Source organism: Rhodamnia argentea, chromosome 10 (assembly GCF_020921035.1).
Source record: "Rhodamnia argentea isolate NSW1041297 chromosome 10, ASM2092103v1, whole genome shotgun sequence".
Lineage (NCBI taxonomy): Eukaryota > Viridiplantae > Streptophyta > Magnoliopsida > Myrtales > Myrtaceae > Rhodamnia > Rhodamnia argentea.
This window is the reverse complement of record NC_063159.1, coordinates 6,303,479-6,375,567: the sequence shown is the minus strand read 5'-3', so window position 1 is coordinate 6,375,567 and position 72,089 is coordinate 6,303,479. Positions and strand designations below refer to the sequence as shown.

At 39.7% G+C, this 72,089-nt stretch overlaps 4 protein-coding genes across 4 annotated transcripts; 2 read left to right on the top strand and 2 right to left on the bottom strand.

The window, feature by feature from the left end:
- Positions 1-18,581: 18,581 nt before the first annotated feature.
- On the top strand, positions 18,582-21,376 carry LOC115749238 (pentatricopeptide repeat-containing protein At5g66520-like). Its single transcript, XM_030685973.2, has one exon. The coding sequence runs from the start codon at positions 18,966-18,968 to the stop codon at positions 20,280-20,282; it is 1,317 nt and encodes a 438-aa protein (XP_030541833.1). The 5' UTR covers positions 18,582-18,965; the 3' UTR covers positions 20,283-21,376.
- A 4,143-nt stretch (positions 21,377-25,519) lies between these two features.
- On the top strand, positions 25,520-26,968 carry LOC115749239 (expansin-A4-like). The gene is made up of 3 exons (XM_030685974.2): positions 25,520-25,722; positions 25,888-26,200; positions 26,301-26,968. The coding sequence occupies exons 1-3, from the start codon at positions 25,569-25,571 to the stop codon at positions 26,602-26,604; spliced, it is 771 nt and encodes a 256-aa protein (XP_030541834.1). The 5' UTR covers positions 25,520-25,568; the 3' UTR covers positions 26,605-26,968.
- A 776-nt stretch (positions 26,969-27,744) lies between these two features.
- On the bottom strand, positions 27,745-34,553 carry LOC115749237 (MACPF domain-containing protein CAD1-like). The gene is made up of 7 exons (XM_030685972.2): positions 33,745-34,553; positions 32,340-32,578; positions 32,076-32,271; positions 31,900-31,977; positions 29,642-29,825; positions 29,379-29,542; positions 27,745-28,612 (listed from the first exon to the last, which is right to left on the bottom strand). The coding sequence occupies exons 1-7, from the start codon at positions 34,000-34,002 to the stop codon at positions 27,974-27,976; spliced, it is 1,758 nt and encodes a 585-aa protein (XP_030541832.1). The 5' UTR covers positions 34,003-34,553; the 3' UTR covers positions 27,745-27,973.
- Positions 34,554-44,639: 10,086 nt separating this feature from the next.
- LOC115749267 (protein DETOXIFICATION 53-like) lies at positions 44,640-49,964 on the bottom strand. The gene is made up of 2 exons (XM_030686003.2): positions 49,618-49,964; positions 44,640-46,293 (listed from the first exon to the last, which is right to left on the bottom strand). The coding sequence occupies exons 1-2, from the start codon at positions 49,834-49,836 to the stop codon at positions 44,896-44,898; spliced, it is 1,617 nt and encodes a 538-aa protein (XP_030541863.1). The 5' UTR covers positions 49,837-49,964; the 3' UTR covers positions 44,640-44,895.
- Positions 49,965-72,089: the final 22,125 nt, after the last annotated feature.

The window sequence follows — 72,089 nt, the reverse complement described above, 5'->3', positions numbered from 1 at the left end:
CATAATCATTGCTACTCAATGATACTGCATATTCTTATATCATCAACAACAATAATAGCCAACCAAATTCAATTACATAATGTTACTACTAAACACACCAGCAAAACATGCAACAGATTGCTGCTGAACACATGTTGCAAACCAAAATGCAGCATATTGCTGCCCAGCCAAAATGCAACAATATCACACCTTAACCACATTACTGCAGAACATACATCAAATCAAATTACAGCATCAAACACAATTCTAGCAACTTCAAATTTCTAAAAGAAACATCAACAACAGATATCATCTCAAATCCTCCCATCGATCAAGCCGAACAACCTCATCACTTCCTTTTTTTCTCTTCAAAGGCTTTACTTAATGCATGATCCTAGCACTCTTCCGAATTGGAATTATATTCATACGCTACATTGCTCTCCTTTTACATTGTCTTATCTTTTGGAGGAGCCACTTCGCATAGATGTTCGGGTACATTTGTATTGTCTCCCGTTGAACTCACTGTCTGTGTTGGCATTGTAGCAGCATGATGTGCATTGACATTTGCGGGATCATTTGACCGACATGGAACTAAGCTTGGGGTGGGAGCTTCTTTTGCAACCGGCCTTTTTACCCTTTGTTTTGGAGGTGGTATTGATTTTTTTTTTCGCTTGTGCCTCTTGGCTTCTTTGTATCGGTGTAGTTGATTCTTGAGTTGGTTCTTCTTCAAATATCAAGACCTCTGAATTTCTTGAGGTGGTCATACCGAGGTTTATGTCTGTCAACCCACGCCTTGTCCTTTTTTCAATTGCACCATCGTTACGTTGTGATGCACAAGTTTGAGGAACATTTTCAGTGTTGGAGTTGACGAATACTTCGGGGACCCTTATTTCTCACACCGAGCACGCCCACGTGAGTTTAGGAAAACTGAAGTATAATCCGACGACATGTCCCCGCTCACGGAATGCGGGGGTTCGGGGGCAGCACCCTCGACACGGGTGTCCCGCTGCCCCGTCAACGGGCGGGGGTTCCGCTTAGGGCATATATAGGTTTAGGTTTTGGACTTTTGTTTAAGTTTGCCTATTTGTTGAGGGATTAAAGGGGTTTCAGATAGATTTAGATTTTGGGCCCATTTAGGGTATATATATTTGCTCGTTTTTAGCTGATCATGGTAACGAGTTATACGGTTGTAAATCAAAATCATAGTGAAATATCTTTGCAGGACGTAGCCTTATTCTGGGGTGAACCTAGGTAAATCATGCGTTATCTATTTTTCTTCTATTATCTATGTGATCGTTACGAATCGGTTTGCGATACAACCCTTCATTCAACTGGTCTCCTTTTAACCTACAAAAAGGCAGAAAGTAATGAAGTTAATGCCCCAAGGATTTATTGTAAAAAGCAAAAATAATAACAAACAGCTTACCGGATATTTCCTCCTATGTTGTACACTATTGGACCGAGTTTGGTCTAGAGTTGGAACCGCATGGCTGCTTGTGTTGCCTTGTGGTGCCCCCGCAATAGTTTCACGAATATCTTCAGCTAGTCTCCTTCTAATCTACAAAAAGAGAGAAAGCAATGAAGTCATTGCTCTAAAGATTTACAGTAAAAATAAAGGACAATAACAAATAGCTTACCGGATATTTCTTCCTCTATTGTACACTTGTTGACTAAGTTGGAACCGCATGGCTGCTTATGTTGCCCCGCGATGCCCCCGCATAATTGGCTTGTGTTGTTTTCGATTGTTGTTGTTGTTGGAGCTGTTTCTTAGCTCGACAACCATCCTTATTGTGCCCTTCTCCATGGTAAAATGAGCATCGAATTATTCCACTAGCCCTACTTATTTTGTTACCACTGCTCTCAATTTCCTCAAATCTCCTTTTCTTTTTAGGCCTACCAATTTACTTCTTCAATGGTAAAGGCTTTGGGGGTCGATGGTTTGTTTTCTCTTAGAATTTGCTACTCCTCGGTGGCTGCATCATGAACTAATGTGCAGATAGATACTAATTTTTCTTATAATAGTTATCAACATAATCCTCCGCATTGAGGTTCTTCACTTGAATGGCACATATAGCATGTGAACATAGTATTCCAGTCAATTGCCATGCTCGGCAAGAACATTTTTTCCTCTTCAAGTAGACAATATAGTTGTTATCTTTATTCTTAATCTCGAAGCCATCGTCCCCATTCCAAATCGACTCGCAAAAACTACTACCCCGTACACTCTCCTCCAATTTCTTTACAATCCTAGGCCCACATTGTCTAGGCCACTTTGCACATTCATCTCTCTGCCTGTGTACCCTAGTCATGACCATCACTCTAATGTCTTCAAGCATACTAATTATTGATTTGCACCTGGCTTCTATAATCATGCCGTTGAATGCCTCACAAAGATTGTTATCAAAGTGTCGCACTTGAATTCTTCGCTAAAAAAGGCCTTACACCAATGTTTTGCTTCAGTGCAGAACAAGTCTTCAAAGGCTTCGGTAGAAAACTTATATAGGGCTTGCTTGTGAACTCTAAAGTCTGTTATGTTGGTGCTCTTTGCAATCAACCAAAATTGCTTCTGTAGCTCATCGCCTCCGTACTTCTTCGCCCAATTTGCGTATATGTGCCGAGCACACATTCTATGCTTAGCATATTTCATCAATTTAGCTATAGCTGGAACAAGTCCCTAGAAAACTAGCAAACATTAGTAATACACACAAAATTAATATAATTAGAAAGACAACGGTTCAATCACATTGTCTCACCTTTTGTTGATCACTCATAAATGCCCAACCACTTCTGTTGGTTATGTCAAGATCATCCATTAGATTTTTCAAAAACCAGGACCAAGTGTCCTTCTCCAACTTCACAATAGCCCAAGCTATTGGAAAAATTTGGTTGTTTCCATCTCTTCTAATTGTTGCCAATATCTCTCCTTTGCATAAACCCTTCAAGAAATAACCATCTAACCCTATCACTCTTCCGTAGCCAGCTAAAAATCCTATTCTGCATGCCTCAAAACATATGCACATCCTGTGGAACCGTTTCTCATGTTCATCCAATGATCGCTCCTCAACCTCGACATGAATTCTACTATGTAGATTTTGAAACCTACACTCCCCGGCATAGTCCCAAATCTATCCATACTCTTGCTTGTACATGTCCATCAATTTACTCATCACCTTGTGCTTAGCTCTTTTGCATTGATTTCTAGACACGTTCACGCCTACTTCCTCTCTGACTAGTTGCTTCAATCGAGTCTTGGTTAGCTCTGACATGGCCTTAATGGTGTTTTAAAAGTGTTTGGCCAACCATACACTTGTCACTCTATTATTACGAAAATCGATACCACGCTTATGCTCTTCCCGGAGTAACCGAATTTGAAATGAGCCAATTATTCTATCCAATGCAGCATATATCATCCATGGACAATTATCTTGTACACACTTCATCCTAACATAATTCTTCGTATTTCTAGTGAACTTCAGATTCGTGCGTTGAGTGATTAAATACTTTATGATAACCTCTCTCAATTGTTTTGCATTATCAAATCTCATTGATAAGCAAAACAAAGGGCTTGCCAAATTTGAATCGTAAGAAGGGTACTTACTTGATCATTTCCCACTTTGAAGCGCACCATCTTTATTGTCGTCTAAGTTGCTGTGATCATCCTCACTGCTTTCCTCATTTTCTGTATCATCAGCATCATTGACAACAGCTTCATCTTCCCCGCCTACGAAAGTACCCTCATTAACTACCCTAATCTGTCCTTCTTTCCTTTACCGAAATGCTCTTACTTCTTCTCTTGCTTGTGCAATGTCTACATTATTAGCATCACTTGGGCATTGTGTATGCAGCAGTATTTCCTCATCTTCATCACTTGATAATGCAACTTCCCAAGAGCTCACATTTATTCAAGTCGATTCTTCAGCTAGTATGTCTTCACCATTAGATATGCCACCAATTCTTTCAAGTTACTCACACAGCTCTAACACACAAGCTGTATGGGAAGCCTAATTGTCCTATGTTGTATGGGAAGCCTGATTGTTCTCTGCTTGCACATTTTCTTCTAAAATAGATGCATCACCACCCCGGGTTTCCACACGAGCTTCCAAAATTGCTTCCTCCCACACATTGCTATGAACATACACAGACACCTCTTGACCATGAAGAAAATAGTAAACAACATCCATAACACCACTATCATCATGCATGTATCTCATTCAATCCTTCAGACTCTGACCGGGTATTACATAATATAGCTCAGCAATTTTGCATCGCAACCGTTGCACTATATCATTCTTAAACTCTTTATAAGACAGTCTACTCACACCGATGAGGACCAAAGCCACATCTCCACCAATATATTTAGTCTCGTTATCTCCAATTACAAATTCGTACCATAGAAAACTTTGACCGGCGCAATCGTATCACCCATAGTAACACTATTGATTCAGAAAATAATTATTTCTATAACAGGGACCACAATGCAAGCTATGTTAACATTGCATGAAAGATAAAATAAATTTTTTATATAACAAGGATCACAACACAAACCATGTTAATAGTGCAATGTAAAAGAAATAATTTTTCAAGCATTCTCTATCATTTGCTAACAATTTTGCTAGCCTTTGCAACCAATTACAATCAATTTTTCCCTATCACAAGGACCACAACAACATAAATCTTTAATAATGCAGTTATAGAAAAAAAAATAATCCTTTTTTATAATGGGGACTACAACTCTCGACATTGCACCAAAGAAATAATAATTTTTTTCCATGACAGACAAGGACCACAATAAAGCAAAGACACGACAACTTTAGCATTCAGTCCCCACTACCCCATCACATTCGGTAAACAACAATCTCGTTGTTGGCCGGTGGACACAAAACGACATAAGGTACAACTCGGAAAATGAAGCTCACCTTTATACTATGCTTGTGAGACCCTAATTTTTCCCTCCAATGGATCACCTTTCTCACCCTTTTCTTTCGCTTTCACTCGCTGTCAATAACGTCAAAATAAACATGCATGTCGTTTATTGATCACTTCACACAAACAACAAAACACGTACCTTTGCTTGTTTTGACCCCGGTTCATCACGCGACAAACATTTTCTCCGCCTTCGGAGACTTCAACATTAATCACAAGAATAGAGTAGGGCATTCGATTGATTCGCTTGAGACACTAAAGATTGATGAAGATCGGAGCCCTAATTTGATTTGGCGAGCATCGAATCTATCAGACGGAAATCGATTTGTGAAAGGGAAGGTTTGGAGCCCTAATTTTGCTCGAGCCAATTTTGATCGCTCTCTCTCTCTCCCTCTCTCTCTCTCTCTCTCTCTCTCTCTCTCTCTCGATCTCTCGATCTTGAAGGCGGGTTTAAGACACAACGGTGCGGCGTCGTTTTCTCTTTAAGAAGGACACGTTGGAGAAGAATTTCCACGATGGACTTGTAATTCTTTTTTTAATTTCCACGTCACAATAAAACATTAAGTAAAAATTCCACGTATGATGTTTTGCCGGAGATGGCACTCAAGTGATCCCTTTTCCTCCGATTTGTTACTCGGGTAATAAAAAAAAAAAAAGTTGTGGCACTCAAGTGATCACCATACAAAAGTTATGGCACTTGTACTGTACTTACCCCAATGGAAAAGTTAATGTCCATTATGAAGCAAGATGATTATGCTCACCTGAAGGCACCAAAGACCGAAAACAATTCTAGTGGCATTTTGCAGCTTGCAAAGCATTTCCTTCAGCTAGCGGAAATCTAAATTGGGTGGACCTTCGAAATCTAACACGGCTTCAAGCAAGGGTGGTGCATCAACAAGTCTTATGACATTATAAAGAGAAGAACGTCTCACAACCACAACCAATAACAATAATCGAGGAGTCGAATTGTGCAAACGCAATACCCCATGAGTATCTTCAATCACCAACTCTTTCAAACTTGTCGAATGAATTCCGTTCACACCCCAGTAGTTTTTCATATTCAAGTATTCAAGAACGGGGCTGCCCATCAAAATCTTCCGAAGCACATCATCATCCATTTTCAAGTTTTGAATGGACAAGGACTTAAGCGAACTCCAACCGATACTTTCGCCGGATGAGAAAGAGCAACCACTCAAACATATCTTAGTCAACGAAGAGCAATTATAAAGCAATGGAGGTAACATGTAATAAAACCACCAATTCAAGTTGAGGAGGAGTTCTTCCATTTGATGATCAATTGCAAATTGAACCCATGAATCAATCTTAGAAGGGTAGAAGTGCCATGATGTGATGTCAAGTTGGAACTTTTCCACCTTACCCCACCGATACAATGTCAAAACCTTGCCCACAATCGGATCATCAAAAGAAGAGATGGAGAACTTGAGATCCGAGACGGCCGTCCAAACCGACCACGACCTTTTAACAAAACACAAGTTTTGACCATGTGCCTTATGGGCAAAAAGGAGTAGATGTGGTGGATTAGGCAATCGGGCAATATACTAATGTAATCCTTGTCATCTTTCCGGCCTATGGTTTGCTTCGAAGTACCCGCCATGGCTTCTAGGGTTTCTTTTCTTTTTTTGATAAGTGAAGCGTGGACTTGTGGTGAGATTGCTTCCTTAAGTGATGGGTTAGGCTCGCGGTAGGACTTCGAGTTATTTCAATTTAGTTCGGTTAATCGAACCGCGAACCGAAATGCCTTCTTTCTTCTTAACAATTAACACTAGCCATTTGGAAGAAATAATCATTGTTTTATTTTTCCCTTTTTCCCCTCTTTTGGTGCAAAGGGTTAGGGTTTGCTGGCCATACTAGCCGAGAGCCGGTGGTTGTTGGCCGGTGCTAGCCGTAGGCGAGATGTCGTGGCCCCTCACCGAAGTTGATGAGGCTGTTAAGAGCCCTCGCAGGCCACAACGAAGCAAGGGCGTTGAGGCCCTTGTCTCTCCAGATCTAGCGTCGAAGACGACGTAGATGAAGCAGCTTCGGAGGGAGTCGACGAGGAAGTGTTGGGCAAACGGATCTCAGACCATGGCTTCCGAGTAGAGGCCTAGAGATCGGAAGGCAATGGTGTAGAGCTTCTCGACATGTGTGAACTAATGAAGACGAGGATGAAGCAAAAACAACAACAAGAAGGAGAGACTGGGGATTAGGGTTCGATTGGGATTGGCAACAAACATGGTGGCTAATGTGATTCGGTTGAAGCGGGGATGGCTCTGGTTCGTGGACAAGATCAATCGGTGGGAGATTGAAGATATCAGGAGCATGCTTTAGGACGTGAAGATGAATTGGACTTGCGGGTGACGAAGTGCAAATTTCAAAGAATTTAGCTAATGCAACTTGGTCCACGCACCACGTACACTAGATCTGAAACAAAAAATGAAAAAAAATTAGAAAGAAAAATCGAAAAATCGAACCGAACGAAACCAAACCAAACTGAATTTTTGGTTCGGTTCGGTTCGGTTCGGTTCGTATTTAGTTTGGCCTGCAATTCGGTTCCATTTAGTTGCTCATCCTAATGGTTCGGATCGATTTGGTTTTGAAAAACCAAATTGAACCGAACCATTAAAACCCCTACTGTATTTTCACTATGTACACTCTTAACCGATCGATTCTCATGGGTGAATCATCACTCGGGCTCTTTCTCTGTATCCTCGGCGTGGGAGGCCATCAGACACAAAGGAAATGTTGCCCCATGGTATTCGTTCATATGGGATAGATGCATTACTCCGAGGCATGGTTTCCTCCTTTGGCTAGCCACCCTTAATCAACTACCGACCCAGGTATTTTTGTTAAATTACCGTAGAATTGCGGAAGGTGTTTGCGGCTTTTGTCGATCTAGACCAGACTCGATCGATCATTTATTTTTCGCATGTAAAGCTACGGCCACCCTTGTCTTGGCCTGGGCTGAGAGATGCAATCCGATATGGCGTAACCCGAATGGCGAGGCCAATCTTGAATGGGTCATTCACAATACTAGGGGACAGCTTTTTCATCAACGGGTCGCTCGGTTATCCTTTGCGGCTACATGTTATATTATCCGGACAGAACGCAACCATATTCTATTCAGAGATCGCGCTTTCTATGGGCCCGCACTTTTGAAACATCTTGAGAGGGTCGTCTGGGACAAAGCCCTCACTTTTGATCATGTTGAGGATACCCCTCGTAATAGGCGGATGCAAATTAGTTGGGGGATCTCGCCGTCTATCTTTGACTAGGGAGTTCTTGCCCTTATTTGTGGCGTTTCTTCCCTACGGGGTTGTATTTTAGCCGTTTATTACTATAGGCCGTGTATATGTGCTTCGGCCTTTCGCTTTGCTTTTGTTTAGCAGTAACACCTTTGCACCCACTATGACACTTCCAAGTGTTGTAACGGGTACGAGGTTTTTGTGTTCGGCTACCCCTTTGTATGTAGTGTTGTGAAAAGTTAATATATTTCTTACCTTACCAAAAAAAAAAACATATTGTCATTTACAACATAGAATTTATTCTCGTTTTTGTCAATACTCTTATTGCAACTCATTCATCATTCGGCACTCCTACCTTGAAGGCTCATTCTTTTTTCATGAATTTGTTATTTGATTAGTCTCAAACAAAATATTGAGTCTCTTTATTTTTTACATCGAAGAACTAGTGATTTGCTTACAACATTACTGAGACACTTCACACATTGCATCAAAATATATAGCTATAGGAGTATCTAAAATACTCTAAGGCACCTTAGTTTTTATATATATATTAGTATGCCATGAATCACATTATTTTTTGCTCAATCCAAAATGAATGAAATTCATTTATCATTTCAATTTTTATATAAATTTTTGTTAAATCAAAATTTCATGTTTTAGAAATTTTTCTTAGATATGTAATTGTGATTTTATTTTGAAAATCTTGGAAGTGTGTTATTTTTTCAATCCAAGCATCTGTTATATTTGCACGAAAGACATTTGATGGGATAAGTTTTGTTAAAAGAACATCAGAAGTGTCAAAATTTATGTACAATATTTATTTTATTACCATAGTTTTTCATGGGCTCACTTTAAGTACCCAGTTGAAGAAAAAACGATCACTTTAGTGCTAACCCAGGAGAAATTTTAGCCAAACTAATTTTGTGGCATTTACTACTAAACTTTTAATATTACATGGAAGTTTTTTAAAAAAAATCAGTCCACGTTTAGAAGTCCATTTGGACTCCACGTGGAAAATTTTTAAAAAATTCAAGCGCATTGTGCACTTGCAGCTTCGTCTCTATAGCTACCTCCCACCTGTAGCCGCATTATGCACTACCGCCAGTCAATCACCAAACCCGACCACCGGATACAAGCATCGCCAAACAAACCTCCGCCTCCTCCAGCGAGGCCCCTTATAGCGTCACCCGAAGCCGGGTCATGACATTGGGTCCTTCTCTTTCTTGCCCTCTCTACTCAGCCTTCGATTTGCTTGCCGCCATCATCAAGTCTTGAAAATTTGCACAAGCCTCGAGTCTCACTTTTTGCTGCGCTTGACCAAATCCCTCATCTCGAATCTTGGGCTCACTCAATGCCGGATCGAGGTCGATTGGATCGGCGACGGCCTAAGAGCGGATGCCGGTTCGTAGACCCAAGCCTTGGACAATGGGGGAGGTGGGAGTTCATTGTCATAGAGCCCGAGATTAGAGGTTAAATCTCCTCGCCGTTCACGGAGGCTTGGTCTTGTTTGCTCGAATTTATGGTAATTGGACTACCGAGTTTTGTGGGGTTAATTAGACTACGAAGTGGAAGACCCGGTGACGGTCGCTTGTGGAGTCCGGCATTGGACTCATTGGAGATGGCATCATATAAAAGAAGGGGGCCCACCTTTCATATAATATAGGAAAATTTTCAAATAAAGCCCGTAATGTCTTCATTTTCTCAAGTAAAAGCCCGAAGTTGAACTTATTTTAAATAAGGGCTTGAAGTGACCTCATTGTCTCAAATAAGGGTTTGAATAAGGGCATAAGTGTCTCTATTAATCTCAAGAAAGGGCCCGACTCACCGATTGGTTAGGGCATTTTCGTCATTTTTTATTTTTAAATTTTTTGTTTTCAAAAATTCAGAAAAAACCAAAAATATATAAAAAAAAGAAAAAACATAAGCGAGAGGGTCACTGGCCCTCGCCAAAGTCCAGGGGATGGACGCAGCCCTCGCCCGAACAGGGGTGAGGGTCGCAACCCTCCGGCCCAAGGGCGGCGAGGCGCTAGCGACCCTAACGGCCTTCGTCGCAGCACCATCAATGTTGGGGTAGCGACCACAAGCCCTCCCGCATGTCTTTCCCTTTTTTAACTTTTTAATTTAATTTAATTAAAAATTAAGTTAAAATTATATTTTGACGAAAATGCCCTTGACTCGGCGACAAGGTTAAGCCCTTATTTGATATAGTCAAGACAAATTCCAACCCTTATTTGAGATAAAGAGGGCACTCCATGCCCTTATTTAAAACAATGACCATGCATTTTGGGCTCTTATTTGTAATTTTTACTAATATATAGTTACGTGTGTGGTCAAGTTGTCAAAGAAAAAGGAAAGTAAAAGAAGGCAGGGGTTTTTGCCTTTATACCTCTACCTCTACAGTAGCCTTTCAAGCCAAGAAACACACAGAGAAGTCTTCTAGCTACACAGTGAAGGAGAAGTCGTACGAAGGAAAAAGAAAAGTTCTTGGTTTTTCCATAAATTGCTCTTGCTTGGGTCTTGAAGACTTGGTGATTTTGTGCTATGAGTTTATATATAATTGACTTATTTTATTTGTAAAAACTTTTGGCTTAGGTATAATCTAGGTATGGAAAACACTCGAGCATATAAGCGATTGCAACTCTGTTTATCGGTTATATTATATTGTTTGGTAATGACTCTCCCGTGGATGTAAGTATAGATACTCAAACTGAACCATGTAAATCTTTGGGGTTCTTTATCATTTCTTGTTTATTTCTCTAGTGCTTTTCATATTGGCTTATCCGCAAGATTCGATATTTTGCGCGTTAATATTAAAATAGTTTGGTATCCGAGCTTGGAATAAGATATTCTGAATTTTTTATTTGAGGCTTTTGCTTGTATGATTATTATCTGGATATTCTGTTGTTGAACTTATGTCTAGAGCAAAAATAGAAATTGAGAGGTTTAAAGGGAGGAATAACTTTGGGTTATGGAGCCTTAAGATAGATGCGTTATTAACAACCTAAGATTAGGCCGAAGATTGGAAAGCAAGGATAAGTTGCTCGAAACAATGAGAGATATCGAGAAGGACGTGTTAATGAGGAAACCAAAGGTGTATAATCCTGTTGAACTTATCAGATGAGGAGTTAATAGAGGTAGCCAAGGAAAAGGATGCCGCAACGTTGTAGGTAAAACGTCAAGCACTCTATATAACGAAGGGTTTTAACAATCGTTTATACATGTCGAAGATAATATTTCAGTTCAGATATACTAAAGTTACGACTATTATAACCCACCTAGATGAGTTTAATAAACTCATGATGGATTTAAAAAATGTCAATAAGACACCCGACAATGAAGAACATGGCATAATGTTGTCAACTTCTTTACGAGAATTATAGAAGAACTTTATTGTATCATTGACACAAGGGAGTGCTACGATTACTTCGAAAGAGGTAAAGTCCGTATTATTCTTTAAGGAGTGCAGAGGAAGTTATGAGATGATAGTCTAGCACGGGATGTAGCGCGGTGACTGGTGATTCAAGGTTGAGATCAACATTGGGGGATCCAGTAGCATAGATGTAAAAGCAGGTCGAAGTCATGCAATGAAAAGTCCAAGGGACATGTGAAGTGCTTTGAGTTTCACAAGGAGGGACACATCGGGAGAGATTGTCTCAAGCTGAGAAATAAAGATGACGGACAAAATGCCATAAGAAGTATGGGGAACATTGTCGGGGATAACATTAGTGATGCATAGGCTATTTTGTGCATGACTACTGGTTTATCAAGAGATGAATAAGTGTTAGGTTCGGGATGTTCTTATTGTATAACGCCTCATATGAACCGATTTATTACTTACCGGACTGCATATGGTGGTAGAGTTCTAATGGGGAATAATGCGGCCCGTAAGGTTATAGGGATAAAGATAGTTTAAATTCGGATGCACGATTGGGTGGTGTGCACATTGACAAACATAAGGCGTGTACCGGAGCTCAAGAAGAACTTTATTTCTCTAGGAATACTTGTTGACATCAGATGTAAGTACACTGTTGAAGATGGAATGCTAAAGATCTCTCAAGGTGCCATGATAGTGATGAAATCGAAGAAAGTTAATAATCTCTATCATCTACTAGGAGAGACTTTTACAAGAGCTGTTGCGGTTTCATCAAGTGAGTCAAACCTTGACTAGACTCGGTTATAGCATTTGCGGTTGACGCACATGAGTGAGGTATGTATGGCGATGCTGAATGAGAGAGAATTGAAAATAGAAAAGTTGGACTTGTGTGAGCATTGTATCGTTGGAAAGCATCATCTATTAAGTTTACTATAGGTATTCATTCAATCAATCGGTTAAATATAGTCATTCGGACGTCCAGGGGGGCCCTTTTCCGATTCCTTCCAAAGGAGGTGGCCGTTATATGCTGACATTTATTTAAAACTATTCAAAGAAGGCATGAGTATATTTTTTGAAGTACAAATCTGATGTGTTTGATCGGTTCAAGAAGTTTAAGACATTGATTAAAAAGCAGTTAGATAAAAAGAACAAGTGCCTCAAGACCGATAACAACATTGAGTTTTGTGGTAAAGATTTTACCGAGCTCTGTGGGAGAGAAGGGATTACGAGACATCACACAGTACTTGGGACACCAAAGCGGAATGGCGTTGCAGAATAGAAGAACAAAACTTTATTTGTGTGAGCTTGGAGTATGCTTTCGCATGTAGGAATAGACAAGGAATTTTGTGGCAAAGCAGTGAATATGGCATGTTATCCGGTTAATTGATCTTCATCATTTGCTATTGAGATAAAGATTCCGGAGGAAATATGGTCGGGGAAAACTATAGATTACTCTGGATTATGAGTATTCGGATGCCCCGCGAATGCTCATGCTAGGGATGGTAAGCTTGAGCCGAGAGCAAAGACATGCATAGTTCAAGGTTATGCACATGGGTGAAAGGCATCAATCGTGGTGCGCCGATCCTAGATCACTCGATTTTCTAATCAGTAAACACGTGATCTTTGACAAGATTGTAATTCAATGGAAGAGTCTTGAGACACAACTAGCAAAGCAAACAGATCATTGTGTTAATGTGAGGTGGAGCTTTGGGTGGAGATTTCAGATACCTTGAAGGTAATAGAGGTAGAGACCGTATATGATGGTATAGTTCTTGAAGTCGGTATTCTCTACAACCGGTAGGGTTGTAGCACACTACAACCGCAGGCAGATAGATAAGGCAAATTAAACCTTCGGTACATTATGGTTATATAAATATTGCTTATATTTTGACAGTAGGTGACGAGTTAGAGACATATGAGCATTTGTCTTACTTTGAGGCGATGACTAGTAGTGAGTCATGACAGTGGCTAGGAGCTTTGAGCGAAAACATGGAATTAGTCCATCAAAATTAGACATGGGAGCTAGTTAAAATACCCAAGAGCCAAAAGATTGTTGGAAGCAATTGGGTATATAATGAAAAAAATGACATTCCCGGTGTCGAGGTAACGAGGTATAAAACGAGACTTGTTACGAAGAGTATACACAACGGGAGGGCATTGATTACAATGAGGTATTCTCTCCTGTGGTACGACATACATCTATTTATGTACTATTTGCTTTAATTGTTGCATAGCAGATATGAGCTCAAACAGTGTCGCGACCTAAAAATTCAAGAAAATTTCCAGGCTAATGGATTATCGGGTTAATTATTTAACTAACCTAACTTGGACTCTCCCAAATCCATACCAAATCTCAACTTGAGGTTCAATTGATTAACATGCAATGTATTTTAATTTTGGAGCCGCAACTAATCATTTATGGTAGGTCGATTAGAAACCTAAATAACATAGCGGGAGAACTATTTATTCCTACGAACCGGAGATTAAGAGTTCGGGGACTTGATTACGCCAGATTACTCTAACGCCCTTTCGGTACCATTTTATTTCATGAAAAATCATTTGAGAAGGCAATATTAATTGATTTTAACCTAACTCACTAACAAAGGTTATCATGCGGGTGCACAATCAATTAATGAACATCCAGAAGTCAATATAATTAAGAGAGCATGCGCCACACAAAATTATTATTTTTTCACTTTTTGAATTTTTTTTATATGGATGCATGAAAAACTATACTACATGCAATGCGTGAAATTATTCTAGGATGCTATGACATGGTTTAAATGCAAATCTAGGCTAGATGACGTGCAAGAGATGACATGCACATGAAAATTAATTTCGTGATGTATGAATTAATTACAATTCTATACATGCAATTTTAAACTAATACATAGATAAATGCTTATAGTTTAATTAAATTAATTACGTGATGTTGGCATCAATTAAATTAACCTAAGCATACAACTCTACATGCAATGCAAACTAACATGGTATGAGATGAATGACGTGGCATGGATGACGTGACAAAGATAACGTGGCAAAGATGAATTTTTTATTTTCGGATGAATTTGTTTCCTAAAATAGAACTATGCCAAAACAATATTTATCTTGCATATTCTAGAGTTTAAATTGACCTAAGCCCTAATATATTAAGATAGATTATTTTAGGCATAAAATTCTATTTAAACATGCAATTTCTATCCTAAAATGCAATCTAATCTGATTATTTACAAAAAGGATTAGATATGCAACGATCTACATGATGCTATTTTTGAAAAGATATGCGATTTTCAAATATGGAAAGTGAATGAATGCAAATCTTTTAGAATTTTCAAGAATTAGATCACTCGACGGATATATTCTAAAAAATATAAGAATCAAACAATTCAAATCAAATCAGGAAAGTGAATATGTCAATCAATGTCAATCAAGAAAGTAGATATATCAAGCAAGTTTTGAAATATTTCGCTAATATTTGAGTCAATCTTTAATTCGTAATCATACAATTAACGATTGAACTCAAATCCTTGCCTAATCGAGTATTCCATCAATAATCCTAAAGATGGACGTTCTCGATTGTATGGCAAATTGCGGATTAGGAAAGATTTCCTAATCAAACTGTATTTTGAAAAGATATCCACTTTATGCAATGCAAGATATGTAAATATATGGCATGTTATGCTAAATCATCCAAATTAGGGAAATGAATATCCAAATCGAATTCAGATCAAAATTTTACGTTACTTTGGAAATCGACTTTCCAAATTTGAATCTTGATGGATCGATTCGGAGGGGACTTGCGGATTGCGAGAACTTCACTATCTCCTTGTATGCAGAATTTCCTTTCCAAGTTTGAATTGGCGGATCGGTTCGATTGATGGCTCGATGCTCGACGGAGGGATTCGCGTATGGCTTCTATGAGGCTCGCGGGTCAGTTGCTTCATGACTTGACCTCAAACTCGGTGATGATCGGTAGCGCATGACCAGCAGGCTCATGGAGAGAACACGATGAACAATGATGGCGTTGTTGGCCTTGGAAGCTTATATCCCTTTTGCTTGTGAAAAATCCAACGTGCACCACCTCATCCACATATTATACCTGATCCAAGCTTGAACCAAATACTCTCACACCAAACTTGGGATGATTGAACCGAACGGCTATGGGATGTTGCACGCCTAGGAAGGTTCGGCCAAGAGGGATTTCCATCGAGCAATTTGGACTTTAATCAGCATGAAACAACAAGTATTTTGTGCTAAGAAAATGTAGTAATCGTTCCCGAACCACAAAAGCAAAACCTGCGCTTGATAATTAGTGAAAATCATTTGAAAAGATGCAGTTTTTTGACCTCGAACAGCCCCGAACAGCAGCTAGACACCACCGGACAGCAGCTAATTCACCTCTGGACAGTAGCTAAACTCGCACCAAGCAGTAGCAGTTTGTGAAGTCAGCGACGGTTCTTGGGAGGGTGGCGTCGGCTCACGGGATTTGGTGCTCGCGGTGACACCAACGACAAACCTCAGTCAACACAACTACAAGCTAGGAATTTGTTAACACAAGCAGTAGTCTTCTCGTGGATACTTAGGCCAGAACTTCCACCTTGTCACGTTTCTTTTGTCTTTTTTGCCCTTTTGGAGTCTTCTCCTGAGACCACGACTTCAAATCTTCAACTCGAGAGGCACTGGTTCCTCAGTAGAGCTAATCAACTGGAACAATTTACGTCACGGCACAAGGGCAGGCGTGAAGGAACTGGGGTCGACAAGGACTTTCTTCCTCGCTTGGCTTTCTCAGGTGAAACCTATGGCTTTGTGTACAGAAAAATTTTGCCGACCTCCCCTCGAATGTGAACCCTACGTGTGTATTTATAATGGTGAGCTAGGGTTTACGTTTTATTCTCATTATTTGCAAAATTATCCCCTCAACTTGTGATAATCGCAATTTGATCCGGAGACAAAATATCCATCCAAGAAGCCTTTTGTTTTAATTAATGGACATTTTTAATTAAAAGGATTTTCCCAAATTAAATAGTAAATGGGCTGATTTAAGCTCAAAATTATTCTAATAGCCTTGTTAATTTTTGGCACACACTCCTTCTTGAGTGCCGAAAAATCCAAACTAAGCCTAGTCCAAACCTCTGTCAAATTGAGCTCAATTGCTTTGCCTCGGCTCCGAATGCAATGATATGCATGATTGACAAAAAATAAATATGCAGTGCATGAGAAATTAATTTTTGTGAGAACTATGATAATTCTCATTTTATACTTAAATGAATGATTTACTAAAAATCAAAATTTAGGTGTCAACAAACAGTCTCATAGAGAGTGGTATAAGCGTTTTGATGATGTCATGGCTAGTCGGGACTATTTGAAAAGTCATATGGATAGTTGTGTTTACTTTAGGAGATAGAAGGATGAGTCTTTGATATATTTATTGTTATATGTTGATGATATGGTGATAACAATTGAGAATGTATCTAATATTGATGTATTGAAAAGACAGGTGAGTGCTGAGTTTGAGATGAAAGATTTAGTTGTTGCAAAGAAGATGTTGGCTATGGAGATTTTGCATGATAAGACTGTAGGAGTATTACATCTATCTCAACAGAAATATATTTAGAAGATCGTGACATGTTTCAATATGCAATTAGCAATATATGTGAGTGCACTAGCAAAGCATTTTAAACTTTCAGATAAATTATCACCGTAGACCGAGGAGGAGGAGGAGGAGGAGGAGGAGGAGGAGGAGGAGCATATGTTCCGTGTTCATTATGTATGCTATGGTATGCACTAGGTCCGATATTTCATAAGTCGTACGCATTGTTAGCCGTTATATGAAACATCCCGATAAAACATATTGGGAAGCAGTGAAATAGATCTTCAGATATTTGAAAGGAGCAACAGACGTTGGTATAGTGTACTGAATGGACAGTAATAGAAATAAGGACACTGGTGATGTGGATTATGATCTTGCCGGTGACTTGGATGAGCGCAGGTCTTTAGCATAGTACTTCTTGACGATAGCAAGTGATGAAATTAGTTCGAAGGCATCCTTGCAGGATTGCATTGCCTTATTTTCACCTAAGGCAAAGTACATGGCACATACATTTGTAGCGAAGTTCAAGCATATTGATATCGGGTACCATTTCATTCAAGATGTCTTAGTAAATGATAATGTTGTTGTAAAAAAGATTTCTACAATGGAGAATCTTGCAGACATGATGACTAAACCAGATCTTTTGACAAAGTTCAAGCTTTGCTTGTGCATAATTAGCATCGGTAGAAAGTGAACTTCCGTCGGGGCGTTGGGAGAGCAGCATCGACTATGGATAATGGGAGGGTGAGCTCTCTTTGGAAATACCCAAAAAGACCAAGCAAAGAACTCCAGGGACGATGGACTCCTTTCATCGTACAGAAGAAGGGGGCCCCAGTTTCCTATAATATATAATTACGTGTGGGGTCAAGTGGTAAAAGAAAAAGGAAAGTAGAAAAGGCAAAGGTTTTTGCTTTTATTCCTCGACCTCTGTAGTGGCAGTATTAGCCGAGAAACACACAGAGAAGTCTTTCAGCTGCACAATGAAGGAGCAGCCGTACGAAGGGAAAAGAGACGATCTTGGTTTTCTCGTACTTTGCTCTTGCCTGGGTCTTGAAGACTTTGTGATTTTGTGCTTTGAGTTTATATCTAGTTTAGTTATTTTATATATAAATACTTTGGACATGTGTATAATTCAAGTGCGTAATACACTCAAGCATATTGGCGATTGTAGGTACGTACACTCGGATCGAACCACGTAAATCTTTATTGTCCTTTATCATTTCTCGTTAATTTCTCTAGTACTTTTCGTATTGACTTACTTGCGATAAATTAGGTCACCATTTCAGCTGACATACGGCTCATTCCCCTCGACCTTTCAATTATTTGCTTCTTTTCCAAATGTGTGGTAAGGATGGACCAAATTTACTCGACGTACATCTCCACCTGTGAACGGCTGCTTTCAGATAGATTGTTTCAATCCAACGTGTGTTCTCTTGCCATTGCAAGCTTTAGTCTTCATAATAGTTATTGCAGCTTGGCAATCACGATACCATACGATGCGATGTCGGTTTCATACCGGCCGGAACATCTAGGACGAAATCTCTCGACCATAGTCTCACTACTACAAAACTCGTGAGTTACGAAATCCGAGTCAAATGTAAGATCTTTGTAGCTATGGTCAGCACACGGCACTACGTTCTCACCCGACAGTGCTCTGTTTCTCATTTCTCAATGTCCACTCTGTCGTCTCACTTGACCCCATTTCGCTTACCACCCTAAACCTACCGAAGTCGTTCTTCCTCCTCGGATGAAGTTGTAGTGTTGTTGGACATTGACTATGACGACATCGGGCCAGATGTAACTCAAGCAAGCCGGCGACCAAATCCAAATCAAATTCACTCGAGAGTAAGCCAAGCCAATGCCATTTAGCATCCTCGTCGTCCCCGGAAAACACCCTCTTCGCCGGTTCATCAGAAGCTTCAACGCATGGGCTCGGTCCATAAGGAAAGCCGCCGTCTCTCACCCACATAAACCCCACAAAGCATTTGATCTCTACTCTCGGATGCACCGCTGCAACATCCCTTTTGATAGCTTCTCGATTCTTTATACGGTGAGGTCTTGCACTAACTTGCGCGACCCAACAGTCATTCGTCACCTCCATTGCCATGCCGTTAAGCTCGGCTTTGGTTCCCACGTTTACGTCGCCTCGTCTCTGGTGTATGCCTATGTCGTCGTGTCTTTTCGGGATGCTTGCGTGCTGTTCGACGAAATGCCTCAGAGAACCACGGTGAGTTGGAATACTATGATTACCGGGTTTGCAAAGGCGGGTGACGTGGAGAAGGCGCGTTCGGTTTTCACCGAAATGCCTAGGAGGGATGTCTCTTCGTGGTCTGGCATGATTGCGGCGTATGTGAATTACGGGAGTGTAGTTTGTGGATTAGTGCTGTTTCACGAAATGATGGTAAAGGAGAGACTGTTTCCCGACCAAGTGACGGTCTGTTCTGCTTTGACTGGGTGTGCTCGGATTGGTTCCTGTGCATTGTTGGCGGGGAAATCAATTCATGGTTTTGTGGTGAAGAATTCGTGGGAGATGAATGTTTCAATCGGGACTGTTTTGGTCGATATGTATGCCAAGTGTGGATTCTTCAAGCAGGCTGTCCGCATATTTGACATGATGAAGGAAAAGAATGTCATGACTTGGACGGTTTTGATTTGTGGGTCGGCGCAACATGGTTTCAGCGAGGAAGCACTTTCTTTGTTCGATATAATGCAAAAGAGGGGTGTGAAGCCAAACGAATTGACTTTCACTGGGGTTTTGAGCGCTTGTACCAATACAGGCTTAGTAGAGGAGGGACGCAGATACTTCAATTTGATTGAGGAATATGGCTTGGAGTTGAGAATACAACATTATGGATGCATGGTTGATTTACTCGGTAAGGCAGGCTTGCTAGAAGAGGCTTACGAGACAATTCGGACCATGAAATATGAACCCAATGTAATTGTTTGGACTGCCTACTTGTCAGCTTGCAAGACACATAATCAATTTGGGATGGCCGAACGAGTAATTGACCGGGTGTTGAGGATGGTGAAGCCAGAGAATGATGGAGGCATTTACACACTCATATGTGATGTCTATGTCTTGAGCGGGAAGTGGGATGAGGCACAAAGTATAAGAGAATTAATGACCAAAGAAAGTGTGAGAAAGGTCACTGGATCTAGTTCTGTCAAACGCTAAAAATTATAGCCAGTTGTTCCATGGCTTGTATCTCCCATGACTGAACGATGCACAATGAAACCCCAGGATTTGTAGAATGGGTTGCATTTTCTGCTAACACATCGTGGAGGTGGTTCTCAGGTAACAACCTTGGATCTAATTCATTTCATTCTTTGTGTAAGCGTGGTCTTCTCCTAGACATACAAGATTTTAGAAGACATTGTCATATTGTGTACAATGAAACCGCAGGACCAAGAGTCGAAGAGCAGCTGACAATGTACCGATCCCTGAATAGAGTGCATTATTGTCGCCTTTTGGATAAATTAAAGAGATTTACAGTCTAACTCTCACCATTGGTATTCAAGAATCAACATTGAAATCTACATGAGGGCTGAGAAGTTGATTGCTGGATCCAGGTGCCCCTATTTTCATAGTTGAATCTTAAGTTTTGCTGGCCACTAGTGCGATTGTGCTATCGAATGAATATAGCATGATTTGCTTGTCTTTTGTACTTTCTTCTTCTTTTTCTCATGGGCTGAGAATTCACTGACATGTTCAAATTGTACTTTGTATTGGGATAGTCAGAGGTCACCTTAATTCTTTGAATGAGGAAAAGGATATAGTTTTACTCTTGCCTGACGAGTAACGCCCAGATGCTTCTTTATCATAAAGCCAACTCATTTCTGTAGTGCACCGTACATTTGCAACATTGTTTTTTAAAAATTTTCCAGGAGTCGATTGCAAGTTGAACTATGCTTCCACTTTTCCTCCATTTTTCTGTGGTTAGAAATTTGTTTCTTCTTATGACATTTTCTTCAATTTTACTGCTTCCTCTGCACGTCTTATTAGTCAAGGTGGGAAGGATTATGGAATTTCCATTAGGAAGAGCAGTTCCGTTTCCTTGGACAGACCTTTGCTCAAGGAATGACTGCAAGACAGCTTCCTTCTCCTCTGGAAGAGTAAGCTTGATCGATTTTTTCACTACAGCTCTTCTGATCACGTAACATTACGATTACTACGCATAAAGTAAACAGTACAGAAACACAAGATCGAATAATAGTCGAATCAGGTTCAATAACGACCCAAGATAACTTAAAGTCATGGTTGGCATGCTTCCGAGAGGACGAGTCAGAGAGTTGCTGCACCAAATTGTTTCTGTGAGCGTGAAGTCTTGATGTATTACGATCCATCGTCTTCTGCAGAATCGTGGTGTGGATGAAGAGTAGGATCATATTGGACTAACAATATAAAGTAATATAGAGATTAGCCGGTATGAGCAGTTATGCCGGATTGATGTTTGAGCTACCGGTTGCTGCAGAGTTCACATTGATAGCGCATGAATTCTTACCGCTAATATCTACTGCAAGTCAAGAATTGGGCTATGAAGCTCTCCTTCCATGAAAGGCAACAGCGAAGAAAGCTCCTGTGCACCATCTCCCGGCATCCGAAGCATCGACTACGCAGATAGCATTCAACTTGACAAGGAGGTGAAGAATGATTCTGATCCATGTGAACTGGCTTCGGTGTAAACTCCTCTGTGAGTGGCAAACCTGAGAATATACAACGCAGATTCATTGATTCGTCAAAGACTCTGGTTTTCTGCTTAACTAGCGCTACAAAATGCTATGCGGATTGAGAATTAGAGCAGCTGATGTGCATAAAGGGTTGTCTCAACAGGAAGATTGATCCGCTGAACAATCAAAGTAATTTGGCCGAACAAGGGCCGCAAGGGTGCTGACCGAGTTCAAGTTCCATGAGGAAATTAGATGAAGGAACGGATTTAAGCATCATTTTGGGGATCAATCTACTCAGAGACCAACTCTCACGAAAGCTTGCCATTTTATGAAGTACATAGTATGAAAATCACTGGTTCCAATTTTATGGAATCGGAAACTGAACCGGTTCGGACCAGTTCGGGCGGTTCTTAATTCGGTCAATCCATCTTGCTTAGCCTTGACTGACGCCATGTCAAGTAACTACCGCCCATCATGGTTCTGTCATTGATCAACAATTTATATTATCAACAAGGAGCCCCTGACGAACATTAGACTAGTAATGTAGGGAAAAGTATCCAATTAATCTTAAATCTATTGTACCGATGCCAATTTCATTCTAAACTTTTCAATTTTGTCAATTTAGTCTTAAACCTTTGCGTGGAATGTCAATGTAGTCATTTCGATCAATTTCAGCCTGAAATTAATGATGTGATGGTCCAATCATCGTCAATCGTTCCACATGGCGTAGTGCCACGTCGCCGATACCTGGCTATGATAGGAAAGATTACATTGGAATTTCGCTAAAAATTTTATGATTTAACCGACAAAATTAGAAAATTTATGGATGAATTGACATTCATACAAATGGCTTAGGACTAATTAAACAATATTTTCACTAATCAAGCACATTAGGATGGTTTATAGTAGATATGTCAAAATGGGTCATAGACTCTTTTCTTGACCCATATTTGATGGGCTTGGTTCTTATATGAGTTAGTTAATTCAAGAAATGAGTCATAGATAGATTTAAGATGGTAAAACCTAAAATAATATGGGTGTTAAATGGGCTCACAACTTACTTAGATCTAATTTACCTTTATGACTTTTGAGCCCGAGTTTTCCTATTTTTAGTTAAATATGTAGTATTTTAGCAATATAAGCTAATTCGGGTATGTGTTGGCACAGGTATGAGTCACTAGATTTGTATTCTATTGAAATAGGTCAAAACGAGTTAAATATGTCAACTTGGGTCGGACCATTGACCGATCTAGTGCTTAAGCACATTTTTTTTTAAGGACATTGAGTTGGTGCTCCCGCTTACTGAACATATGTTCTAGTCTAAAGATTGAAGTGTTAATTTGTGTGATATTCCATTCATAGTAGGTACCGCTTAAATTCACATTTAAAAGGTGAAAAAAGAAATGAAAAAAGGGAAAAAAAAAAAGCCACGTGGAACCCCAAATGGGCCCCCATTGGGTAGATCTTGGCCTCATGGGGGTGGGTGCACTTTTTGGGGGATAACGTGTTGAGCCGTTCAACCAGAAAAGAGGCGCTGACGTGTCCATGGCCACCCAATAAATTGCCACCAACAAAGCTGGTCAACGGCACGTCAGCATTCAAACCTTTTCTATGCTGTGCTGGTCATGTGAATGTTCTAATTCCTCCAGCGTAAAAGAGTCAACGACCCAATCTCACCGCTTCAGCTACTTGATAGGACCTCGCATGTGAAATCTCCAAATGTTGCTGCCCCCCTCCAACTAAATCCAGATATTCTATAGATTTCCTATGTCGAAACACCGGTGAAAAATCGACAATTTCTGACACGATAATAAAGCGGCGAGTGAAACAAAAAGGGAAAGAAGAAGAAAAAGAAGGTACTTTGTAACTGATACCGCTCGATGTTTCTCGATATATATTGTTTTTCTTTTTTCTGGATGATAACTGAATGATGGTTATGGTGATCGAAATCCGGTCTCATTTACCAATGAAATCACACAGTAAAGAACCACCCGCATGACCACAACGATAAAGCGTGATTCCTAGCTAGTGCCTTAGAAATTTATGCTATCAAGATTACTATAATTAGATCGACCCAAAGTAATCAACAAAATGTGCATAGTATAGAAGCCTAAGCCTTACTCCACAAAATGCAATCATTAACTAATAGATTTTCTAATTGAGTTTTGTCTTTTCTTAAGCTACAACTTGTTGTGATGTGTTTCACATTCCCCATCAACAGAAAAGCACATGAGTCCCGTCTCCTAAGCGGGCGGGGATCTAGGAGAGCCGCCCTGAGGGGGTTGTAGGACGTTGTGCCTCTATGGATGCCAGATGGTTTTTGTAAATTAGGCCCGTGTTTTAAGGATAAACCACGATAAATTGATTTTTGGCTAGCCTAGCACCAACTCTTCGATATATTTCTTGCCGAAAGTATCCTAATCCCATTGATAACGAACTCATGTCTTAATTTCTATTTCTCATTTTTACGCTTTATTTCGTTGGAGTTGTACATCGAATTTTACCGCAACTAAGATTGTCTTAAATGTCTTTTATGTACAATTATTTTTCTGGGAGCTAACCATAACCAATCAGGACTGAGACCAATCAAGCTGCTCTCTCACTCCCAACTTTTTTTTTTCCGAAGTTAATTCCGCATTCGATACATTTAATTGCGGCTGGTGAAGGTTGCTGAGCATCATCATCGTCCATCCATAACGTGCGTGCATAAACAGGCAACCACAACAAGTTGTTAAGGATTAATGAGACATAAATAGTCGCAGGTTTTAGCTTTGTGAAAGACCAGGAGAGATTGCAATGCTTAGCCACTTAGCCAGTATTGTTCACAATTGTGCTTAGCAGTATCTACTACATTGCTTGTGGTCTGCGAAAAAAAGATAATTTTTCTTAGATTTGGACATCGATTTGTCACTACAGATCAGGTGAAAGCTTAGCAGTTTCGAGTTGTGGCTTGATCTGTTAGGGCGTGCATGGTAACACTTCTCTCCGAGAAATCAACTTCTGATCAGAAGTTGATTTCTCTACTTCTCCTCAAAAGTAGATTTTGATTTTTCTACTTATGCTCCAAATTAACTTCTGATTAGAAAAATTCGTTTGGTAACGATTGAAAAATTCTACTTTTGAAACATTATTAACAAAATCTTCGGCGGCGATGGTTGGCGGCGGTAGTGGTCACGGCGGCGGTAGTGGTCACAGCGGCTATGGTCGATAGCAGCCGGCGGTGGTCGGCGGCCACAGTGGCTATGTTCGGCGGCCGGCGGTTTTGAGTTGTGGTTTGATCTCTTAGACTCCGCTTAAAATGAATGATTTAAAAAGTATCTTCCTAAAAGTAATCGTGTGAAATAATTAGCTAATAAAAAAAATATTTCCATCATCAATAACAGTTTATGTCTGCATACTTTCATGGGGCAGCGAAATTCTTTTTATACATTCAGTTTTGTAAACGGAATAAACGGTCATTTTTTTTGCGAAACAAACAGAACTCTAATAGAAAATTAAGTTGATTTCTCAGCTTCATGTCTATAACTCAGGAGACAGCCAAAATCCAAGCACTCAGATAGATGCAAAAAAAAAAAAAAAGGAAAAGGAAAAATGATGGGCCCATCTCTCCAACCATACCATAACGACCAGCCTTTTAGCTTTTACATTTGTACATTTTTACCTATTTGTTGGTCATTAAAACTATCTTTAAGTGACTTCTACCTCCGTGTTGTATAAATAGCCCCTCCTTCCACGGCAATTTCTCAAACTCTTAATCCTCCTCCTCCTGTCTTTCTTTTGTGTATAGTAGAAAATGAGAACTAATGGTACTATTCGAAGCTTGCCATTGTTCTCTCTCTTGTTCATTATGCATAGTGTATTCTTTCGGAGCGCAACCGGCGAATACGGCGACTGGGAAAGCGCCCACGCGACGTTCTACGGCGGCAGCGATGCAGCGGGCACAATGGGTAAGTCGAAATGCAGAGAAAACTTTCATAGACAGTCGAACTGGCTAGACATGCCCTTCCATTCTGGCTTACCACCATTCTCGCTTATATAGGGAAGTATTTGTCCGTGGCATCACTTATGGCATAAGAAAATCCATAGAAGACGTGTGGTTTTGTGTTTTGCAGGAGGAGCATGTGGGTACGGCAACTTGTACAGCGAGGGCTACGGGACCGAGACGGCCGCTCTGAGCACCGCACTGTTCAACAGTGGCCTGAGCTGCGGGTCGTGCTACGAGCTCCGATGCAGCGACGACCCACAATGGTGCATTCCCCGCACGATTACGGTGACCGCCACCAACTTCTGCCCCCCTAACTACGCACAGGCTAGTGACAACGGAGGGTGGTGCAACCCTCCTCGCATGCACTTCGACTTGGCTGAGCCCGCGTTCCTGCAGATTGCCCAGTACCGAGCCGGGATTGTCCCCGTGAGCTTCAGAAGGTAAAAAATTAAACAAATTCAAACTAACGACTGGGCTTGAGCCGCACTTTCCAATGCGATAACCGTCGTTCGGTTGCATTGTGCCGTGCCATCATGACAGGGTCCCATGTGTGAAGAAGGGAGGCATAAGGTTCACGATCAATGGCCATTCATACTTCAACTTGGTGCTGGTCACAAATGTGGCTGGTGCAGGGGATGTCCAAGCAGTGTCCATCAAGGGTTCAAGGACTGGGTGGATGCCAATGTCAAGGAACTGGGGCCAGAATTGGCAGAGCAATTCACACCTTGACGGACAGAGCCTCTCCTTCAGGATCACTGCGAGTGATGGTCAGACACTCACAACCAATAACGTCGTCCCGGAAGGTTGGCAGTTTGGACAGACTTTCGAAGGCGACCAATTTTAGGTGAATGAAAATGATCTATCCGAGAAGGCGGGGAAAATCGAAAATCAAAGGAAAAAAGAGAACGCCTATAACATATTAACATGTATACCGGGTTAATATATGATAAGAGGCTGATAAATTTGCACTCCTAGAACCTACCTCAAAAGGAAAAGGAAAGAAGATGTAGTCATTGAAAGTATGATCGCTTGTGTGTTCCTATTCTATGGACTTCAAAAACTGAAGTGCTTAGAATAAGCGCAACTTGGTTAAGTTGCCTTGATTAGGTATATGCAGAAATACGAAATATGTAATTTGGGTCGGTGTTTGTTTCACTGAAGACGGACTTTCACAAAAAAGATACAGAACAGGGAACGAAATTCTCTCCCAGAGTGCAGATGTTTGATTTGGTTTCATGTGTCAATACATGTTTTGCCATTCTCAGAATTGAACATGGGATGTGAACCTGTTCCACACTAATAATCTCTACCGTCTACAAGAAAGCAACTCAAAATGAGGATCATATTTTTGCTGTCGTGAACGGAAACACAATAGGCACTGAAATCTGAACATTAACAGTTCTCTGCGACATCTACAGCCTTCGGTTAGGAGTAAGAAATTCACTAACCGAGTAACGTGGATACCAACTTGATGCCCCATCAGTCGACCAAAAATTTCGGTGTCACATAATGTCTGGTTGAACTTGCTAAACGAGTTACAGGTCACCTCTCTCTCTAACCCTGCAAAGCAAACAAGACACCATGGTCGGGAAGACTTTGAGGAATCCCACCATTAGCTAGTTGAGAGGGTGAATCAGAGAGGTCCAAGATAAGCTCTTTGGGTAGCGTGATCTGTGTAATATCTAACCTCGTGAATCAGCTGGTACCACCTTCCAAGTTTGCTTCCTTACTTCAAGCATCTTTTCAAAACCATTCCAGACTTGTTTCTTTTGCCTTTTCCCCTTCCATGATACTTCTCATGACCAGTTAACTTGGCCATCCCCGAAAGCTCATAGCACCAAGCAAAACTGATCATCTAAGAGGGTACACAACAAAAGAAGAGTCTTTAGGCGGAATAGGATGGATGGACGACATAGCACGGGCGGTTGAAGTGGTGAAAAAACTGTGGTGACACTAAATGAGAGTCACTTCAGATACATGTATCTACAACTCGGGAATCTCCACTTGTCAAGGGTATATCAGCCCCGTTCCAGAATAGGAAAACACAATTCCCCATCAAAATTGGAAGAACAATACAATGCTCAAGACCACCCATTGAACTTTGAACTGCAATGTTTCCCCACACGTGAACGCTACAGCATTTCTACTACAATTGCCGATCCCACCTAACTAAAGTCAGCACTGGAAACGATACAGAGGCACATTCACAAGTTTCAATAATTTAATAACGAGTACTTCATCCTCAAAACAATCTTTCCCTTCTCCACACCCAGCTTTCCACCAGTAACTATCCAATGACCCGGGGGGTCTTGTGGTCCCTTGCTCATTTCTGACACATCGACAAACTTTGCCAACTTGTTGCCACCAGAAGGGTTTTCACTTGAACCTGAATTGGAGTCACCAGAGCTGGCGCTGCTGCCATTGTTACAAGCTTTCCTCGACATGTCATGCGGTGAATGGTCCCATAGTGATCTTCGAATTGTGCAACCAGGTAGCCGAGAATACAAGAGCTTCATGTATAGAACATTTCTTGCCCCAAAATCCCACACTCCAAGTTGAGCTCCGGTGACAATGTAGATACCAGAAAGATCACCTATGAAGCTCTCTGGATTTTCAATTGGTGCTGTACTAACATGTGAAAAGTTCTTCCATTTGACTGGCTCAAACCATCGACTATCTTGTTCCTCTGGCCCCTGCCACTTGGGAGCACCAATTGCGACATGAGCATCCCAGTATGGCTGAAGGATCTTTGGAAGAGATGCAAAGTGTTGAAGCTGTATACATAGCCTATTCTGCTTGCTTCCTTCCAGACGTAACCGCAGGCCTGTGACAGGCTTCCTTCCGACTGATACCTGCATGTTTGTTGAGTGAATCTCAGCAGAACTTCATTTCCAAGCTTACTGTTAGTCCAAAAAATGAGAGCGCCACTCAACATTAGTCTAATTACTCACCATAAAAAATATCCTAAATTTCATCATCACATCAAGATCAAGCTTGATTGGCCCACCAAAACATGACAATACATTATTTAAAGCAAGCAAGGCAAGTGATGCACTGCATTGCTTCATTCAATATATATTAGGGGACAACTGACGATTTCACCATGATGCCATTTCATTACTTTTTCGAATTAATTATCGCTCTCCATATCATACAATAAAATTCCACAGCAACTTTTCTATCATGAAAAGGAGACTATATTCTGAGCACAGAGAGAGTTGTTCATACACTTGCTTGATATCATGAGACAATATTAGTCATCATCATGAATCATGCCGTGCCTAGAACCAATGTAATTGCATGAGTATTGACCGTTTAGAAACCCATGAGGGTTTACTGATTGATAGTTACACAATTTACTAGTAGTCGTTGACTCAATCAGCCCTTAGATGGTACAGTCTGTCAAAGATTTATCAAATACGGACAAGAGAGAAGGTTCAACAGCTTGATCATTTTGTTCGTGACTACCAAGTGCAAAATACTGCAATCAAGAGTATCATGACTCAAGTGCATGCATCCATGCATGACTCTGTCTGAATGGTGATTTATTGCTCCATATGGGCGCTATGGATTTTTGATTGTATGCAGATATAGGAAAAATTGCATCGCTGCCGATACCTGCTCTTGGCTGATGAAAAGTTTCTGCCCCATTATACTAAATTGCAGAGATGGACAAACAGGTTCTTTTCTTTGTGGGCCCAGAATCTTGTCCTGGACAGGAGCCCATATCCGTGGAATCTGGAATTCTAGAAAGTACCTCAGCTCTTCAATCTGTGGCTTGTCTGCAGAAGTGAAAAGAGAGTTCATGTGTGCTCAAAGAAGAAACTAGTGAACAAGAAAGAAGAATTTTGAGTCATCTCCAAAGCAATCAATCTCCTCACATTCAAGATAGAGATTAATAGCTTGAGTCAAATGCTCCTTTCCAGTTATGCCATCAACGAGAGCTGTAATTGGAGAAAAGGTCATCTCAATGATATCAGGAGAAGACTGCACCGTATTTGCCCACCGAACATGATTTTGTTCTAAATCATCTCCACCCCTCCTCCGGAATATTACTGTAACATCCTTCAATAGTAATACAAGAAAAAACTCTCAGTCCAGGGCATGGCAAATAACAAAATAGTATCCGTGCAGTCACCCATATGGACTTGATATCATAATCTAAAACAATTATGACCAAAAAAAGGTCACCTCCTGCTCCAAGCGGTTGTCACACGTATAAACAAAGCCTCTGTAACTTTAATTTGCAGTTACTTGTTACTCATATACAAATTGGAGGGTTTAACATCAGTACAAGTTGGATGGCACACATCGGAGGATTTAACATAAGTACGAGTTGGATGGTTCAACATTGAGTGGCCCATAGATATTGCCTAATTCAACTGAAAAAAGGGAGGGCTAAGAGCTCTAATTTTCAAACATGCTAAAAGCCTTTTCTTCCTGGAATGCCAACTTCTGTAACCAAGAACCGTTAGTTGGTTGTCTAATATTATGACATTGGTAACACAGTATGTGAATCAATCACAAATTGTCGAAAGTATATATTAATTATTTTTCATGATAAAAAAGATTTCATTAAGAAGGTACCAACGGGGTACCGTCCCTGTACAAAACAGCTTCAGATAGAAGCCACCCATAGACAAGGTTATGCACAAAAGACTGTTTCTAACATTTCCAAATAACTAGAGGTATGAAGTTGAACTTTCCTGCTATACTGAAATTGAAGAGTGCACAACCAATTGTCCCCAAAAATTCTCTTGTGTCCTATGTAGAAAGTTAAACTTCAACACCGTTTCTCTGCTGTTTTTCTTCCACAATCAGCACCCCCAGCTCTCATTTCTTGCTAGTGCATACACACCGTAACTATGATTTGTATATTTACTTCTCAAGAGGTAACTATCACCCACATTACTTTCAGTCTATCACTCCAAAAAAAAAAAAAAAAAGGCATCTATCATCGAATTGACAAAAACTTTACATTCAGATTTTAAGACACAAATGCAAATTTCTTCATTTGATTAACAGGACAGAAAGTAAAACTAATCTAGGTTGTGCCCCAGTGCAACAAGGATGCTGGCTCAGGTCATCATGTAATAAGAGTAAAGCTTGATAAATCAGTAATCTGACATATAATGTCACACAGTTAGCGGCTCATGTATTACAACTCAGGCACCAACAAGAAAGGACTTCTCCTCACCGCAACATATCTCAAGTATTCACATCTCAAGTCCTCTTATGTAGATATAACAGATTCATTCTTCGTTTTATCGAATTCTTTGTAGTAGCACAAAGAATTGTAATCTAGATTCCACATACTATGCAGAAGTGATATGAAGTTTTGGCATGCTTAAATTCTGTTCCACCTGCAAGCTTATAGACTGCCTAACAAGAATCCAACTTGATACAGGTTTATTGGGATTATCTGCACTACTGCTGAATACAATAGGATCCTTGTTTTCTGGAATTACTGAGACCTTTAGTGGAAAACCTTCAAAAAGAAGGTTAATTAAATAAGAATGTCTGTCATAAAGCTCTAGCCTTGTTGGGATCCAGTGAAAGCTTAGGTGTATGGACTGCTTCCAGTCCTTCCTGGTTTATGGAAAATGCCAAACATAAGTCAATATCTCGCAGAGTTTAGATTATTTCCTATGCAAATATATGATATTGCAACAAAAATCTCCAAAGAGTCCTCCAAGAAGATCAATTTCAAAAGTCAAGCAAACTGGCACTCTGAATCCAAGAAAGAGCATAATTATGGGAGGCAGAAATTGGCTGCAAGCAAATTAGATTTAAACCTAGTCATCATGTCAACAGGAACTACAAATACTTGAGGTAACTTTCCTGCATGATCCTAGAGGTGACCCCTCATTTCATAATAGGCATTATTGATCTAGAAGCTAGAAACCGAAGAACAGAGAAAACATATCAATTTCTTCCACAACTGTTTTAATTCAAACTCTTATCTACCGTCCTTCTTAGGAAGGCATCATAGAAAATTTCTGCCGAATGGACAAAAATAGAGGGACTTTGTTTCAACAAATAAATCTCAGTACAAACTAAGCAGAATAAGACAAAAAGGAGGCAATTAGGTTCTGTGTCACATAAGCATTGCATCGGAAAGAATACAAAGGTCACTTACTTCTTTACCAGATAGAAATGCTGCTCCTGTAGGCTGAGGGTATACTCCCTGGCTATAGAATAAGTGAGGATCAGCACCCTGCTGAGTTTAAGATAAGTCAACAAAAAACAGTACTGTGAATGATCAAAATACACAGAACTACGATATAAGAAAATAAAGAAATAGTTGGCACTAGCCTTGTCCTTAATTTTCTTTTGACCTGAACTTGCATGACTCTCTGTGTCAGAGAATCGCTGGTTTCCAATTTCCTGGACATAATTTTTTATTTCCGTAGTTGTCAGAGGTGATGACTGATGTTGTTTCACATAAATCACATCTTTCCCACCAATTGTCACAGAAGTAATCACATGTGTCCCAAAGTTCTCAATGAAGCTGCCAAAATATTAAAAATGATCAACACTAATGACATCATAATAACAGTTAGAAAATGCAAATGTTACCTTGCTAAGGAGGGTGGATCCCATGAAGAGGGAACTGCGTGCTTCACATTTTCTTGCAACACTAAAGGAGATTTGCTAATTTCCACCTTAGCAAGTGGTATATAGAACCCATCTGTGGAGAGGGTCTTTGTAGCCGCTGCATCAATATGCTTTGAGCCAGTAAAGCTAAATGCAGCATTGAAGCTTCCTAAAGGAAGGCTTCCAGATAGATTTACCTTTCTATTGAAGTGTTCCACCATCTGCATCCACTCATCCAAACACATGATACAACAATTGAATGAGCACAAATTGGAAGAATATATCACAATGTATCTTAACATATAATTTGAACAAATTCCTATCATATAGTTCACACCTTGCAAGCAAACTAAATTTGAAGATTCTCTCTCTCGCTGTTCTTTCATTAAGATTTTTGGCAATCCATTAATATAATAAAAAATCCAATTTGTCTATGATTGGATGGGGCTCTAGCTACAGATGATGTGCTTCTCCAAAGTATTCCTCTATCAAATATATATATATATATATATATATATATATATATATATATATATTTTTAACTTTTTTATGTTCTCCCATGTGAAATAATCATTTCTATCTTTCTAAAGGTTCGAGTTTCATTGACTCATTGTTTGATCTTATCAGTTTCAGACCAATCTAAAGAGATTTTAAGCACCTCATACTGCCAGCTCAACACATGGACACCAACATATCACAAAAGCTGCCAGATTGCCAAAACTGAAAGAAGCAAACAAAAATAGTAACATAAAAGCAGATTTAGATTCGGCAAATGGATTTTAGCATATCCAACACTCTATTTCAAGAGATACTGTAGCCTGAGGAATACCAAGGCAGTCTTCCTTATTTTCAAATATTTCTCAATCATATGCCTAACAAGGTGGCTGTTAAATATGTGCTGAAGCCACTCTAATCAATTAATAAAAATGGGCCAGCATTGTTTAATGGTAGCTCATTATCTAGCAAAGTACACCCCTGTACGAAAAATATAAGATGGAAATTAAATTGCACGAATGTCAGTAGAGGCACTGAATACTGAGTAAAGGTTCAATTCAAATTGATTTTCTTGCAAATTAGAAGAACTTAGAAGTATCAATTAACACAGTAATACTAGTGGCAGATACATCTCTCGCTCCACCATCACAAGCACATTGCTGTAACAGTTTCTTTCCTTAAACTTTCTAGTTCTCAATTCACAATCCCCAAGTGGACACACCCTACGAAAACTACTCCACCATGACAAGCATTAAAAGGTCCCCCAAGATTTGATAGCTGGAGAAGAAAATTAATCACTAACGTGAAGACAAGCCCTTTACTAACGAAAGAAAACGCTAAAAAATCTAACCACGCACAAGCTGAGAAACACTGAACAATGATCACTCCATACCTCATCGTAGGTGTAAATCCCAGATTGCTGGCGACCGGCAGACACCTGAGAAACACTGACGTCCCTGGAAACATTGGGCACGACCAGATCATCGTACAACCAGAGATCTCTGGCGTGCTCCTCATCGACCTGCACCACTCTGGAACCCGCGACGCCCTTGCAATACAGCAATCTCGCGTCGAAATTCGCGTCGAAGCCCCGGCCCAGCGCCTGCACAGCGTTCGCCGCCGTGTGCAAAGCAGCCGGATTATCGCCCATCGCTCATCACCACCTCTCAATCAACCCCCGCAAAATGCTCTCCGATTCCGCCCCTAATTGAGAACCCCCCGGGGAGGTTAATCCCGAAACCCTAGGAGATCCTCCTCGACCCCCTTCCTCCACAGCATCGAGAGGCTCGATTCGGAAGTGCGTGCTGTATCGAGCGTCGAAGAGCCTAAGCTAGACGGAGCAAGTTTGACCGGTCTAGTGGGAGTTCTCGAAGCGGATTTGCATCGGGGGAGCGACGATACGTCGTTCAATGTAAAGCCGTGAGGCGAGCTCCTCTAGATCTCGAATGGCAGTCCATCGGAGAGTAATCTAATCATCCAGCTCCCTGTATGGAACTATGAATCCGCCTGCGATCTCTCTCTCTCTCTCTCTCTCTCTCTAGAATGCGGGAGCTTTCTCTCTCATTTCTTTGTAGTTTCTACTGTGTATACCGTCCGCACAGGCATTGACTTGTCAGTCTTTCAAAATTTTCTCGAGATTTCTTTCCTTTCCTCCACTTCTCCTTTCTTTTTCCGGGAAAATTGCTGGGGTCAGCGCCTCTCACCCTTTCACGCGGATCGGAGCCGTTGAATTTCTCGAGCGGCCCAGATGAAACTGCTCGTGATGTCGGAATGTTCAAAATTCCGACCTTAGTCAATGTTTTTGGGGATAGCTTTTACTCGGCCTTTGGTGGAAGCGATTATACGTTCGACGTGTCAATATCATCGGCCCCCATTTGCACATTTAATGGGAATGCCATAAATTTCTCGCAGAATTATAAATACATGATGTGAATTTTCATTGGAATTGAGATCTTCTAAGTTCAATTCAGGATAATTTTTACGTGGTGGATCCATATCTTCTCGAATGATTTGCAAATTAGGGATGATCGAGTTATTTGGAGGATACCCTAAATTCTATCGGATTGGCCTCACATTTTGAAGGAAATCATAGTCGCACCAACAAAAAAAAAAAAAACTCTCATTCGCTCCCTCCTCCCTCCTCTTTTTGGCTAGTGCTCCAGTATGGCCAGAGTTTCTGTCTCCGTATGCCGTGGCAATGTTTGTTAGTTCCGCTACCATCCTTCGTGAGGACCGCTTAGTGCCCGACTTGCTCTCCTTGCCCGGCCTGCAAACCACTTTTAGCAACGGCAGAGCAATCGGAGCGGCATTGCCAAGAGATTAGGACAACTTCAATTACCACTAACTTCCTCCGTCGAATGTCAAAATTTTCAATTTATTAGAAATTTGCATTTAGTTTTCCATCTTAGTGATTATTAGTTTTTTTGTATATATATTTAGTAGATTTGGAAGGTGAAAAAGTAAGTTGAAACCTTATACACAGTGAGTTTATGTGCATTAATAATGTTTTGATTAAGCTAATTTGAACTAACGACCACAATCTTGATTCTTTGAACTTTCACGACCTTTGACCAACCTAGGCTGCATATGCAGGGGGAAAAGATGACTCATGGACCAGTTTTTGCACCCTTTTGGCGTTTTCTTTACCTCGTGTGATGTTCTCAGACCTTTTACCATTCTTTTCCACACTGTAAATAAACCGATAAAAAGGCCAAACATTGGTAACTAAGTTACAAAAAAAAAAAAAAAAATTACAGATTTTTCCTCTTCCCCATGCTACTTTTTTTTTTTTTTTTGGGTCGGAAATGCGCAGCTACCATTCACTTAAAAAAGTTTAGTGAGTACAAATCAAGAGCTTTTGAGCAAATCAAATCCGCAAGGGCCGGGGGAGGGTACAAGACCCAATTACAAGGTAGGTTATTAGTACGCTAGGCTTTAGCTACTTTGTTACTTCAATTGTCTTTGTGACACTAATAGTGGTCCGTGGCATTTCCTTCCTAATTTGTAATGTTGCACGGTAGAACAAGTCTCGAGTTTGAACCGATGAAGGAAGCTTGATCTAAGTAGATTTCGTAGTTTGAGCGGGTTTTCTGAAATGGGCTTCTTATTCTGCATACAACTATCCATAGGACATGGAATTTTACTCGGTTATTACACGCTAGAGCTAACAAGAGTAGTGTTAGGATTATCTTTCCGAATGAGTTATGTGAGAGATTGTGAGATAATACTTGTATATTGACACTTTGGACCAAATCATGTAAATATATGGTCTTCAATTTCAAGATTCGTTAACTTCCATGTTATTGAAGAACATTTCGTTTCGCAAAATTTATGGTGCATTTATTCAATAGTACAACTCGTAGCCCTGTTAAAAAGAAGCACAACTTTAGACAACTTCCATGAAGACGGATCGATTCTAGATAAAAATCTAACAATTTTGAAGATTCATTTGCAAAGATAGTAGCATTTGAAACTTGACCCATTCTCTTTCTCAAAGTTTCCTACATGCTTATAACCCGTTTGTCGGATTTTTTGAATCTTGTCTCATTTTTTTTTTTCTTTGAGTTGGGCTTTTGCTAACAAAATCTGCGACTTGACTTGTCTCTCGTTGGCTATGGACAACTTCAATGAGATTGGGCCAAGCCAGCCCGTTCCTTGCGTCCCTCTACGATAGCCCGAACCATGATCAGGTTGTAGACTGATACGCCATCAGTTACCAAGCTAATGTGCAGATCCCGGTACTTCCACAGATCGTGTTTGTCTTGCAAGTGCCCCAGCCAATGACATGCAGCGCACAGCTCTTGATCGGGTCGCGCCAAGGTCTTAGCACCTAGTTGACTCGGGTCGTAGCATTCTTCCGATATAAATCAAGCAAGTTTTACGTGAAGAAAATTTGGCTCAACATGTTCTATTCGATACGGATAGGAAAAGGGGCGTTTTAAAAAAAAAAATTAGAGAAATCAAAATCAAGTCATTATGATACAGGTCAACTCCTTCTTGCGCCAAAGATCTTACCATTTTCGAAGAAACTAGAGTTATATCTCCTTTCCATTTCCATTCAAGAGTTCTTATGTGTTTTCGTGTGCGTTTGAGACTCCGAAAAATGGACAAATTCCTTTTCTTCTCTTGCGAACAGATACAATATTCGTCGCTACAAAAACAATAACGGTAACCTCCCGTTAACAACTTCATTTATGAATTTCATAACAATAGAGATACACCCATTTCTAAAATGCCCTCGTTTCTGGAAACCCGGTACTGGTCAAAGCCTTCTTAAATTGCTACATCGACTCCGCGGGTTTCCGCGAAATGTCACCTTCCATACCTCCCTTCCACTTGACGAGATACTTAAAAGGCTAGCGACCTATTAGTAAGGATTTGCTCCACATCCTTGTCATACTCGTCATGTTGCGAATCGATGGATGTTCGATGGTCGTCCTTGCAACTCCAAATGCTGCCGTCGAAATGGCATGTTCCGTGGTTAAATCATAACATCTCTCGCTTAAAAGTGACTTTGAAGGTCATGTGTATCACTTACGATGAAGGCAAAATAGGCTATTGCGAGAAGATTACTAGAACAAAATAATTTTTCACATCGGTTCTATTGGGTGAAAGAGGTAACTTTTTCACATTTTTCTTACTAGAAAGTAATTTACCTATTGATAACTACTAGGTCTTCATGTGATAAAGTAGCCTCAAATTAGAAAAAAGTGATTTCGAACCTATCAATGGTTATTTAGTTTGCAACAATGGTATTTTTGTGGGAATAGTTTGTTATCATGAAAGGAGGTGATTGTTGGATATAAAAAGAAGTGATTGTTCGACATAAAAAAAAAAAATAATAAGTGACGGTTTTTCAAGAAAAGAAGAGATGCGATGGTAGAGATAAGGTACCTATTTCCAAGAAAAGTGTTGATTAGTTATCAATAAACTGGATTAAATAACCTATTGTTCATCATAACTATCTACAACAACAGCACCTTTTCTTTTTCAGAACATTTTCCCTGCTTCTCTTTTCACACACAACTTTGACAACATGTCTAAGGTGAAATTCCAAAGAGAGAAGTTCAATAAGTGTTGAGCTCGTTTCTTTGTGGCTTTAATGTATATCTTAGAGGTGTATTTATTCTACACCCGACGTCAACAATAGTGAGGGCAAAAAAATACCTTAAGGACAGTGATCATTATCACGCATTAAAGCATCAAAGATGTGGACTATTGCTCTATCTTCATCAGCAATTAAACTTTTCCAAACACTTTTCGCATAACAAAATAAGTCCAACCCCGTGTTTTTTAGGGCATGATTCCCTTAAAAAAACCTCAAGTTTTTTATTTTGTCTCATGAAAAATCATAAATTTTCACTTCAAACCCCAATATGTCCTAGATTAATTTTCTGTCCAGTTGTTGCCATTTTTGTCCCACGTGTCATCTTCGTTGGTCTTCTTTTTCCACGTCAGCTTGGGTTGACCTTTTCTTCTTTCATTCTTTCCTCTTCCTTCCACTCCCATGCCGTGGACAACCAGGCCACCATCGTGAACACAGAGGAAGCCCAGGCGCCGCCACACGGCGTTCGCCGCCGCAGCATTTGGATATGCGAGTGCTAATGAAGCATTATCTTTCATTCTTCCTCTTCCCTTTAAGGGGCTGGTTAAGTGATTGCGTTGGTTTTGACTAACTTTGGATATGCGAGTGCTAATGCAACATTATCTATTCGTTGATTCAGTTTATGAAGATAAGCAACATGGCTTTTCCGGGGAGAATTACTCAAAAAAATCCTAAACCTATTTCAATTGCGCCAATTCCGTCGTAATTTCTTTTTTTGCAAGTTGAGTCACAAACTTTTTGCATTTGTTCCAAATCAGTCCATCCGGCTAATGTTTGGCCAAAAATCGCTGACACGGGCGCCGGTTGTAGAACGTGATTTGCCCTGGTGTGGATAATTTGTTATAGTATTTTGATATTTTTTCTTTTTCCTTTGTTTTCTCTTTCTTTTTTTGTTCTTCCCTTGCTTCTTCCCCGCTGGATCTCGACAACCGGTCAGAGGTGAGAACCTTGTCGATCTCCGGTGAAGCTCAACCCAACAGGCCACCGGTGAGGTCGTCCTCACCCAGCAATGGTGCCCGTTGAGCTCGCCATGGTTGGGCAAAGCGAACCTCCCCAGTGGGCGGCAAGGCTCTCGCCCGCTAGTGGTCGATAGGGACAAGCTTCACACGAGGCCTACGAGGTCCACCTCGCCGGTCCTCGCCTCTAGCCGGTTGCCGTGGTCCAATGACCAAATGGCGGAAGAAGGAAGTGAAGATAAAAAAGCAAATAGAGGAAAAATAAAAAAATTAAAATTTAAAATTATTCACATCGGTATAGACCGCGGTACGTATTATGGCTGGCATCCATGTCAGTAATATTTGGCTAAAATTTGCTGGATTGACTAAATTAGCACAATTGTAAAATGTTTAGAATTCAATTGGGTAAAAAAAAAAGTTTAGTACTAAATTAGTGCAATTGCAATAAGTTTAAGATTTTTTTTATAATATTTCCTATAATGATTCCTAATACAAATTATATTTCCAAATCGTGGAATCGGATTCGCTTTCAATTGTTTGAGTGATGACAAATTTCAGATTTTTAAAAGAATTTTCAAAGCTTTTCATCGATCCACTGGCTTGGTCAAACTGTGGCTTTCAGATGGTGATGGGGCAAAAAATTGTTTGGCTTCCCTTCTTCTGCGGGCTTTGTTATAAACTCTTTAATTAGTGAATAGACACGAACCCTTTCCGGCTTGCAGATTATTTCTGTTCAGTTGCTACTTTTGACAGACGATATTCATGAGATTTCGCCAGATTTGGAACTGGCGTTTCAGTTTCTGAGGGTCTTGGTGAAGTTTTAGCTCCATCCTTTGGCCTTGAAAATCAGAAAAAAAAAAATATTAAAATTGTTCACGTTAGTGCCGGCATGTCGGGGAGGACGGCCGGCGTCCCTATCAATAATTTCCGGTTAAAATTGACAGGATGGATTAAATTGACACAAATACAAAACGTTTAGGCCTTAATTAACAAAAAAAAAATCTAGAATTAAATTGACAGAATTATAATAAATTTCGGACTTTTTTGATAATTTTCCCCATCATTATCAACAGACTTGTAGCAACTCAAAGACCAAGCAAGATGAGAAGACTCACAAATCGACATGAATAACTTGTAGTTCAATAATACCGACACTCGAATTGAACATTTTCTACCAAGTTGCTTGACATGTCGATTTCAACGAAAACTTGGAAAAGTAAGTCAAGCATGCATATCTTAACAGCAAAACACGCGCAAAACCCTTTGAAAAAAGATTAGAAATAATGTTTTGGGCTCCGTTTATTTGGAATAAAGTATGACATTTCTGGGAAAGATTTTTCAAAAAGTCATTTTTTAGAAAAACGACAGTAATTTTTAGTGTTTGGCTAAAACTATGAACTAGAAAATATTTTCCCCAATTTGGTATAAAAAAATCATTGATTTTGCTGAGGAAAATTATCAAAAAATTTGAATTTTTAATTTTTTTAATTTTTTTAATTTGCTTTTCTTTTCATTCTTCCTCGGCTGATCGCTGTCAATGATGACGATAGGAGACCGGCCATAGGCGAGCTAGAGCCTCGCCGGCTATGGGTGAGGTTCCACCTTATTGGATTTGGCGAGGTCGAGCTCGGCTGAGGCCGGCGAGCTCATCCCTCGCATGTGGTCGTTTGCTGGCGACAACCGAAAAAGAAGCAAAAAAGAAAAGAAAGAAAAGAATAACAATAGCAAAAATATTTATTTATTAAAATTAAAAAATTACAAATTTGAACTTTGTTAAATATGTTTTATAAGATTGAACATTTAACTAATGAACCGAGGCCGAGCATTGAGGACACGTGCATGGCCTTTGAGTAGAGCCATTCCACGGCAACTTGACCTATGCACCAACTTGCTGACTTTGAATTTGAGCCAAAATTGAATCGCATTTTTCTCATGAAATGAGTTGAATTGGTATTAGTCTGGAATAGCAAAAGAATTCTATTCAATCGAATAAATATCTTGTGTTAGAATTGAGGACATGCTCGCACACATTGAGTTTTATCCTATACATGTATCATAAATTTTTACTGAATGTGACATCGGATCTATAAGTTTTCAAATATCATCAATTTTCGATAGAGAAGCATTCCTCTTGAGATAGGCAATGCACGATTCCTAACCCTTCTCAATTTGAGTCATATTCTGTTAACTGGAAGAATACCACAAGATCTAGGAAAACCGAGAGTCCTAGAAACTTTTAACATCGCCCACAACGACCTCTCTAGCACCACCCCACATAGTTTTGCTGACTTATTGGCGTTATTAACTTCTCATCCTTATGGATATGATAAGGGGTATGATTGGTAGGACAAATTTACCTGATTTTCTGTGGGGTGAAGCTTTGAAAACAATCCTTTACGTTTTAAACCAAGTTCCTACCAAAGGTGTTCCATTGATTGCTTTTGAGTTATGGACTAGACATAAACCTAGCTTGAATTATCTAAAGGTTTAGGGTTATCATGCAAAAGTTGAGTTATATAGTCCAACATTAAGTCGATTGGACTTTAGAATCATTCGGTGCTACTTCGCGTCTTATCTAGATCATTCGAAGGGTTATCAACTTTATAATCTCAATGGAGGCACATGAATTATGGAATAACATACAACGAAGTTTCTGAAATTTAATGCGACCGAAGAAGGTAGCTGCTTATAGACTATTGAAGATAACGATACGGTGGGGACTACCATGTCATTTTCTATGCAAATATGATTATAGAGCTTCCATGCCATAAACAGAGCCTATTATGGTTAAAGATCATGTTATTGAGATAGTCCCTAGTAAAATTTCTCAAGCCTCTCAAATCTAGGATGAAGTTGAAGTAGCTCCAATTATGAGATCCATCGGACAGAGATGATCAACTATACCACTAGACTATATAGTCTATTTGGGAGAGCATGACTGTGATATTGGTTGCATGATTGATCTAGTAACTTACGGAAATGTTGTTTCTTGTTCTCGGCTAGATATATGGTTGGGTGTGATGAAAGACAAAATGCAGTAAATGAAACATAATGGTGTTTGAGTACTTGTTGAATTGCTTGAGGATCACAAGCACATTGGCGGTAAATGGGCGTATGTGACTAAAAGGGATTCCGAAAGAAAGATTGTGAAGTTTAAAGACAGACTGGTAACCAAGGATTTCACTCAAAAAGAAGGAGTAGATTATGGAGCAACTTTTTCCCCAATTTATTCTAAAGATTCTTTCAAAGTGATCATGGCATTAGTAGCTCATTTTGATATAGAGTTATACCGGATCGATGCTAATACTGCATTTCTAAATAGAGACCTTCATGTGGAGATCTATGGGGTACAATCCAAAGGTTTTGCAGTAGATGATTTATGTAAGCTTTTATGTAGACTGAAAAAGTCTATTTATGGCATTAGGCAAGCTTCTAAATAATGGTACGTGAAGTTTGATAGTGTACTCACTTCATTCAGTTTTGTCGAGAACAAAGTGGATTGGTGTATATACCACAATGTCAGTAGGAGGAAATTTATTTTTTATTTTTATACTTGTAAGATTTGATGGGACCACGACCAACTGCTCTAAAAGCTTAAGCTGATAGAAGAAGGCATAGTTTAATATTTATATATTCCAACACTCCCGGCGTAGTTTAATATTTATATATTCCAACACTCCCTCTCACGCTTAGTCTGGTCTTTTTGCCTAGTACTAAGCGTGGAAATATTCATTTGGGGAGGCAAATAGGGGCCTGGAAAGATTTGAACTCGGGACCACCCGCTCTGATACCATGTAAGATTTGATGGGACCACGCCCAACCGCTCTAAAAGCTTAAGGCGATAGAAGAAGGCATGGTTTTTTTTGGTAAGGAAAAAAAAAAAAAGCAGATGTTGTCTAAGCTCTTTGACATGAAGGACCTTTGTGATGTGTCTTTTGTTTTTGGCATTGAGATCCATAAGTATCGTTCTCGCCATTGATTAGGTTTGTTTCAAAGAACATAACTTGATCATATTTTAGAAAGATTTAGTATGCAACATTGCAAGCCAGGAGTTGCTCCTGTCATTAAGGGCAATAAACTGAATCTATCACGGTGTCATCATTCAAAAATCGAGAAAACCCAAATGAAGGACAAACCCTATGCTAATGCACTCGGAAGTATCGTGTATGCTCAAGTTTGCACTAGATCGGACTTTACTTTTACAATAGGACTTTTAGGAAGATATCGATCAAATCCAGGACACCATCACTAGGTTGTTGTCGGGAAAATTTTAGGTACTTAAAGGACAAAAGACTATATGTTGATTTACATGCATGTATAGGACCCGCGGCTAGTAGGGTATTTTGATTCAGACTTTGCTGGTTGTCAAAATGACATGAATTTGACAACATGATACATCTTTATATTAGCAAGACGTGCGGTTTCATGGAAAAGCGATAAATAGAAATTTGTATCATCCTCTACCATGGAAACGGAGTTTGTAGCATGCTTTTTAGTCGCTGCTTAGGTTGTTTGGCTCCGGAACCTCATTAGAGAGTTGACTATATTTGACTTTATGGAGAGCCCACACAGTTGTATTGTGACAATAACTATGCAATGTTGTTTATTAATAATAACAGAGGTCTAGAGGTGTTTAAACATTTGTCGGTGAAGTTTTAAATCATAAAGGAGTAAATTCAGAATGGTGATATTATAGTAGAGAATATTTCCACAAATGATATGATTATAGACCTATTGACTAAATGTCTTTGTCCTCGAGTATTTGAAAGACATGTTATTCGCATGGGCTTAGGAGCATCATATGATGTTGTTGTTTAGTGGGAGTTATATCGATTTTGCTTTAATAAAGTTTATATATGTGTTTGTTACGTCTTGTAACATTTTGTTGTATATTAAGTCTTTTGCATTCAATAAAGTGTTTGTGAATGTATTAGTGTTGAGTATATATATGTATATATGTATATATACACGATGAAAATCTCAAGGTATGTGTAAATTTTGAATAGAGAGGCTGTGTGCATTCAGTTATTAGCCTTAAGGATATATCTTGTTACACACAAAGTAAAGTTAACTAGAAGGAAAAGACATATATGGGTGCATTGGAACCATAATGATAATCTATAGTGGCATATAAGGTTTTTTGACACATAAGGAGAATGAATGTTGGCTGATAAAGGGGATGAGACATAAAGTATTACTCTCATGTGGTGTCATACATTTGTCACATTGCCATATTGAATCCATATTAGTATAGTTAAAGCACTCGTGATCATAGATGACTTTGTGTCTATAGATACAATTACTGCCATGATTCGGTATATGAGACTTTGTGGAATCGATATCGACTATTGAGAATATCTATACCAGCATAAAAGGGGCGTACAATATAGGCAATTGCCAATGAATATGGGGTTAGCAACATTTCATGCAGTTGTAACTTTTCTTTTACTAATCCATATTTGATTACTAGTTTTATTTAAATGAAAATACCTTTGATATGCTTGTATACATTTTGAGTCTATTGAAAGAGAAAAATCAATTTTTTAAAAATATTTAAGCTTTGAAAGCGATGCTAATTTGAGAGACCGCGATTCGGGTTGCATTAAAGAATTAGATTAGTTTGAAATTAGGTACTCATCCATTTACTAGCATACCATAATAACTCTCTAGGGTTTTGCATGAAATCTAGCCGAAAACATTTGAAGTTAAAACCATAGTTGTGCTTCATCAGGTAAAGCATGTTTTAGTATGGATATTTAGAAAACCTGATCAACAGGCCACCTTTGGAAGATGGTCAATTCTAGCCATTAGAACATGATCTGTAAAATGAATGAGGTTAAGATGATCTAGGTATTCTTCCAACTTCTAAAGACAATAATCTGATGTGCTCAGAGGTAATGTTACTAATATGTACGAAGTTAATTCCTGAAAAATCATGTCAACAATCTTGTCTTTCTGCTCTTCTTGGTTTGTTGCAATTTAATCACTGATCGGAGAGCAGGCCAGACTCTAAATCATTCTGGTGGCTGGCGTTTGGGACCGTGGTCAGCTCGTCGGCCCTCTTGACCTGATGCTTCCAATCCGTCTGAATCAATGTGTAAGTCATCAAGCACACACAAGAGATCTGGGATGCCAGCAGGCCGAACCACAGCCCGCGGAATCCAATCTTGAATTGGAACGTCGTGAGCACCGCGACGGGCAATCCGACCAAGTAGAATGAGAAGAGGTTTATACGGACCCCAATGTTGGGCCGGGCTGTCCCCGTCAGTACCCCGCAGGATGCGGTTTGAGGGGAGTTCCCGAGCTCGCAAAGGCCGAGGATCGGGAGCGCCGAGGAGACCAATTTGAGGACCTGCGGATCGTCTGTGTAGATCCGGCCCCACACCGACCGGATGGCGATCATGAAGATGAGGGCAGCAATCCCGAAGGCGACCGCCGCAGCTATCCCGATGATGGTTACGAGCTGGGCCTGGAGGTGGTTGCCCCCGCCCAGGGCCTGCCCGATGCGTGCAGACAGGCCCGAGCTGAGTGAGAACGGGAACGTGTACAACAACCCGGTCGTTTGAATCAATATTCCCATTGCCGCGACTGAGGCCTTGGGGTTGCTGATCAGACCGCACAGGAAGAGCATGATCTCGTACCACCACCACTCGAGGCACACTGAGACACAGCTCGGCAAGGCCAGGGCCAGAAGCGGCCGCCACCCCTGGAGGATTGAGGAGAAGCCAGCCCCGTGCCATGGCTTCAGGGTCGTCGGTGATGCGGCCAGATAGATGAGCAGGCCGAGGTTGAGGTTAATGGTGTTCCAACTGAGGGCGAGCGACACACCCTTCACACCGAGGCCCAAGTAGACCACCAGGAAGTAGTTGATGGGCATGTGCAGGATCACCGACCAGACACAGGCTATTGTGAGAGGTGTGGTCACGCCCTGAGTCCTCAGAAAAATTCTCAATGGATGGAGGCAAGCCTGAGCGAAGAGCTCGGGGATTGAGAACACCATGTAGACCTGGGCAATGTGGGTGATCTCCGGGTCCTGGCCGAGCCAGCCGAAGATCGACTCCATGTGGAGCCAGAGGGCCGATATGGGGACGCACACGAGAAGCATCAGGCAGAGGGTCTTCTGGTACGTCTGGCTCATGACCGACCACCGCTTGGCCCCGAAGGCCTGGGCGCAGATCGGGTCCATGCCTATCGCGAGGCCCTTCAGGATTGAGTTGCCTGTGATGTTGCTGAAGCCGAGGGCAAGGGCCCCGCCGGCTAGCTCCTCCTTGCCGAGATGGCTCAGGAAGAGCATGGAGATCACCGACCTCGAGAAGATGAGCAGTGTGGTCATCACAATGGGGCACGCGATCTTCATGAGTGACTGTAATTCCTCTCCGGCCTGCGAAAATTTAACAGGGAAAATTGCCAACGTTAGACACAGGGACAATCGTAGAAGTCCTGGATTGTACCGCAACTTCAACGAGCTCAATCTTAATTCAAAAATATACATCATACTGGCATGGCTATGCAAGGAAACAGCGCTGACAATGAAGTTTGAGACAAGGCCACAGTACTCAGCTGAGCTGAGCTGTCTTGAACCAAATCGAACCGAGGATGTGAAAAATAGATGACATACAAGTGCACTAATTAGTTTCGATAGCAATTTAGTACATTCTCCGAGCCCGGGGACATCATTGAGAGATTATTTCCGTACAAATAACTAGATGTGAAACTATGGATTGATCTTCACCTTCAATCTTTTGTTCTTGAGCAAGAACAGATTGACCTTCACATGTTCAAAGGTAAAACTATCGTTCTTAAAACCGAAGAGTTGAACAAGAAAGAAGGAAAAGCTTTCTTCTAATTCTGGTAGAATCTCCAGAACTGTCATATTTAGTTTGATTATGACTTTATGCTTTGATAGATGATCAACCTAAGGGGTCATTCAAAGCTCTCTGAAACATAGGAGTTGATCCCTTTGACAGGGGGATCGAGCCTTTGGTATGAATGCTGATCAACTCAATTAAATGTTCTTGTCACCAAGAAAAAAAAAATGAAAATTGCCTCTCTCCAGCAAAATAGGAGAACTTGAGATCTCACCAGGCACAAAGGGTACTATATAAGTAAATCTTATTCGCCGAATATCATTAACCTTTGTCGGACTCGTTAGTGAAACAAACATATACATAAAATTCAAGAGTATGTGTTAAATTTCATGGAAGTTTGGAATTTGTTACAGAAACTAGCTAGCATATATAAACTATCGAGGGGCGATTAGGTTACCAATGAGGAAAACTAAAGCCTACACGATATCCTATAGAGTTCTTGCAACTCGGTCCTAAATACTCGGAACCTGACACTAGAGATAGGACTTGTAAGAGTAATAGTGAGTTGGGGAAGGGAATCAGTAAACCTAACTGGCGGCCGCTATCCCAACACTGTGGCGCCGTCTTGTCCTAACAATGTGCCGAACGAAAAAATGTCCTAGAGGAATTAGTATCCGTACTGGTGCTTTCTAACCCTTGGCGAACAACTCATCACATTATGGAAGGCCCACAGCAAATTACCAAAAAGTAAAGTTGAATTGAACTATTTCTACAGAAAAAAGTGAAATTTAAATTTTAGAATAAGATGTCCAGTGGGAACCAAGACCATGTGTATCATTTCCTGGAAAGTTTATGCTGAAATGCTTATGGAAAAAAGTCACTCCTGATCACGCTGCTGCACAGGGAAAAGAGGCTTTGAAAGCCCAATCTCAGAAAAAGCGAAAAGCATTAGGTCATTACTGCTGCAAGTGTACAACCACATGATGCTTCCATTTTCTTACTTATGTTACTGCCTGGACACATACGAGGAATCTCAAAAGCTTCCATACAGATCACAAGCACATGCAATTTAATGCGGGCGTGCGAGCATACGCCTGCTGCGCCATTGGATTTGGTCAAACGCCGTGACGGATCCACCTCATCTTTGGATTCACATACATTGAACGGTTGTGCACCCAATACATGTGATAGTAACTTCTCAAGGACCGGGGTAGCAGACTGAGAAGAAAGGTGCAAGGGGATATAAGGTCGTCTTAGAGAACGTTCTGTCTTTTTTCCTAGGATCATGTTTGTTGTTCATCTAACATTAAAAGTCTTCTTGTAGGCAAACATTGATTTTAGGCAGGCTATCTCCATGCGCTGGACTCAAAAGGAAAGGAATGATGTTTGGCCCATCATTACCAACATAAACTCAAAGAGTTTAAAGCATGACATATGAATGTCGAATCCACATTTGAGCGTGTTGTGTTGTGAATTCAACGCTGCCTAATTCTCTTTCACTCGATGATAGATCTAACAAACATCCAGTGAATAAAACATGCAGAACAATCAATCAAAATAAATAATTTCTCTTGGGATATGATTACTTGAAAATGCGTTTGAGTAGATTGAGATGTGAAACTGAATGGAGCCAGAAAGTTAAGAGGTTTGGAGTTTGGCACTCCGGACTTTTACAATTGACAATGTGATATACCATATCATAGTAAAACGATGATCCGGAAGCTCTTTTTCCGATGGTTTGTTGTCGGCCTTATGAAATATGAGTTTAATGTTGAAATGTTGATTTGACCAAGGATGTCGAAATGTTGAAAGATGTCCTAATGTCAAATTTGACAGAGAGCTAACTTAGTTTGAGTCATTCAGTCCCAAAAAAAAAAAAAAAAAACGTTTGAGTCATCATTTCACATTTCATATCGGAACACTTTCGAGGATTTTAAAAAACAAGAAAGCCCCCGCATTTCATGCATTTTCTCATCGGAGCATACTTCTCTGTGATCGAACTAAATCATGCTAAGTACCCATTTAAATTAAAATAAGAAGATCATTCTAATTGGTAAAATAGCCTTAAAAGAACACAGAGCGTACATTTGAACAATGTCTAGAAACGAAATCTCATGCCATTTGAAATTAAAGACCTATTTCATTTTGACAAATACCTTAAGTTTTTACAGAAAAATGATGACAGAGTTCCATAGCCACTAAAGGGGCAAAAAAAAGAACTTCTGGGGGAAAGATTAAGGAAGAACTGAAGAAGTCTTTAGAGTAAGAAAAGAAGAGAGCTGTCTCTTATACTTTTGAGGCAGAAAACAGACTTCTTCCCTTCTTTTTTTGGCACAAAAACAATAATATTAATAAGAGAAAAAAGAAAAAAAAAACATAAGTAGAAAAAAGATTTTTTAACTGCATCGTTCCACCTAGGGCATAGGGTGGTGGGATCCACGTGGATTCCAATTGGCTCCAAAACCCACATGAGAAATGATAGCTTCAAGAAATCAATCAAATCAAAGCACTAGGAAGGAGATACTTGTGCTTGCCCAATCTTAGCTTTGACTGCCCCCCAAAAATGCCAAATATTTTCAACTTTTGACCTTATTTTCTTCTCAATTTCCCCATTTACTCCGACGAATTTGGTCCTAACCAAGAATGTCACTGTCATTTGTCACACATCAAACAAAAATGGGAAAATCCCAGGAGAGGGAGGGTTCTCTCCTTTGGAAGGAAAGGAAAAAGAAGAAGACCATTCTTGGGTAGAAACTTCAGGAAAAAGAAAAGGAGAAAAAAAGAACCTCTTCTACATGCAAAAACCAATGCAGAAGTCAAAACACTTCTTCATCATTCCAAAAAGAAAGGGAGAACAAGGAGAGATGGTGATATCAGGTAAATAATTAATTGGTCACCTGGTTCAAGGGAAGCTTTTGGAGAGCGGCAATGACCGGGAATCTCCGAGAAAGCCTGCGCAAGAATCTGCCCTCTGTAGATCCGCTAGTTGTTGCTTCTTCCCCGTTACTCTCGCCGTCATTGTCCTCCTCCTCCTCCTCCTCCTCTTCTTCTTCTTCCTTTACGCTATCAAAATGGTCACTGCTTAGAGTTCCAGCAGATTCGCTAGTCGAGCCCATGTTCTTTCCGCTTTTAGGGCTCGTGCAAATGGACAGAGAGAGACGCCCACATATAAAAGAACCAAGATGGACCGGAAACCAGAAGGGAATGTGAATAACTCTGAATGTTGGTCAATATGATCGCTCAACAAAACCTGCAGAAATTAACGATTTACATATGCTGTTAGGAAAAAAAATTTATTAGACAGCGTACATATAGCAGCAACGAAACTGAAGTCATTTTTTGTTTCTTCAATCCACAGACAACATGAAAAACAGAGAGCAAAAAACAAAGAGATGAATACAATGTGACCTTGGAGAGAGCCTCGGCAATGGAAAAAAATGAAAGTATTACGAAGGAGGAGGAGGAAGAAGAAGAAGAAGAAGAGAGAAAAGAGAGGTGTGTTGCGTCGGGAAGTGGAGATAACTGCAACAAAAATTACTTGGAACTTCACATCCTAGGCCTCGATTTATAGACGCCAATCAATGGAATAGTTACTTTTGGGCAAGTGGGAAAAAACTAAACTTCTCTTATCTCGCATTTCATTTATATATGTCACATGTGATGCCGACCTGATATTTGCGGATCGAGCGTTTCCATTTGATCATATATACCCGGATTGGTGTCGTTCGATCGTGTGCACAATACCACGATGCTGACACAACGCGATACGGTTCTTACACGAAAATTTTGTCCAAACTGTTTTCGTTTCTGGTGTGATTGGGAAGGCTTAAAGTGGGGCTGGGGATCTGTCACAGAAAAATGAGTGAAGACAGAGAGCAAAACTGATTTTGCTTAACCTAAAAAGAAAGATAACCCCCAATTCTAGTAGTGCAATGGAGTTTATAATACATGGGGAAAGCTCTCTGATGCACTCATAGTCTGGTTTTAACTCTGAACCAAGAATGGAGACTTCTGGTTAGGGTTGTTTTCAAGTGACAGTAAAACAAGCATACAGAAAATCTGTTTGATGGAATTGGTATGATAACACCACATTGTGTTACAAGGAGTGGGAAGCTTCGGTGGGAACCCATTTTGCTTTTGGCATGAATTCTTTCTTACTCTTCTAGGGTCGGCACCTTTAGAGATTTCAGATATATATTTGTGCTTCGGAAAAATTACCGAAAAAGTCCTAAACTTATTATAACAGTGCTAATTCAGTCCTAAACATTTTTTATTTGTATCGATTCAGTCCATCCGATCAATTTTGGCTGGGACGTGGACATTTTAGATAATATTCTAGTAATTTTTTTATTTCTTTTTTCCTGCAATAAGTACATACTATTCTAGCTTATAGGCCGTGAGAACTACTTTTTCCTTTGTTAGTGCTTGTAGTGGGAATTTCAAAGAGCAGCTTCCGTACGCTCTTTGTGCTGCTTTTGTTGTATTCGGCAATTACAATTTTTGATTTTTGGAGAAATATTAGATTGTTTGAGATTGAATGGCAATTTTAGGAAGGATTTTGTTAATGGTTAAATCCCTAGTTAAGGAAACATTATAATTTCGAATGACGGTTTCTCTCATGTTCTGTGTACTACGTTGCACTGGAAATCAAAACCTTTTCTTATTAAATAAATTCATAAGCGCCCTCGAGACATTCATTAACACGACCCAATTTATGTATTTGGATAAATGAACAAGCATCTTCGGCCTCTTCGGGGCCTTCATCCATGCTGCTTGTATCCCTATAAATGCTATCGTACTTTATTTTGATGTCTAAGATCGGGTATGATCGAGTACCCGACCCACCCGAACCTTAATGCACCTAAATGATTTAGGGATCCAAGTAGTAGGACGGTTTTGGATCAACTACTAAAAATCCTATTTAGGATTTCGGACGGCTTCGCAATTTTATAGCAAGGAAACCAGATACCTAATCTTGATGTGTTAATTTGGGGAAATTACTTTATTTCCTTAGGTTATTTACAAATATACATGATCCCAAAACAAGATTAAACATAGCCAAGTGTTTTCATTAACCATCGCCATTTTAAGCCTGACTTCTCATTTTGGGATTGCAAGACTTCAGATTGCTACCATCATTTATCTTGATCATTTTCTCAATCTTATACTTCGCGGTGATGAAGGCTTTTTTTTTTTTTTTTTTTTTCCGATTTGGAAATCCACAATGCGTAACTTCCAATTTGAGATGATTTATTATGTATTTAACGGGAGACGTCTATTTTTAATAATCACTCCATGCAGAATGAGGAGAGAGTGTGCTACTATCTTAGGGTGCGTATGGTAACACTTTTGGAAGTGTGCTTCTGGAGTAGAAATCCATTTGATAATTTAACTTTTGAAGTAGAAATTCGTTCGATAAAAATTTTTACTTCTGAAAGAAATTTCTACTTCTGAAATTGTTTTTACTCTAGTTTGAGAAGTTAAAAAAAAAAATTACTTCTCAACCCAAGAAGTACTTTTGGCCTCATCTTCTTTTCATTACGCCTTCATCTTCTTTTCAACCACGCTCGTCTTCGCTTGCCATCTACCTCCGTGGTCGCCCACCGCTAACTGCTGCTCATCGCTGCCACCCACCGCCTATCGTTCTCGCGACCACCACCAACAGTTGACCATCACCCGCTACCCGCTAGCCCCCGCCCACCACCACTCGCGACCACTACTACTAGCCAACCACCTCTCGCCGCCAACCACTGCCAACCTCTGCCGGTCGCCACCCATCGCCACCTGCGACCACCACCACCACCCGTCGCCAAGTCATCGTCTCCGGCCTTTGGAGTATAAAATAAGTAATAATTTTTTATTTTTAAAAAGTACATAATATTTTTAATAAAAAGTTATTTTTAAAGAATTTAAAAAGTTTTAAAATGAAGTAGAAATTTTTCGACAAATGACAATAATTTTTCATAAAAGATTTTGTGTTGATAATGTTTCAGAAGTAGAAATTTTCAACCGTTACCAAACAAATTTCTCCGATCAGAAATCAAATTATTGAGCAGAAGTAGAAAAATCAACTTCTGCTTCTAAGTAGAATGAGAAAAAGTAACTTATGGCCAAAAGTTGATTTCTGAAGCAAAAGTGTTGCCATGCACGCCCTTAGTAGTCGGGTTTGGGATTACGTTAAAACTCATACTACGTTTTAAAAATAACGGCAACTCACTAGACTCATTTAGTGAAAGTACCAAAAAGTTCTAAGCCTATTGTAATTGTGTCAATTCAATCCTTTTTTTTTTTTGGTCAATTCAGTCCTAAATTTTTTGCATTTATGCAATTAGGTCAATTCAACCAATTTAGGTTGGAAATCGCTAACTTGTAAGCCGGCCATGCCATGTAGGACGAGAGGCGCCGACATGCAAAAATTTTAATGATATTTTTATTTTTATTTTTTTCCTTTTTTTATTTTTCTTTTCTTGACCTATTTTTTCTGGGCTGAGGGCCATGAGGGTCGGGACGACCTCGCCCAATGCTGGGAAGGGGGCGTCTTGACCTAAGCCAGGGAAAAAAAATAGAAAAAAGTAAAGAAAGAAAGAGGAAAAAGAAAAAAATTAAATAAAATTAAAAAATTATTAGAATATTATTAAAATTTGCCCACATCGGCTATTTCCAGTTAAAATTGGCGGGACGGACTCAATTGGCCAAACGTCAAAGGTTGAGGACTGAATTGACAAAAAAAAAAGGTTTACTATTGAATTGACACAATAACAATAAGTTTAGGACTTTTTTAGTAATTTCCCTAATAGATTCGGGACGAGGTGTGCCGTCCCAAACGCGATTCTCTTCCATCTCTACTTCTGTCGAACTCGACCCGCTTTCATCTCTACTTCCGTGTGTTAAGGATTTCTTTTTGTTTTTTCCATGTATTTCTAGAATTGGATTGAAAAAGTTGCCCTTTACCAGAGCAGACCTAAGAGTTTCAAATTGAAAAAAAAAAAAAATTGGCTTTCTGGGTCTCAATGCAGCAAAACCTCAATTTCTGCTACGCGCTGAGGAACACTAACAATTCGAAATTGGTAAAAAAAAAATGGGATATCATTTATTGCGCAACGGATGATGTAATCTGCCCAAATAAAACTTTTCACTGAAAAATAAAAGTGGTGGCCACCCTTGACAAAACTCATAGATGGTCCCTACCAAATTTGTTTAGTATTGATTTTCGTTGTGCTAAGGAACGATCATTCATTCGTCTGGCCGGAACGATTCGTGCAAAGAGTTGGATGCTCGAAGACACACGACCCAAGATTAAAATTTTGTGAACCAATCAGATTTCGTGGTGATGTAAGGTGATAGATTATATTTTTGTGACCAATGATCATGGGAATAGATTAAATCCCGAACGAAAGTTAAAAGGGTGATTCGATTGTGTTGATCACATGAGGAATTTATTTATTTTTTTGGTAAGTTGAAATTTATTGATTGTTTCTTGATGTATAAATTTCTGTGTCTCGACATAGATGTAGAATAGTTCGATCAGATTTTTCTAAAAATAATTCGTCGTAAGGATTGCCAATAATTAGAAGAGTATCACGATGGATGTTTCGATTTTCAATGACTAGGGTGCGAATGGCAACCATTCTCTTTATGGGCTCTATTTTTTACCAAAATAATTTTTTCTATTTTTATTCCCTAGACAAGTTTCTGAGTAGAGACAAGCATTTCATAATGGCACAAAATTTCTACTATCGAAACAGAAATTCGTTTGATAACAATATAAAACTTTTACAATTGCTAGCCACTAGGCCTCGATCGGTTGCCGGTGATAGGGATGAGAGAGACGCGACCGATTGCAGAGACGTGAGAGAGCAGGAGACCGCAGGCGAGAGAAATTAAGTGACCAATGAGAAGAATTTTAATTTCTATATCTCTTTCAAAAATAGAAAAGTAGAAAATTTCTACTTCTTATTTCTATTTCAAATCTATTTCTGGGCAAAAAATTTGTCCCGCAAATAGAAAAACAACGTTGCCAAACCGATTTCTATTCCAAACCTATTCCCTTGAACAAAAAAAAAAAAAAAAAAAATAGAACTGCTGTCATACACGCCCAACCATCCTCATACAATTAGCAGTCAGTTGCTTGTGGGGAATTTTGTTTTCTTTTTGTTTCAACGGTGATAACAACGTTAATTTGATTCTTTTAATGAATGGTTATTGGATATCAATTGACGAGTGCCTCTTCAATAAACTGTGTAGCACTCCTTGTGAAACAAATTTTACATTTATCACCTCATTTTTTGGAATGAGGCTCTAATTGTTTCGTAAAAAATGAATGATATGAAAAATATCTTCTTAAAAAAGATTCGCTTGTTTAGCTTGAAATAATTAATCAATGAAAAATATTTCTATTATTAACAACAATGTATGTCTAAGTATTTTCATAAATGTTAAAATGTTTTTCGTTAATTTATTGATATTAGTGATAGAAACAATCTATATATTTATCAAATTATTCATCATTCGTAATTTAAATATACCCTGAGTTAAAAAGCCTATACTTTTTATAATTAAATTAACGACTTTCCAACTAACACTTACCAGTCTGGAAAGGGCCTTTGCCTCCCCCAACTTTATTGCGCTTGTTTCCTCGGACTTTGCTTCCGCTTAATTTGTCTGCTTGCGGTGAGTACGAGGTTTTTGTCTTGGAATTTCTAGATGAGGGTGTAGAAATTGACTGCAGGACTCGTTGCCCAAGTCTCCCAACTCACATTTGCCGAGAAACTATCCAAGAACACGACAGTGAAGCGACCATATAACCGTAAATCATTTAAGCTCCGTTTATTTTACAATAAATAAATAATAACTTAAAATAATTAATCAATCAAAATTATTTTCATCATTGATAATAATTTATATTTAAATATTTTTTATAGACGATAAAAGAAATAGTTTATTTATTTTTGTAAGCAATATAAGTAATTTTTTAAGAAAATATTTTTCAAATCATTTTTGAATGAATAACAAAGTTTTGGAGCAGAGGTAGGTTAGCATGATGTGGACCGGAGGCAAGTTAGGGGGTGCTTTTATAGAGTGTGGGACAAATTATTTTTCTCAAAATTATTAGAATATTATTGTTTCATCATAAACATACGATTTAGCTTTTATTAAGGAAAGTGGCAAGCTTACAAATTTTTACCAAACATATAGAGTTTGGAAAAGGATCGCGCTTTTTCCATTTCTCGTTTGGCTTCCACACTCTCTTCTATGGTATTTTGATCATTTTATCCCTTGCTTATTTTTTGACCTTTCGCATGCTTGTGCCACATCGACTCAAATGCGGGGCCCATTTGATGTGCCTCTCTTTTGTTGCTTCTTCTCCTTCTTCTGCTTTCCTTCTTGCTCTCCTCGTGTGTTGGAACAGTTTCACCGGCGCTTCTTCATCTCCATCCTTCGAGACCTCCATGCGAAGCACCAACTAGGCGACTTTATTCTGCACCTCCTGGCTTTTGTATTCTCTGCACTACAGTAAGAAGAGTTCTCCCAGTCCAAAACTAAGCCCCGTTGGGAACTTTGAGCTACTCGGCAAGCCTGAACAAGGCGTGGGAAAGCAAGTTCCTGAGAAAACTCAATTAAAGCGAAATCGAAGCTGCCTCCCAATTGGGACAAGTTATGATGAAGAAAAAAAAATCTGCTCGGCCCTCGAAGAGAATAGTGAGATTCAAATTTCTGATGTTCTGGTGCCAAAGAGTAAAGGGGCAGATGATTGACGTTTGATTGTTGAGGCTCAATATGAAGTTCCGTTTCAGATGACCCTTGTCTGGATAGGATCTCCGGTGACAGCTGTATCGGAGCAACAACGGTCGTCTACCTAGCATCAATTTTGGAGTACCAAACAATCGAGGTGCTCGAGCTCATTGGGCAGCACAAACGAAGGACCTGAAGGTGAACAAGACAACCATCGGGTTGTCCATGTGCTTCTGCTTCCGCATCCGCGAGCGATGGGCCGGCTCACGATTTGAGATCATCGTCTTTTGCTTTTGCTGGATTTGTTTCTGCTCATGCAGACACCCCTTGGAGTGCGAAGGGATGTTCCCGTACTAGAACCAGTGGAGGAAGACGACGAAGAAGGGTTGAACAGGGTCGGTCCGACGACGGAGAGTGGAGGTGATCACAAAACCCAAGAGGAGGATTTCGTTGAGCACCGGAGACGTCATGAGTCTTGAAGCATCAAGAACTGCAGGACTCATCTGTAAGCATGAAAACAGGATCGAGGACCAGAGTTTGTGAAGAAATTTCGGATTTGTATGAGCAACGAACGAAGACGAGAAGATGAGAAGCACAGAAACAGAGTATCAGATAAATCAGAGGAAGAAAAAAGTAGAAAAAAAATAGAACAAATGGAACCACATTTGAGTAAATGTGGTACAAGCATGTGAAAGGTGGAAAATGCAAGTGGTAAAATGGTCAGAACACCATAGAAGGGAGTGCATCAGCCAAATGAGGAGTTGGAAAAAGCGCGACCCTTCGAAAATAAGGTGAAGGGTGAGATGTATTTCCCTTACTGCTTATGCCGATCTTCATTCAAAGTTTAAATGGCTGATTTCAGATATATTAACTACTTCTTGCCACATTATTTCTTATGTGAGACTTCTCTAACATCCTTCACACAGGCAGTTAAACATTTCCTGACGATCCTTTACCCAAATAACATGTGGATCACGAGATTTCTTCCTTATGTTTACTCAAAGTCCAATCCACATTGGGACCCACTAATCAGTCATTGGTTGACAAAACTTGTTAGGGTGCACTATAGAAATTTGATACCTCATCCTAATAACATTACCAAGAGGAAAGCCCAAGTCCAATCCCATTAGCATATTCAATAACACCTGTATTTACTAAAAATTCTTAATCAATGAGTCTTGGCCATGGCCGAGACCGGGGCCATAATCCTCGTGGCCAAGAAGAGGGCCACGACAGGGTCGCCACGATCGCAATGGGTGGCACATGACCCCAATTTGACGTGTGTTGCCACACAAACAAGTTTAAATAAAAGGAAGAAATAGGCTCATCGGGGCTAGGGCTGATGGCGGTTGGGATGCCAACACAATCATAGCTGGGATTAGACTTGTCAAAATGGATCATAAACTCATTTCTTAACTCATGTATAATTTCGACCAAAAAAAAAACTCATGTATGATAGATTGAGTTATTATATTAGTTAGTAATAGTTAGTAAATGGGTTTAGAATTATAAAGACCGACATGATATGTGTGTTAAATGGATTTACATACCTAACTCACCTCTATGACTCTTTTCATTCTCTCCCACTCTCATTTGATTTCCCGCTCCCTCACTCCGCACTCTCATTTCGGTTTAGGTATGATCTTTCCCAAATTTGATTAATATGGAAGCATTTTACTATATGGATCGGATCAGTAGGGGCCACTAGATTTACATTACAAAGAAATAGGTAAAAAATGATTAAATGGGTCTATTTGGGTTGAACTATTTTCGACCTAACTTAATCTCAACTCGGCTCGAACCGACCCACCCATTTGACGGATCTAGCTAGGGCTAATGAAGACAACAAAGTGCATCTTCGGTGGACGTGAAATCAGGGCGAGAGAGAGGAAAATGTGGGCTTCAGAATGAGAATTTCAAAACTCATCTCTAGCAGCCAATCTGATTTGGAAGCGAGAGACCTCAAAACTCGCCCAATGCCAGCTCTAGCGACCAAATACATGTTTACTCGTTTGGTCAATTGAACCCTCTCTTCCAGCGACCAAAAGCATGTTAGTTGCCAAGACTTCCCCTAGGTTTCGGTCCCTACAGATCATATTTTTCGGAGCGACTCTACGCCGTATCAAATCTCATATAGGCACACCTCAACAATAGGTGCACTAAGTGATTCAATGCGACGCTTCGTAACAATTAAATATGACTCGCTTACTTACCACATCACTTACTAGACCAATATTAGTGTTGACACACCTGGCTCTACTCTTATTTGAGCAACTAGGCATATTCCAACGTTTCGTAAGTAAATTCCCTAGGACGGTATCTTTGTACCCGGACATCATTCCCAGGGAAAAAAGGGGTAACATTCTAGTCGGATGAGCATGATTTCTCCTATGAAGAGACAAAGCTCTATGTAAACGGGACACATGTCGGTCATTTCGAGGCAGACGCGTGAACTTTTAAAAATTCATGATTAAACCTTGCCTCATTGGCAAATGATTACTCTAAGCTAAGGACCACTAAAATTCATTTGTTCTTTTACGAATTGTATGTAGCATAATCCTTTGGTTTGTCGAATTTGTTAAACTATTTAAATTGACTTAAAAAAAAAATTACTTGCGTCGGATTGTCTCATGTAATGTTCGTTACTTGGTCTCATCTGATGATGGGAAGTGCATTAGCAACTGCTTCATAACGCAGCGAAGCACACTCTTACTTTTTCAAGGAAAGGAATAAATCGAGTAAGATAAAATTTGGAATAAAAAATCCACATTCTTAGGTAAGGATGTTTACACTAAAAATACATTGAATGGAGAATAGTTTTTAAACAAATTACTTTACTAGATTTGACTTCGATATGTAGGTCATATAAGAGCATGCATGACAATACTTCTAGAGTATCTATTCTAGAAGTGCTTTTGGAATAGAAATCCATTTGGTAAAGCAACTTTTGGAGCAAAATTTTGCTTGGTTACGCAATTGCATTTATTATTATTATTATTTTTTACTTATGGAGCATTCTTTTGCTCCAGAAGTAGTTTTGAAACCACTTGAAGAAGTTAAAAAAAAAATTTCTTTTCTCCAGAAGTATAAAATCAACTTGTTGCAAGAAGTTGATTTCTAGAATAGAATAGTACTGATGCTTCCAATTAAACAATAGCTCCACTAGGTGATGTTTGTTTAATCACGCTCATATTATTTATATTACCACTTAAATTTAAGGATTAGTATCACCAAAAATCTTAAACTGATGCACCCACACCACATCTACCTCAAATTAATTTTTCATATAACAAAAAAAATCCAAAATCGGTACACCCGTATCGCATTTATCCCGAGTTAATTTTTGTATCACAAAAAATTTCAAACGGGTAGAAAATTGCCTTTCATCAGCTTCCATACCAATATTTTGTTAAATTACCGATGTGGAAACACACGTGACAAATAACTCGAATGATTGGCATTTGACGTCAATTCAAGGTGGAAATTTAACATAAATGATAATCCTAAACGACGTCATTTTGGAGAAGCCGGATATAAAGAACATGAACTGAGATTGGAATATTTGCTAAAATCTGCTAATTGTCCTTAGAACTCCCTCTCGTTTAAAAAATCCGAAGTCCCCAATTTCTTTCAAAGCAAGTTGTTTATAACAGTATGACAAAAAAAAAAAAAAATTTTTATAACAGCCATCCAAATGAGACCACGTGTGGCAACTTTTTTCCGAAGAGGGAAAGGTCATGATTAGGGTTGTGGAGCACGTGTTGACACCTGTGAGTCTGTGACCACTCGCTTAAGAAAATCAAACCCCATCTTTGGTTAAGAGTGATTGAACTCAACAATCGCAGATATTCAACAACTACACAATTAACTATAGCAATTTTTTGACCAAAAAGAAAAAAACTATAGCAATTTGAGAAGGTTAATCGAATTGCATTTTCACCAACATATTATTAAAAACTATAGTGAAAGAAGATGTTTCTTAGCATCAATTCCCACTCTCCCTATTCAAGCAAGTAACCTATTATATTTATTTATCTAACTTTTGAACTTTTTATTTCATACCCAATATTTTAACAAGCATTTACTTCATTCAGAAATAAAGAAAAAATTCCAAATAAAGACTTGAAATGCCCTACTTTTCACAAATAAGAGTATGAAGTGAATCTTATTTCAAATAAGGCCCTAAAAAAGTGATCGTATTAGTCTTAAATAGGAGCTAGAAGTGGCCATGACGGTTTTTAATAAGGACCTAACATCAATCGGCTAAATATTCAAGTCGGTCAAGGGCATTTTAGCCTAAAGATAATTTTAGCTATGAATTATTTTTAATTTTCTTTTTTCTTATTATTATTATTATTATTATTATTTTGTCTTTGTTGTTGCCGATAAGGTAGCCCTTGCCGGATTGTGCGAGGGCGACCCTCGCTCAGGCACAAGAATCCCTTGCCAGCCTTGCCCGAGGCTTGTCTATGGTTGGTGAGGATGGCACTCGCTAGATCCGGCAAGGGCAACCCTCGCCTAGCCCTCTCCGGCATCGACGGTGGCCAGCCACCGGCAAAAAGAAAAGAAAAGAAAATAGAAAAAGGAGAAAAATCAAAACATAAAAGATGAAAATGCCTTTCACCAGCTTGAAGGTCACGCCCCTTTTTTGAGATTGACAAAATCACTTCAAGCCTTTATTTTTTTTTGTTCAACATGCCCTTATTTGGAATGATATCATTTTCAGGCATTTATTTGAGAAAATGATGACACTTGAAGCTCTGAAATTTTTCCAAAAGTAAATGCTTCCTTTTTAAAGCATGTTCTCCTTGAAGATTTATTACAATAAAGATGCTTCTTTTTTTATACTTTCTCCCTTTTTTTTGTGTTATATATACAATTCAGGGCACAAGCGCAAGGGCATGGACACCTGTAGTCTGGGAAAAACATCATATAAGCCCCCCAAACTGGTTAAGTCCAAATATTTGACTTATATATGCAGGTGTCTTGACCCAAAATAATTTATACGTAATAAGTCGAATTTGAGAAAGTGACCCTCAACTTTTTTTAGCTGAAAATCCTTTGATGCTCCAACAAACTACACCAAACCCTGGGGGATTCCATGTGGTACTAAGCTCAAGTAAAGGTGAGATTCATAGTTGGACACCATGAGGTGATAGTGGTACCATCTTATTTACTTATCAAGTTTACAGAACAGAAACAACCGAAAGGGGGCGTAAACAAATGGAAATCGATGGTGCGACTTACTCCTTTTGCTGTCCCTATACATAAATTAGTCTAATCTTTTCAGTCCCAAAGGCGACAGAAAATTCAACCGTGCATTTCCGATGCACTTTTCATCCTAAAAAGCCTACATAGGACCATCGTTCTTCCTAGTCCGTCCCTTAATTGAGTCATTGCGGTCACGAACTCTCTTAAAAGTGGCTCTTACAATATACTCCATCTGACTAATTAGCTTCCTTGGTTATTGCACATCCAAGCTGTAATTCGTACGGCTATGTCTTTTCATTGCGACCATTTCTTGACTTGTGCGAGACTGGGACTGACCCATTTCTAGAAATCAGAGTCAACTCGTCCTGGCTTGGGAGAGAAAATGGGTGGGGTTTCTTTTTGAACATCATCACTCGTAACAAAGGGGTGGCCGGTTCCGATCTAGTCTGGTCTCATTTGAAAATAGAGAACCGGAGCAGAAGGATTGATTTCCAATTTTTGAAATCGAGAATCGGATCAGTTAGTCCTAAATTAGGTTCGGTTCGATTCTCAAACGGTCAAATGAAACTGATAAAATCGTTGCTTCCCTCTCTCTACAGACATCATATCATTTGTCAAGTATAGTTGCTCATAACTTCTTGAATCCTGCAACGGGAGACCATAGCTAGGAACGAGACCTACCATAACCGGTTTCAATTTTATGGAATCGGAAACCGAATCAAATTAGCTAGTTCGGCCCGATCCGGCCAATTCCATATTCGATCGGTCAACTATACTCAGCACTATTCGTACATGAACATTTTAATATTTTGAGAGAGTTTTCTTCGCTTATCTTTTGGAAAAAAAAAGGTCAAAGGAGTTAGCACCTCGCCCATTGGCCCAGAACCCCATTAATCTCCTATCACCAATCCTCAACTATTATTGTCAGATTTTTTTTTTAATATTCCCTTTTGTTTTTTGACGCAGGAATCTGACTAGGATGGCATTATCATAATTACACGCCTTTATATGTATTGGCCAAAATGATGACGCTTGGAATGTCATCAAATGTCTTCAAGCCACCCCTTGAAAGTGGAATCTAGGTAAATAAACCTTAGTGAGAAAATATTATGAGCATTGTTATGCTTTTTCGATGCTCATTGGTTGTTGAAGTTCAATCATACACGTTTGCTTAGGCAGGAATGATGGATGCTCATGTTTCGTGTCTCCCTTTCCTTGCACAGACTCTCCCGATAGGTCTCATTGTCGACCTGAGAATCCGGATAACATATGTACAGTGTTCTTATGAGAGATTCTCAGTGGTCCTATAATGAAGTAATCATCTCAAACGTCCCAAATGAAATGGGAAAAAGAAATTGAGACTTGTTTGTTCTTTGTTCTGCAGATACCCAACAATTCGCTTTATGATCATCCATTTTGAAGTGGGACATCTGATCAACATCAAGAAAACGTCCATGTAGGGGCACTGATCAACATCAAGAAAGTAAGCTTCGATTCCGGGACGGGGTTGGAGTGGGACCCGAGATTGAATCCTCAAAATGGATGAATCTGAGGGGTATGTATTGTGAGGGGGTCACTCTGCGTAATGAACAGAATCTTGCAAATCTGATAGTCTAAGTTCAGTCAAATAAATGGTTGATAGATATTCGCATGCCGTAAGTATGGTAGCCTATAGTTGATTACAATGCAATAGGTCCCGAGGACATGGGCACAAAAGGGTTATACATGAAATGTCATCAATAAGGCAAGAATAACCTTGGATCCTGCGAGTAATCCTGAGGTTATTCCTGCACCTGCAAATAACTTCCTAAATACTCACATTTTAGTAGTAACTTTTTTGCAAACCTAAATAAGAAGAAACATATATTTATATTTCTTGAAGTGAGCTTTCCTTTTCATACCTGTACTATAATTATTTTCATTAGCCTCTCATCAATGGTTTTGCTACCAGATTAGTCCTTCAACTTTAAGCATTCCTTTTTCTATTTTTTTAATGTACAAAGGGACGGCCGTGGGAAAACCGGGTACCAGAATGCCCACAGAAATACCTTGCTCACCCTTTGAGCCGGTTAAATCGAGCCCTTTGGTCTGTGGAAGTGGCCCTTTGGTCTGTGGAAGAGTTCTCTTACGAGATGAAATGAAAAAGTAGAAAAGCAAGAATAATCAAGAATACGGAGATTCATGTGGTTCGGTGAAAATCCGCCTACGTTCACAGGAGAGAGAGAGACGATTTCTTATTTTTCTGAGTGTAAAGAGATACAGGGTACAATGCTGAATAAAAAAGATCATCATATTGGTATCTCTAAAGATCTTATCAGTTAAGAAACTAACTAATAAATCTTTAGTGATTATTTCCCAAATTTTTTGAAATATCTTGACATATCTCCAAGCTTTCCTTGATTTCGTTTGAAATTCAAGACAATATCAGCAAATCTCCACCTTTGGCTTGAATAAACCATAAGCCTCCACTCAAACCAAGAAAACGACTACATCTCAATCTTCACCGTACCTTCGCAAAGGTACACCCGAACCTGGACCGGTGCGGCCTCCATCAACTTCAATGATGAGTGAGAGAAATCAAGTCAGGACTTGAACATCTTCATAGTAATCGTCTTCGTGAGCATATTCATGGGATTATCTTTAGTATGGATTTTCTTCAAAGCAATGCTACCATTCTCCACAAATTTTCAAATCTTGTGGTACCGAACTTCAATGTGTTTCATTCTGGAATGAAACACTTGATGCTTCGCAAGACTAATTGTACTTTGGCTATCGTAATATAGTGTAGCACTTTCCTACTTTAAACCCAAATCCGTGACCAAGCCGGTCAGCCATATTCCCTCCTTCGCAGCCTCATTTGCTGCTATATACTCAGCTTTGGTTGTAGACAATGCTATGGTAGACTTAAGCATAGCCCTCCATGAAATAGCTCCACCTCTAAGAGTAAAGACGTATCCTATGATGAACCTTCGTTTGTCCAAATCACCAACGAAGTCTGAATCGACATAACCTATTAAATCGATCGATTCCCCCTTTGAACCGAACATCAAACCCAATTCGGTAGTTCCAGCTAAATAACGAAAGATCCACTTAACAGCTTCCCAATGCTCCTTACCCTAGATTGCTCATGTATCGCCTAACGAGACTCGCTGCATGAGCTAAATCTTGTCTTCTACAAACCATAGCATACATGAGGCTTCCTATTGCGCTGGCATAGGATACTCGAAACATCTTTACAACCTCCTCATGTGAACTAGGGCATTGTTTCTCGAATAATCTGAAGTCATTAGCTAAATGTGTACAAACCGGTTTAGCTTTTCCTATGTTGAACCGCTCCAAGACCTTCTCAACATACTTCCTCTGATTTACCCAAAGCTTATTTGCGCGTCTATCTTAAAATATTTCCATGCTAAGGATCCTCTTTGCAGCACCAAGATCCTTCATTTCAAACTCATTGCTTAACCGAGACTTTAGTAAAATAATGTCTCCCATTTTTCTTGCAGCAATTAATATATCATCAACATAGAGCATCAACGGAATAAGCGAGTTATCATCCAAAACTCTGTAGTAGACACAAGAATCATGCACACTCCTCATGTAGCCAATACGAAGCATAAAAGAAGCAAACATTTTATTCCATTGCCTTGAAGATTGCTTCAAACCATAACGTGCTCTCTCAATCAAATAAACGTGATTCTCTTTCCTTTCCACCTTGAAGCTTTCGGGTTGCTCCTTGTAAATTTTCTCCTCCAAGTCACCATGAAGGAATGCCGTCTTCACATCTAGTTTCTCGAGCTCCAAGTCATACATGGACACCATAGCTAGAAAAACACGAATTGACGCGCGTTTCACAACCGGGGAAAATATCTCGTCCTAATCGATCCCTTCCTTCTATGCATAGCCCTTAGCAATAAATTGGGCCTTGTATCTCTCTTACTCTTTGTTAGTTACTGCTTCTTTTCTTCGAAGAATCCAGTTGCAGCAATGACTTTTCGATCCTTAGGCTTCTTCACAAGTTTCCACGTCTCATTCTTATGTAATGACTCCATCTCCTCCATCATAGTAGCCATCCACTTTTCTTTGTGATCACTTTTCAAAGCTTCATGAAAGGAGCTTGAATCGCCGGAGCCTACGATAAGAGCATAAGTGTGACATCCTCAAATTTGACCTTATTCAGGATGTAATGAAATGACGATTTTAATCGATGCACCGTTAGCAATTCTCCGAAATGATCACTCATGAGAAGCTAACCAAAAGGGAAAGGCTATTAAGGATATAAGTACGCTCAACCCGATAACTCAATCATGGATTGATGATTCGACCATAAGGATTGACGAGGAACGGTTTTGAGCCATTAAGGATCGATCAAGGAATGACTATAGAACGTTTCGACAATAGTATACAATCGGATTGCGGGTGATTCCGACCGACCATTGTATGAATTGCAAACGATCCTAAATCAATTCCCGATAATTGAGTAAATTAGAACTAGTGATTGATCCATCGCAGTTACATAATAATCGAGGTCGTCCATGGTTTGAGAAAGCTCGAACGTGGATTGATATCAAATCAACTACCGCTCGAACACGCGTAACTCCTAAGAGCCGCCTGTTAGCTCGAGATGGACTATAGTTGCGATCGATCGTTCTTGACTATGGATTATAATCCAAATAGGGGTATCGAATTTTGGAAAATCTCATGACTAAACTTTTGGACATCGCTTCATTGAGATGCTAATTTATCGATTTTCTCAAAACTCTTAGTTTAAGATTCGACGAGCCGAGATTTGGAGCCTACGAAGGAGCGGGCCGGACGAGGAAAAATTGGGCGTCAAGCCCAAGTGAGTTTCGGCCATCTAGGCCCAACAGCAAGCTAAGTGGGCTTACTAAAACCTAATAAGCTTACTAAAGCCCATTAAGTCATTCTAAAGCCCAAACTCTATTCCTTTGAGCCCAACTTCAATATATACCAATTCGTATAAAATACTAGCTCAAATACACCTATAGTACTTCATACTATACTTTGTGAAATTATCAAAATACCCTTACCTTGTGAAATGACCAAAATACCCTTTTTGCTTTATGAAGAAAAGCCAAGAAACCATCATGAAAGAAGACTTTTGTGGCATGTTATTTATGAGAAGAACTTATCTTGATCAAGCTTACACAAGAAACTTTAGTAACGTAAATCCCCCTTGGACTTTATCTCTCTCTCTCTCTCTCTCTCTCTCTCTCTCACACACACACACACACACACACACACACACACACACATTGGGCTGAACTCTCCCTCTCCCCCATTTCATTTTCGGCCAGCTCCATTTCCAGCATATCTCAGCCCCTTTTAGCTGGTTTTGGCTGGCCAAAGTCACTCCCAAGCGCCGCCATGAACTCCCGTTGTCGTACGAGCTTTGTTTAAGTCATTTTCGCGCCAATCCGAGCACCATCAAGCCAAAAACAGCCCCCTTCGATTTTGTTTGCTGTTGGTTGGCTGTCCTTGGTGGTCTCGTGTGGTTTTTGGACCAAGCCATGCATAGCCCTTACCACCGCCGATGCGCCGGTGTCCTCGGATTTGTAATCAGGTGAGTTATCGCCATAATCCCTTGATTAGTATGTTAAACTTGATTATGATAAGTTTAGATTAGTCTAAATATTCTTAGTACCAATTTAATTAGTGATTAGTTGATAGGCTATCATAATAAGTGATAAGTAGACTTCATAAGTTATTGAGGATGCGATAGGCTATCGGTATTTTATGTGATAAGCTATCATTATTTTATGATAAGCTATCGCTATTTTATATGATAAGCTATCACAATTTTTATGATAAGCTATTGTTATGTTATGATAAACTATTGCTATTTTATACGATAAGCTATCGAGTATTTTTATGATAAGCTAACGAGTATTTTTATGATAAGCTATCGGATTAATTAAAAATTATTATTCTCTAATTAAATAAATTAATTTTCGGTAGTTAGACATTACATTTATTAATGTGCTCTTATGTAGTATCCAATATTAAACTATGATATTGAAATTGAGAATAGCCATATAAATTGGCTTATGTAATAAATCGATTGGCAATTTTCAAGGATGGTGATTGAATTATGTGTATGTGATTACGTGCAATTTATTTACCGCATGTTTGATCACACGCAATTTATTTATTACATATTTGGCATGAGAGTTGCATTAATCCGAGAATACCCGAATAAGTCGAAAGACCCCCTTAGAAAGAAGGACGTGCCCTCGATCGGCTGTAATTGACTGAAATAATAAATTCTCGGATAAACTAGAAGACCCTCATAGAAAGACGGGCGTGCCCTCGATCGACCATAATTGATCGACTGGATAAATTCCAGCGAAAGACCCTCGTAAAGACGGGCGTGTCCTCGATTGGCTGTAATTGATCGAATAAATAGCTATCCCAGCAAAGCCGGAAGACCCCTGTGTGTGATCGGGCATGCCATGAGTGGCCATAATGATGAAAGTATGCTTGAGCGCACAGTGCACAAGAAAGTTGGCATGTGTTCTGATCATGCATCTATGTACTGCATTATATTGCATACAGTGAGTTGTAATGTGTAAGACGCGTGCCATGGCAACGTAAGATTGTCTTTGATTGTGTGATAGCATACTTGTGTATATTGTGTTACATTGTAAACTCTAAATACTTTAGAACCGAGTTGACCTCTTAATTGAGGCTTAGGCCGTTAACTTGTTGAGATTTTATATCTCACCTGTTGTTGTTAACCAATTTTCAGGCCATTAGCTTGGGAGAGCAATTCTAGCTTTGAGAAGGACATGGATCTCTTTTGGAATAGCTGGGAGTAGTGTTAACCCCTAACTCTGATCCGGTACTTCTGAGGGTTATAGGAAGTAACCTTGAATTGGGACTTATGTGTATAGACGTACTTCTCGGGGTTAACGAATAACTATTAATAAAATAGACTTTTGTTAATGAATTGGTGAGATGTCCCGCTGTCTATCCCTACTGTTATATTTGTCCGGAGAAGTAAATTGCTTCCGTGTGTATTTAATTGAAAGATAAAATTTTAAATGGATTGGTGACGTATCCTGGGGCGTCACAACTTAACGACTAAGGATGGGATGTTGGCGTTCCATTGGGCATGGAGCGTAACAATAAGCATCCATGTCCTCAAAACCGTACCTCTCCGGTGCTTTAAGAGCGCGCCTTCCTCAACCCATCTCAATAGTACGAGGAACTTCTACTATTTCTTTAACTTTCGGAACTTCATCGGATGACTCACTATTCTCTACTGATTCTCCGTCTTCAAGCTTCACCTTAACAATAGATTTATCACTCTCCTCTTCGGTAGCCATGTATGGCACGCAACTTAACTTCAACATTGCGGATTTATCAAACACAACATCCCCGCTCGTCAGAACTTTCTTCTCACTTGGATCCCATAATTTGTAGCTTTTCATTCTTTTCTCGTAACCAAGAAATATGCACTGTTTGGACTTTGGATCCAACTTCAAGCGCTTCGAACTCTGCACATGTATAAAAGCGGGACAACCGAATATTCTTAAATTAGAATAATTGACAGTTTTACTAGTCCGTACCTCTTCAAAAATTTTGCATTCAATTACAGTTGATGGAGACCGATTCACAAGATAACATGCCATCTAGACAGCTTTCGCCCAAAATTCCTTGCTCGGTTTCGCATGAAGCCTCATGCTCCGAGCTCTCTTTAATAAGGTCCGGTTCATCCTTTCCGCTACGCCATTCTATTGGGGCGTATCCAGAACTATGAAATGACGTCTAATCCCTTCATTCTTGCAAAACTCCATGAACGGTGTCGATTTGTTCTCTCCTCCATTGTCCGATCTCAAGCACCTAAGCTTCTTTCTTGTTGAAGTCTCGGCTTTGGCTTTCCATTCTTTGAACTTGTCAAAGACCTCACTTTTGTATCGTATGAAGTAGACCCAAACTTTCAATGAGAAATCATCAATGAATGTCACGAAGTATTCCTTCTCGCCTTTTGACTTTACCGGTAAAGGACCCCATACATCCATGTGTACGTACTCGAGCACGCCCTTACTCGTATGATTTGCAGCCTTGAACCGTACTCTAAATTGTTTTCCAAGCACACAAAATTTGCATAAATCTAATTTGCATGTTTTCATACCTTGGAGTGCATTCCTCTTATGAAGCTCTATCAATCCTCTTTCCCCCATATGCGAAAGATGCATATGCCATAGGTAGGTATTATCTGTCTCTGTGGTAGCATCCGTGGACATCGATGCTTCACCTTGCACTATGGTTCCTATAAGTCGATATAGGTTCCCGTGCCTCCGTCCCTTTAGAACAACTAGAGCTCCCTTTATCACCTTCAAGACTCCACCTTGAGCCGAGTACTTGCACCCATTGGATTCAAGTGCTCCCAATGAAATTAGATTCTTCCTTAGACCCGGTACGTGATGCACATCCGCCGGGGTTCTGATCATGTCATCAAACATCCCAATTTTCACAGTTCCAACTCTAACAGTCTTGCACGAAGTGTCATTCCCCATGAGAACATAACCACCATCATATGCCTTGTATTCATCAAAAGTTTCTCGATGAAGACACATATGATAAGTACATCTGGAGTCCAAAATCCACAAATCTTCGAAGGTGTCCTTCCCCAATGATATGGACAAAATATCCCCGTCATTGATCTCAGTGTTGTTAGCTACACTCGCTTCATCCCAAGTCTTCTTTTTCCCGTTCTTATTTAGACAAAATCTCTTGGTATGCCCATCCTCGTTACACCCGTAGCATCTTCCCTTAAACCTTTCCTTGGATTTTGATCAACCCCTACAGCTTGATCCTCGATTCGTTGATCTTCCTCTTCCTTGACTGTTTTTCTCCTTCCCAAAGAGTCCCTTTCCCGAAGATTTTGAATTGCTTGCCCTCTTTTGGGTATCGTTAGAAATTAGGGCACCGGCCACCTCTCCGATCTCCATGGTTTCTTTGCCATAAAGGAGCGTAGTCACCAAGTGATCAAACGAATCCGGCAATGACGCCAATAGTAGAAGCGCTATGTTTTCATCCTTGAACTTTACCTCCAAGCTTGTAAGTACACCGATCATCTAATTGAATACATTGAGTTGTTCCAACGGATCTCCTCATTCACTCATTTGAAGCGAATACAATCTCTTCTTCAAGAACAACTTGTTCATAAGAGATTTTGTCATGTATATGCTTTCGAATTTGAGCCATACCTCCGAAGCGGAATCGATTTCCGCTACGTATTGAAGGGCCTCATCCGATAGGTTCAATCGGATCGTGTTGCACGCCCTCTTCTCTATATCGGCCTAGTCATCATTGGTGATGGTGGCCGGCTTGTTCGAACTTCCCGGAAGAACCTTTGATAAACCCCGTTGCATCAATAGATCCTTCATCCTTCTCTGCCATAGTGTAAAATTATTCTTTCCGGTGAATCGTTCGATATCGAATAGAACGGTCGAACCTTTTCTAGCCATCTAGTCAAAATTCGTAATACAGGAACAAAGAACCTGGATTGCTCTGATACTAATTGTTGTGCAAAAGAGTTCTCTTACTAGATGAGATGAAAAAGAAGAAAAGCAAGAATAATCAAGAACACGGAGATTTACGCGGTTCGGCGAAAATCCGCCTACGACCACGGGAGAGAGAAACGATTTCGTATTTTTCTGAGCGTAAATAGATGTAAGGTACAATATCGAATAAAACAGATCATCAGATTGGTATCCATAAAGATCTTATCAATTTAAGAAACTAACTAATAAATCTTTAGTGATTATCTCCCAAATCTTTTGAATTATCTTGACATATCTCCAAGCATTCCTTGACTTCGTTTGAAATTCAAGACAATATTAACGCCCTTTCCCAAAACAAGTTGTGAGCAGATATGGAGATTTGAATGGGTAACCTCTAGTTTTAGCCGGGTATGGATAACCTCTAGTTCATGGGCTGAAAATCCCTTAATATTCCAACTAACCGCAAACCTTAAGGCTACGTCCGGTAGCCCGAACAAAAGTTAGGATATGATAAATTATCCTCTCTCGTGTTTGGTTCCTACCTAAAATTGGATAAAGTCGGATAAAAAGGGATATAACATGAACAAATCACATAGAGAATGTGGATAAAGATGGATAGGATTTTTTATGTCCATGATATAACATCTATTTTTCTCAAATAACAAACTTCTTAAGTTAAGAAAAAAATAAAATAACAAATAAATATAATATTTCAATCTAAAATAGAACGTAAAATTCAAAATACCAAAAATAATGATGAACGATTTTTGTTTATATATCTAAATTTATTTCTATTCTGTAATATATATATTTTGTATGTTTATATATTTAGTTTCCATTCGAAGTACTATCTCTACCTTCCCTTTATATAACATACACAGTCGCTGTTTTTTCCT

Excerpts from the sequence above, each read along its gene's own strand:
- LOC115749238 (XM_030685973.2), top strand. The coding sequence starts at position 18,966 with ATGCCATTTAGCATCCTCGTCGTCCCCGGAAAACACCCTCTTCGCCGG.
- LOC115749239 (XM_030685974.2), top strand. The coding sequence starts at position 25,569 with ATGAGAACTAATGGTACTATTCGAAGCTTGCCATTGTTCTCTCTCTTG. Across the intron at positions 25,723-25,887 it reads CGATGCAGCGGGCACAATGG|GAGGAGCATGTGGGTACGGC; the intron begins GTAAGTCGAAAT and ends TGTGTTTTGCAG. Across the intron at positions 26,201-26,300 it reads GTCCCCGTGAGCTTCAGAAG|GGTCCCATGTGTGAAGAAGG; the intron begins GTAAAAAATTAA and ends CCATCATGACAG.
- LOC115749237 (XM_030685972.2), bottom strand. The coding sequence starts at position 34,002 with ATGGGCGATAATCCGGCTGCTTTGCACACGGCGGCGAACGCTGTGCAG. Across the intron at positions 32,272-32,339 it reads GATCCACCCTCCTTAGCAAG|CTTCATTGAGAACTTTGGGA; the intron begins GTAACATTTGCA and ends ATATTTTGGCAG. Across the intron at positions 29,543-29,641 it reads TATTAATCTCTATCTTGAAT|ACAAGCCACAGATTGAAGAG; the intron begins GTGAGGAGATTG and ends TCACTTCTGCAG.
- LOC115749267 (XM_030686003.2), bottom strand. The coding sequence starts at position 49,836 with ATGGGCTCGACTAGCGAATCTGCTGGAACTCTAAGCAGTGACCATTTT. Across the intron at positions 46,294-49,617 it reads AAAAGCTTCCCTTGAACCAG|GCCGGAGAGGAATTACAGTC; the intron begins GTGACCAATTAA and ends AAATTTTCGCAG.